Source organism: Caretta caretta, chromosome 1, assembly GCF_965140235.1.
Source record: "Caretta caretta isolate rCarCar2 chromosome 1, rCarCar1.hap1, whole genome shotgun sequence".
NCBI lineage: Eukaryota > Metazoa > Chordata > Testudines > Cheloniidae > Caretta > Caretta caretta.
In genome coordinates this window covers 237,107,833-237,179,921 of record NC_134206.1, presented here as the reverse complement: position 1 = coordinate 237,179,921, position 72,089 = coordinate 237,107,833, and the positions used below count along the sequence as shown (strand labels likewise).

At 41.7% G+C, this 72,089-nt stretch overlaps 1 long non-coding RNA gene across 1 annotated transcript; it reads right to left on the bottom strand.

The window, feature by feature from the left end:
* Nucleotides 1-16,546: 16,546 nt before the first annotated feature.
* On the bottom strand, nt 16,547-59,115 carry LOC125625355 (uncharacterized). Its single transcript, XR_012666600.1, has 3 exons — nt 59,047-59,115; nt 52,454-52,553; nt 16,547-16,687 (listed from the first exon to the last, which is right to left on the bottom strand). It is a non-coding gene; the product is annotated as an uncharacterized LOC125625355 (long non-coding RNA).
* Nucleotides 59,116-72,089: the final 12,974 nt, after the last annotated feature.

Sequence of the window (72,089 nt, the reverse complement as noted above, 5' to 3'; positions counted from 1 at the left end):
TAATGTGCTACTGGAACTATTTTTTCTTAAAAGTTTTGTGCCATTAGTACTTGTGACATGCTATGGTTTTACTCTGTGATTTCTTTTTTATTTTAATTTTTATAAAATTAGGAGCACTAATTGGAGAAGGGATAAATTCATCTCAAGAGCAGTCAGAAGCAGACTTGGGATTATGTGCGTAAGGATTTGGGCCCCATTGCTCTGCCGGCTCTGAGACTGGAGACAGAGCGGCGCAACAATGCTTTCATTCTCATGGTTTTTTTGTAATTTTCGTCTCAATTTTCTCAATATTTGATTATGATTGATGTAAAATCTTCTCTTTTTTTAAATCACAATTTTTTGAAGCCTGACTCATAATTCTGGAACATTTGGGGTTGGCAATATGGATATTCATCAGAAGGTGTGGGAGCTATGGTCCTGTGACCTTCAGCCAGGATTAGTTCATTGGGCAACTGACCTTCAGCCCCAACTAGATCTGCCTCAAGGCAAAGCTAGGAAGATAATTTAGGAGAAGCTGCTTCTATTCATTTTAATGATAAACACACTGGCAGCCTTCTGAGTGATTGATGTGTTTTGATCATCTGAATTTAAAAAGGCTGACTTAAGCACCTGCAATACCCACAGTCATATCTACAGGGCCTCTTAATCAAGGCTGGGTTGCCACCTGCTTTGAAATTCATGGAACAGTCCTGGTTTTCAAACATCTGTGTCTCATCCGATGAACCTAAAACTTGCAGGATCAATTAAAGGGCCTTAAATTAATTTTGCGCCTCACAATACAGTGTTGTGGTGATTTTGCATAGTTTCAGCATTATTTGATATCAACAGATGATGACAGCATTGTTTCACAACAACAATGTTGTGACAACAATGTGATGACAAAACATGGTTGCGGAATCACATGACCTAATGATATGAGATGCATTGCTCATGGAGAGGAATGTAAAGGTTTAGGGGGAATCTCAGGCTAATTTGTCTGGCCAATTCCTAAATCCTAAAGGCAGTGTGAAAAGAGATGTGCATTGACAAATTTGACAGTAAGGAATTTAGGACAAAGGAACTAAAAATTTTTGAAGGGTTTTTGATACCCTTTTAACCACATACTCAAAAACTTCCTGAGCTAGAAACAATATCCAGTATTAGTCCCTAATCCAGAGAGAACAATCTTTACAAGTTATCAAAAAAAAATTGTATCATGGAAGCATTTGGATGATGCAAATTGGTAGAAAACTGTTTCTTATCAGTTTTTTTAATGCTAAAATTATTTTCCTGTTTTCTTGTCGTCCTTTCTTCTGCACAAAATGTGAACTTATGACAGTTTACTGTAGTTTTTTGGCTCATGGAATAACACTGTACATATGCCAGTAAATCAGGATGTACAGTGTCTCTTCTGTATAATTTGCTGGATAACTTTCAATGTCAACCAGACCGAACTGTTTTTCTTGGAGTGAATTTCAATAGCATTTATATTTATATTGCACATTTCCAACATCTCATATGTATAAAACTAGAATTTATTCCATTGGGAAACTGAGGAATAATTAATCACTTGTCCGCCAATAGCATCCATTTCACAATTGAATTTATAAAGAATTTCTTGGGGATCTTGGGGTGGAGGCTGGTGGTGCAATTTCTTCTGACCTATGATTTCCATACTCCAGGGTTTTTTTTTGTTTGTTTGTTTGTTTTTCTACACTCTCCTAAATGTAGTGGGAACATCAGCATTTAAAATGTGAAATATCCCATTGTATTCTCATTGTACGTTACTCTGGAATTTGTCTGCTCCATCATACAGTGCATATTTCTTCGCTAATCAACCTAAATATTTATTGAATTTCAAAACTAAAACTTTTAAGGCCTGATTCTCACTCAGGGTATGTCTTCACTGCAAAAAAGGTGCATTCTTAATTTGGGATAGATAGCCTGTGTTAGGTAACTCGGCTTAAAATAGCAGTGAAGGTATGACGCCTCATCTTTTAACTTGGGTTAGCAGCTCAAGTTCTACCCCAGGCTTCCCAATAGACTTTGCTAGCCTGAGTTAAAAGACTTTCTTTTTCAGTGAAGACATGACCTCAGGTCTCTTTACACCATTCTGTCAGTGTAAAGTGACCTTAAAATGGACATAAATTACATTTACACTTGTTTTACGGACCCTATACAATGCCAGAGCAGTGTAAACATACCTTTGGCATAAAGCTAATGTTGTTAAATTCTTCCCCGCTTATAAACACAACTATGAAGTACTTGGTGGGTACAAAAGTTAAACATGAACAACATTTTAAGATTCATCATTTAGGGCTATCAGTAAATACTAGCCTTCATTAAGGGCCCAATCCTGAAATCTTTGCTCCTGTGACTAACTCTTGCTCAGATAAGTAGTCATTTTGAAGGCAATGGGACTGCTCATGTAATATTTATATGCAATGTAGTTGTAGCCATGTCAGTCCCAGGATATTAGAGAGACAAGGTGGGTGAGGTAATAACGTTTACTGGACCAACTCCTGTTGGTTTGTAAGCTTGTTTCTCTCACCAACAGACGCTGGTCCAGTAAAAGATATTACCTCACACACCTTGTCTCTCATGTAATATTGGGTTATGTGATCAAAGGCTGCAGGATTGGGGTATAACTTTGAACTTAAATCTAAGCTACTTGCTAACTTTAGCTACTCATCATCCTCCCCGGAAAAAAAATTACACAATTTTTGTGAAAAGCTGGCCCATTTCAAACAGTTGACAAGAAGGTGTGAGTAACGGTAGGGGAAAAATAAGCAAGGGGAAATAGTTTTACTTTTTGTAATGATCCATCCACTCCCAGTCTTTATTCAACCCTAATTTAATGGTGTCCATTTTGCAAATTAATTCCGATTCTGCAGTTTCTCGTTGGAGTCTGTTTTTTGAAGTTTTTTTGTTGGAGAATTGTGACTTTTAGGTCTGAAATTGAGTGACCAGGGAGGTAGAAGTGTTCTCCGACTGTTTCCCCATGCTAATTTTTCCCCTACTGTTACTCACACCTTCTTGTCAACAATTTGAAATGGGCCATCCTGATTATCATTACAAAAGTTTTTTTTTCTCCTGCTGATAATAGCCCACCTTAATTGATTAGTCTCATTACAGTGTGTATGGCAACAACCATTTTTTCATGTTCTCTGTGTATATATATCTTCCTACTGTATTTTCCACTGCATGCATCCGATGAAGTGGGGTTTAGCTCACGAAAGCTTATGCTCAAATAAATTTGTTAGTCTCTAAGGTGCCACAAGGACTCCCACTTCTATACTAAAAAAAGAGAAGTTCTGGGGTAGCGCAGAGTTCTTGCTCCCTTTTGCCACTTAATCCTTTTCTGATGCAATTGGTCGCTGTGCAATACACACATAACAGCCACACGTGTTCAGAATATTATCTTGCAAGTGGAATTAGTTGAATAATGGAAAGCAGACTAATCAAATAATAGCTTTTGAAATATTTTAAAGTAATGAATATTATTTGACCAGCTGTACTTCCATCTCTGCTGGGAGCTGGGATTAGAGTGACTTCCCATGAAATATAGCTGACCCGCATACAAGGGTTTCAAGCTACCCGTGTGAGGTCCAAGAGTTCTGTTCTCCACCCTTCACCTGCCTGAAATTCTGTTCTGCTGCTATCAGAAACCTTTGAGGTTCTATTGACAGATTTGCCTGACCTCATCAGTATGTTTCTATACACTTCTTTGTTATAGTTCAAGACAATGGGTTTTTTTTTTTTTAGTTAGCATAGAATTGTGTACAATTAACTGTTCCTTTCAACAAGATAAATTATACTGATTAACCAGTTCTTTCCATGCAAGGATTAATCGCTATTACTAATACCTAATTCTCCTTGCTGTTTAATGTATTAGACTGAATACTCAGTTACAGTACACAAATAGAGAATGCATTCATGTTAATTTTCCTATTCATTTTTATTAACGCCATCTAACAAATTTTAAATTCCAAGGAAACTGTTTTTTAACTCAGTCATATTGAAGGTGAATCAAAGGCCAATTAAAATTGAAGTCCAGATTTTATTTTTTTTAGAACACTATTACATTAGACAGATTGCATGGTATTTCAATACCAAGGAAGTACCAGAGTTTGGCAGATTGATAAATAGCATTCTAGTAACAACTTGTAGATTGCATTCACAAAATATTCCAATTTTGTTAGATTTTCCTGCTGTGGGTCAGTGCTACCTACTGGAAGTGGCATTTTATATCCAAACATTTCTCTAGAAACTATTGCGGCCTGCTGCTTTCCTCTCATTTTTCAGTTGAGAAAATTCCAGTGTGTGTTAATTCTTTCTGAACTGCAATTCCAAGTATCATATATACTTGATCATAAGCCAGTTCGTTTATAAACTGACCCCCCCCAAGATGGATAAGTAAAAATGGAAAATTTTTATGACCCATTCATAAGCCGACCCTATAATTCAGGGGTCAGCAAACTTTGGCTCCTGGGCCCTCAGGATAAGCCGTTGGTGGGCCTAGATGGTTTGTTTACCTTGAGCGTCCACAGGCACGAAGGTAAACCTAAGTCAACAAAGTGTCCCAGGGTGCCAGCCGGACCAGGACAGCAACTGGTGGAGAAATTTTTTGGGGGGAGAAGCTGGGGGTCAGGGGAGTAACCCCTGTGACCACCCCCCACATGAGCCCACCCCTAGCCCAGGACCCCCACACTCTCCCCATCCCATCCCTTCCCACCTTAGCTGGGGAGGGCCAGGGGAGGATGTCTCTGGGCTGTCCAGAGCTGCTCCGGCAGGCTGGGCAGTGCGGCCTCAGCCTGCTCCAGAGGGCCAGACCGGGCGGTGCGGCTACAGCATGTTCCAGCGGGCTGGGCCGGGTGGCACGGCCACAGCCTGCTCTGGAGGGCGGGGCCGAGTGGTGCGGCTGCAGCCTGCCAGCCCTGGAGCTGCAGCTGTTTCGGAGGCTGGGGGGAGAGCAGCGCAGCCAGAAGCGGAGAGACTCTGGCCCCACCTCTTCCCTTTTGGCTCCGCTGGCTGTGCTGCCTCTCCTTGCCCCCTCTGTTGCGGAGAGGGGCTGTGTCCCACCTCTCCCCTCTCTATACCTGTTCATAAGCTGACCCCCTTCTCTGGTGCTTCCCTTTTTTACTAAAAAAAAAAATCGGCTTATGAACGAGTATACAGTAATTGCAGTACCACTTTAAAATGTATCTGATGGCCCAATATTTTGGGTGCTTTGCTACTTTAATATTGTATTACGTAATGCAGGGAAATAATATGCCATGGGAAACTACCTTCCCCAAGCCAAACGTTTCATCTAAGGAAAACCACTATGACTTCATGTCATTTTTTCCATCTCTGACAAAGCAGTGGTTTAGGTTTAGAGCCTGCTTCCTTTGTGAGCTGGAGAACAGTATGTTTGGTTTTGTGTGGTCTTGTGTAAAACAAATCACCATAAAACTAACAAAATCCCTGAATGTTAGTCCCATGTCTTTACTGTGCCTGTTGTTTCCCTTGTTGTGAATTTTTGCAGTAGGCTGAGTGTGAAACAGAGATTACGCCATACACAGATGGTCTTGATATTGCTCAAAACAGAGGTCCTGAAGCAAATTATGCAAAGATATCCACTTTCCTCTGTTTAAATACTTGGCTATCCTAATATTTGCCATAAGGTCTATATTTCCATATGGTGAAGTGTCCACCCCTTCATTGCATTATGCAAGTTCATGTAAAAAAACTCAGTGACAAAATGCACTTAATCTTCTAATTTCTGAAATATGTTGATCAGCTGTTGTTTTTTTCTAAGAGAGCTATGATGTAACAATGTATATGAGAGAGCTTTACAGTACCTTTGATAGCAAATAAGGATTTTTATTCGATCTACCACTGCACTGAGACTACTGAAGAATGAGAGAGAGAGATGAATTCATAAAGGGTGAAATCCACTCCTGTGCAGAGCACTAGCACAAGTCTTTTCACCACTTGTGTCCCACATAAGTCTTCAAAATATAGGTCTTGTCTGTACAGAGATAAATTTCACCCGAATTGATGTACATCTTAAACTGAATTATGTTATTTGCAAAAGGCCTATAAACCTTGATAATCATTACAGGAAAAGTATAGTAAGAGCATCTAGTTGCAACATATGATTACAAAGAACTAAAAAAAAGTTCAGATGTTAAAAGTAATTTTAAAGGCTATATCTGAGCTTCTTTATGGTTCGATTCTGCTGACCTTATTCCTGCCTGCTTAGCATCTTATGCTGGGAGATGACCTGTTGATTTTAATGGCACTACAGATGGGGTAAAGTACTGTACAGTATGAATAAGGATATTACAATCTGGCCCTTATTAATCAGTGACCAACCTGGTGACTTGTTTGTGCATTTCAATAGATGTGCTTGTGTGGCTATTCAGCCTGAAATCAGGAACTCCTGAGTCCTTATCCCTGCTTTGCCATGGTCTTGCTGTGAGACCTTGGGCAAGTTACTTAACTTCTGCGACTCCATTATTCTATCTGTAAGCCTGGGATAGTATTACTTTTTTTGTGTCATAATGGTGTTGCAGGTATTAATTGTTAATATTTGTGCAACACTTCGAAAATCTGTAACTATATATACGTGCTAAGTATTAGTGACGTTTACAAGATCAGGGCCTTACAAAGAGTACAACAGATTTTATATGGAAGCTCATTAAATTAATCCGAAAAACACAGAAAAGTAGAATTTTGTGCAGTGAATTTCATGGTTGCCATGGCTGCTTCTTTGGTATTTGGTATCTGGAATTCAGGCTGAGTTCCTAAATCATGATTGGTCACAAGTTATGTGGGATGGCTTCTGCTCTTGACTATATGAGTCTAATTCTCGTAACAGATTTCTGGTGCAGCTACTAGCTGAAGCCAAATTTAAAATTTGCTTTCCATTAGTATTTGAGTGTGAGCTTAAAATCTGTGTTAATGAAATTCAGCTGCATGAATATTCCTGGAAACCAAACACAAAAGGGTCATGAAGATGGTTGGAAAAAATTCATATTAAAATTCAAACAAACATTCACAGGAAATGGTTTTACACTATTCATGTGGGTCTAGCACAGAATTTAGAAGTAAAGACTATTCTGTGTTTGTTTTACTGCTGTCTCCCATCATCTGTTTTGGGGGCTTCATTCATTTACAATAGTGCTAATCAGGAGTAATTCCACTGAAGTCAATTCAGACACACCAGAATAAAATCACTGTGATGTCAAAATCAGGCCCTTTTGCTTTCAACCACTTCTGATTCTGATTTAAAAGCACAGTCTTGCAAGTTGCTGAGTACCCTCAACTTCTTTAGAAGTTTCTGGGAGTCTGCGTGGTCAGCACCATTTTGCAGGATTAAATCCTAAAAATGTGTACATGGTATTCATCAATAAACTGGAGGAATGAATTCTGCAGATTTAGCATTTATTGTTTGTTATTTTAGGCCACTTTACACTTGATCTGATCTTAGAGGCCAATGTTCTGGGGTTTGGTTTTAGAGTAAACAAGACTGTATCCTTCTTTGACCAGGACAGCACATCTTAAAAGTATGTGTGACAGAGCTCGGGTTTATAATATAGTTGTTTCGACAGTTCATTTGTGATCGTCTGTAGTAACGGGGCACATTGTTGTTCTCTGTCAGGATTTATGGCCATGCCTTCCTCATTTCTGCAATTCTTTATTGCTGCAATGTCCTGGGAAAGTTTTTATCTGAGTATGGTAGGTGATAACAAAGTCTTTCACATCAGCATGACCAATCAGAATGTTAAAGTACAATTAGTGAGGCTTGTTGTGTTTTCCTCAACTGTTTAGGCTCTATTTATCAAGAAACTTCAAAGTGAAGGACATTCTCAAACGCTCTTAAAAATTTCCATGCTTTACCTTGAATATAAAAGAGAGAACAAAGGAAGTGGAACATACAAGAAAGAAAAAAATGGATAGAAAATTACAACAAATTGAAACACAGTTTGGAGACACTTGGCCTTCTGCTGACCAAGATCAACAACGGAGAGTGTACCATGCCACTCAGCAACATGCAGTCAGAAGTTGACACTTGATGTGAATGATTTTACCAATTACAGCTGTATGTATAATCTTCCACTCTTGATCAAGGTCACTGAGAAGCTCTGTCTGCAGCAACACCTGACTTCTGCCAATAGCTTAGATCGCCTCACAGTTGGATTTAAAACCAAAATATGCCACCATGTGGAAAGTGGTTGTGATGGTATAGCATCTCTTCTTTAGCTGTAGCCAACAGATGACTCCTTGTCCGTAGTCCTTGTTCAGTAGGTGCACATCACCTCTCAAGATCTGACACTAACACCTAGTGGCCGGACTGGGAATTGTGCGCTTGGTATACAATGTATGCCAATAAAGGGCCTTTCTGGGGGAAATGCTGTGGTGAGGAAACTCTAGTATCATAATCCTTAATCTGACTGGCTCTATGTCATTAATATCTTTTTTATTATATCAGATATCTATCTAGACGTATAGGCTATGTATCACCATGGAATCTGAGAAACTTAAAATATTAACTACCTGGCTTCCTCAGATAGCTTGGACCATTTCTGGGGAAAATCATAACCAAGACTTGGAACCTGACTTTGTACTCAGTATCTGAGCCACTGTAACAAGCAAAGCACTGGAATGAGGTGCTTTAGGAAGCATGCACTTCTGAGCTGGTAGATCACTGCATCCTGAACCAACTTCTGAGGGGTGTTGGCTTCATTCCTGTGAATGTAAAATTGCTGTAATCAAAACTAGAGATTATAAATGTCCTGTCATATATGGATCACCATGGCCAAGTCTGAGTCTATAGGCTAGAGCATAGTTTTCTGACTAGATGTAGATGGCAAAAGGTCTTTATAGGAATCATTGGGATACCCAGTAGTAGTTGAGTCCAGAAAGACCCTAAACCTATAGATAATCTAATCCAGCAGTTCTCAGACTATGGGTCGGGACTCCAAAGTGGGTCGGGACCCCATTTTAATGGGGTCGCCAGAGCTGGCTTAGACTTCCTTGGGCCCAAAGATGAAGCCCGAGCCACACCACCTGGGGTTGAAGCTGAAGCCTGAGGGCTTCAGGGCTCACGTTACAGGCCCCCTGCCTGGGACTGAAGCCCTTGGGCTTCAACTTTAGCCCCCCATCTCAGGGTGGAGGGGCTCAGGCTTTGCCCCCACCCACTGGGGCGACAGGCCTCAGGTGGGCTCAGGCTTCAGTCCTCCCTCCTGGGGTCATGAAGTAACTTTTGTTGTCAGAAGGGGGTCACAGTGCAATGAAGTTGGAGAACCCCTGATCTAATCTTTAACCCTCTGTTCCTTACCTCTTCCTGCAGCTGGTCAACATTCAGGAAGGTGATTTTATGCAAAAATTCAAAGTTGTCTGTATCTCAGAGGGTTTGAACTTAGGGCTGGCCAGAAAACTATGTTTCCGTTTTGCAAAACATGTTGAAGTTTCAACATTTGCTTTTGTTCCAATGTGAAATGAAGCCAAGACCTTTGGAATTTTTTTGCAAAAAATCTCGAGAGAGAGAAACACAGCTCAGAATAGCCAATAGCCCAGTGGTTATGGCATTTACCTGCACTGTGTGAGAGACAGGTTCAAGACTGATATAGAGCAGGGACTGGAACCAGAGTCACATTGGAGTCAGTCTTTCTTTTCTCACTTTAGCTCTTCTCTTGCTACTGTTCCATTTATATAAATAATTAAATGTTTAGCATATGAAACAGGGACTAATTCTGTAGGCTGGTGGTTGCCTGGGAAGTGGGAGACCAAGGTTCAACACTCTATTTCAGAATAAAGGCTTGAACTTGGGTGTCTCATGTCTCAATTGAGTGCTCTACCCATGTGGCTATGATGAATTGGGTTCATTCTCTAGTTTTGACCTGAAATGGCTTTCTGAACCTGAGAAACCTTACTGACAAAAATGTAATTGATAAGAGTTTTGCAAAATCGTTCGGTTTCAATACATTAGCATTTTCCAGTTGAAAAAAATGTTCCATCGAAAAATTCGTAACCAGCTCTATTTGAATTGGACCTTATCACTGGGTGGGCTGGCCCTTTAAGGGAGTTGGATTTAGCCACACCCTGGTGATGGATTTGAAGCCAGGGATCATGTTGATAATCTTAGACAAAGTCACCTTTGGGGCTAAAAATAGCAGTGTAGATGTTCGGACTTGGGCTGGAGCCTGGATTCTGACGCAGGGGTGATGGAAGCTCCCTAAAAGTGGGGGGGCCACCAACGACCGAACCATAGCCCCAGCCACTGTGCCTCCCCTGAGGCCCCTTCACCCAATGCCCTGCCTTTGCTGCACCTCTTCTTCCTGAGGCCCCACCCTCACACCACCTCTTCCCCCCAAGATCCTTTGCCCTGCTTGCACCTCTCTACCCCCTGCTCCCGTCGCTTGCCCTTAGGGCTGGTAAAAAAAAGTTATGGGTCATAGCCCTCTGGTTTTTCCTGTTCCATAGCCCTTGCTCTGAGACCACCCCCCTCGTGGTGGTCTCAGCACCTGGGTTCCAGCCTGAGCCCACACATCTACACTGCAGTTGTATAGTACCTCAGTCTGAGCTCTACTGCCTAAATCAGCTGACCTGGGCCAGAGTGTAGATGTACCCAGAGAAAGCTGTAGGGAGCAGGTAGGTTCCTGCAGGAGACCTGGGGTCAGGGGGTAGGAGCTGGAAAGGCTTGGAACTACCTGCAATGAGGAGCAGAAGCCTTAAGGGGAAGACACTTGAGAAAATGCCAGGCAGCAAAACCCAGGTTTTGGTAAATAACTGTAGAGCCCAGAAAGTCGGCTGAAGAAAATGTAAATTGGGTTAGATTTGTTTTAAGTGGACATGTGAATTGTGATGTTTTAGTAAACTAGATGCCAAACAGGGGTATTACTTGATTTACAAATATCTGGCTACCATTTTGAAAACCTCGAGAAAGGGAAACTGAGACAGTGTCAGGGCTCAATGCCAGATCAGCTATGACCTGTTACAGACCTTTTTTTAGTATTTCGTGAAACTTTTCCTGGATATTTTTTAACCAGAATTTTTACTTGGGGGGCGGGGAAGGAAGGGGTTGCTTAAAACATGTTTTTCAGTAAGCAAAACATTCCAATTCCAATTTTTTATGATGATGGAAAAGTCGCTATATCACTGACAATCTTTCACAAAAATATTTTGTAAAAAGGCTTGCGGGAAGGGCAGCCCGCACGTCCCTTGGCCCTCACTGCTTCCCGCAGCCCCCATTGGCCTGGAGCGGCAAACCGCGGCCAGAGGGAGCCGCGATCAGCCAAACCTGCGGACGCGGCAGGTAAACAAACCGGTCCAGCGCGCCAGGGGCTTTCCCTGAACAAGCGGCGGACCGGCTTTGAGAACCACTGGTATAGGTGCAACTTACACCAGCAAAAAAGTGCTTTTGTCAATACAGCTTATACCAAGTCACAGAATGAAATGAGCTATAGCAGCAAAAATACTTCTATGATGGTATATCTACAATAGGGCTTTTGCCAGTATAGCAGTGTTGCAAACAATCACACTCCTAACCAGCGTTACCTATTATTAGCATTATAATGTAATATATCAATTTTATATTAAAATTCATATAGTAATATAAAAGTCAAAACAAAGTAAATGTGAAATGATAAAGTCAAAGGTAAAATGTTTTGCTTATCAAAATGAAAGGTTTTGACATTATGGTAACAGAAAGAGAAAGTCAAAACAGTTCATGTTCACTTTTTCCTGTTGAAACTTTGTCAAAATCAACACATTCTCATGAAACATTTTGATTTTGAGTATTTAAATGGAAAACTGTCCTATCAAAAAAAAATTTTGACCAGTTCTATTTTTGGCCTAGCTATTTGGTGATTCTTTTTTTCTGTCTGTTCTATTGTTCTGTTGATTGCCACATCCCCTACGTTTAAGAACAGTTTCACCCCACATCTCCAGTCTGTCTGGATGTAATTTCTTTCTAAAGTAGTTTACCTCTCTTGGTTATTACGCTATAATTTAGGAAAGAGGAACAGAGGTTCGGTACCTAGACACAGTTAAAGACAATCCTTACACTTTACAAAGACAAGACCAAAGGCAGACAAAGGATGGGTGGAAGGAAGTGTTGGGATTTCTGGGTTTCACATGGAGGACTGAGGCACAGAGACCCAGTGTATATCCACACAGTGAGCAAGTCTCAGAGCCTGGGTTCCAAGACTTCACTCATGCTACCATGTTAAAAACAGTTGTGTAGATGGCTTCAGAGCTCAAGCTACAACATCTACAGAGCTATATTTAGCATAGTGGCATGACCCCCACAAGCTCAAGTCTGTCACCCCAGGCTTTGAGACTCACTGCTGCTTGCTGTGTAGACATACCCTAAGGGTGACCTAGGAATAGTCAGATAGAGCCAGGAACTGAACCCTATGGCCCAGATCAGTGTCTTTACCCCCAAAATTATGCCTCCTTTCTATAATTAGCATCTTATGCCGAGAAAGTGGGTCAAACAGTGTGCTATTTATTTCAGGACTAGCAAACCTGATCTTCATGCTGGTTTAAATTTCAAAGGTAGACATCTGTGGCATCCCTGTATTGAAATACATGTACATTGAAATGCACTATGTAAACTAAAATCTACTTTCCTAGTCATAAACTATCCATTTACCATTTGGGATCTTTCATTTAGGTATTTAGGTAGCCACATCACCTCATACTTGCTTTTGCATAAATATATGGGGTACCAATTTGACAAAAGTAATTGGTGAAATATGGGCCTTTAGTTGCAATGTAAATAAGTTTACTCCTCTAATTTAGAAAGCTACCATTGTAGTGAAGCAGTGAGAACTTCCTCCTATTATTCTCAGACTGCAGGAGTCTTAACAATCTATTGCACTATAAACAGTACATGCAAACAGATATTCACATAGACTACAAAAGAATTCATGTTTTGTCTTGAGAAAAATTAAGTCCCAGAGGTAATTCCTGTACTGTGTGGGAAATTATGTCTCCTGGAAGAAATTTATAGCCATGATTGTTTAAAAGAAATGAAAAATATATCATTAAAATGTTTTTAACAAAACCCCTCAATTGTTTCATACTTTCCATCAGACTAACATTGCCAGTTTATATCAGTTATAAATTCTGGGTAAAGATTTGGGTTACTTCTTCTAAATGAGTTTGATCAACTGTGGGTATTATTGTGGTAATGTATAAAATAACTTATTAATGATGCATCTTATTTGAATTAATTGTTAGACCTAAAAATTGAAAGTACTCTGTAGTTTTCTTGTCAGGTTCTAAAATTTTATTTGTAAGTAACTGGTAAGTGTGACTTTATTTATTTGCATCCAAGGTAGCCATGTTTTTCTATCTGTTTAGCTGGTTATGAAGATTAATTTACTAAGGATCATATGTAGGATCCTATTTTCCTCTATGCAGAATTACCTGTATAGGGGAGAGGGAGCTGTGAGTTGAAACTCATGGAAGTTCCTACTCATTCTTCCATTGGAATATATAAGAATGAGGGATTCTGTTCCCTTAACTTGAGATCTGCAAGAAACAAGAAAAATTCATATTGATAGCCCTTGCCCCTCTCACACTTATCCCTACGGGCCTCTTGAAAGGATGGTTTCCCTGACCATGGTGGCCCTTAGAGGACTGGAGAGTTTACACAGCAGGTAGGTCTGGGAGAAGAATCCAGACATGCTGAACTGGCTCTCCTGTTTCTCTTATTCCCACAGCCTCCTACCCAGCTGCACTTGAGTTCTTGTGGAGGGTTCAGGATGATTTTGAACAAGTTACATAATCTCTCCTTGTTTCACATTGCTCTGTCTATAAAACGAATATGAGTAGTCTCCTATTTCATAGCTGCTGTAAAGCCAAACTGATGTTTGCAAAGCACATTGAGATCCTTGGATGTAAAATGCTAGATAAGGGCAGATGATGTATTATTTATGCAGATCAAAGATATGAGCTGTTCAAACGGGGTGAAATTTACCCCCCTCCCATAGGGGGTAAGTGGGATTTAAGTGGTTCATAGGTAGGGCCCTACCAAATTCACTGTCCATTATGGTCAATTTCATGGCCACAGGATTTGAAAATTGGTAAATTTCACATTTTCAGATGTTTAAATCTGAAATTTCACGGGGTGTTAACCGTGGGGGTCCCTACCCAAAAGGGGATTGTGGGGTCGGGAGTCACAAACCTGTTGTAGGGGGGTCATGGGATTGCCTCCCTCACTTCTGTGCTACCTTCAGAGCTGGACTCTGAAGGCAGCAACCACAGATTCCCGGAGGTGGCTGTGGGTCTGATCCCACCCACTCTCCCTCCCCCAGAGCAGTTGTGCAGGGATGGACAAGTCCTGTCCCTCCCCTGCCCAGCCCGAAGTAGGAGCCCCCTTTGCTGGGGTGCTGCTAGAATCACAGGGAAGATCAGACCCACATCCACAAGCCTCCTCCAGCTGCAGGAACCTCTGGGGCTGCTGCCCAGTCCCAGAGAGTCCTGCAGCAAGGGGAGGCACTCGAAGGTGGGTCTCTCCTCCCACCCCTGAGCAGCTGTGCAGGATGAGATGGTCAACTCCTGTCCCTCCCAGCCCAGCCAGAACTAGGAGTCCCCTTTGCTGGGGCATTCCTAGGAACAAGGGGACATCGGATTTCACAGGGAAGGGCTTATTTCACAGTCTGTGATGCCTTTTTCACAGCCATGAAATTGGTAGGGCCCTATTCATAGGCCTTGTGCCTGGGTTCTCTACGTCTGGGTGAATTTCATCCCAGGTGAGATATCTGATTCCATATGGCACTGGAGTAAGATCCCTTAAATAGAAAATAATGCCACATTATTTTCCTACAATTTCTGCCTGCCCCTTTAACCTGATGTCAGGTCAAGGCCAAAGGCTCCTTTGCCTCCAAGTATGACTCCCTCTTCCTTTTATATAAGGCTTTCCCTTCAGGACTGGAACCTCAGAGCTGCTCTAACTTAACTATCAGCTTCCCACAGACCCTTATGGTCCCTGGGAGGCAGGGCAAAGCTGTAATGCCATGGACACCAGCGTCACCTCTGATCTGTGCCATAGTTCAGGAAAGTGGGCATACAGCCTTTATAAAAGCTCTTTACCAACATGGGAGGCCATATGCCCAGGAGATATTCACAAGATACCATTTCCAGAGACCCATTTAAGGCCCCTTTATACTGCCAGAGTGGTGTAATGGGGCCTAGGGTAATGAAGAATCAGGCCCTTTGAGAAGAATAAACTATGAGTGACTGTTGGTGTTGCAATTCAGTAGGGTACCAATGAGTGTTGGGACGTGTATGTAGGGGATGATGATGCAACCAGGTATTTTCCCCATGAAATAACTATCCAGAGACTGTTCCGACCCACTTGTTTAGTCAAACAAATACTTCCAAGATAGTAATCATACATTTTTCAGCAAATCCCTCACTGAAACAATTGCTTGTTTCATATTTTCCAAAAGCTTCCACAAAAGTCAACAGTTTTATGATTTAGTGAAAAACACCCTATCACATTTAACAGCTTGCAAAAGTAAACTTCCTTCCAAATATGATGTGCCCTGATCATCATATAAAGCAATTTAAAGTAACATTACTGCATAAAACCCCTCAAAGTGTTAGGCTATATGTTGCTTTTTTGGCCTGTAAAACATTCATGTTGGTCACTACCGCTGCTCACTGCTGTTGTATACGCATGTCATACATACTCACGTGAATAAGTGCTATTCATTGTCAATAAAATTATTAGAATCTGACCTTTAGTTTGGAAAAAACAACATTTAATCTTTGAATCTTAGTTAGAATCTTTTTAGTTAATCCAGTCTTCTGTATAAATTCATCCAGCTTTTGGGGCTAGATTGCACTTTTGGCTCTTAGTCCTCTACTTCAGAGGGTTACAATTCTTCCCACACTCCCCTCTTGCTTAAAATAACTTACTGCAGTCCTTGAAAAGATGCAGATGACTTTTCTCTTTATGCCCATCCAGCTTTGCAAGTTGGTACTTGGGGGAGAAAGAAACAGAGACAAAGCTTCACCTATTCCCCACCATAATATTCCTCTTTCTCACCCACTTGCTCCCAGTGGATGGGGAGCACAGCTCCACCCCTCTGCACAGGACCAAGGTCCAGGTAGCCCTAATACAGCTGTGAGAAGAATGGGGCAATACTCTCTTAGGTCTATCCATTTTTTTAAGAGCATAAAACTACATAAAATGTCTTTTAGGCACTTAAACTGCTATCTTAACCAACTCACATATCTGTAAATTCTGGCCCAAATGTTTCACAATACTGATAATTACCTCTGTGGAACTAATTCTCTATATCATTCAAAAGATGCCAACAAACCTGGAATTCACTTATACTGATATTCCTAAGAGCAGCAGTGTGAACACCACTGTCATAGCAATGTAGACAAAAATGCATTACACAATAATACAATTCATAGCCAAAAGGTTTCATGTTCTGGCCAAAAATGTAAACACAGAAAAACCAGGAAATTCAATTATAATGTCCCATAGAAAAGATAACTGGGTTCTGTTCCACTTATGTTCTAAGGTATTTTTTATTGTTTGTGTGTTTTGTTAATTCAGACTTTAATATATGCAAACACTGTAGGGCTTCGTCATTGCTGTGGGACCAGTAAGCTTGAATTTCTTGATTTTTGGGCATTGGAATTCTCAGTCATAAACATATGTTGCAATAAGACAAGGCCCAGCAAAGACCTGAAATGAGAGGGACACAAATTATTTATACAAGACACTTAAAATGTGGAAGGGGTTCACTTCTTTAGTGTGAATAATGCTCCAACCTCTGTTCCAGAATACTTTATTTCTGATGTGAATAATTTTCAAAACTACAAGCAAGAGGACACCAAATTTGTGGGACACACAGGTATGATCATAAGGGCTTCTGTAAAAATTTTTTGTATTACATTTCCTCTTTTCCTTAGAGGTTTTTAAAATAGAGAACAAAAAGATCTGAAAAAGTGAGTGATTTGTATATTATGCAATTTTAGATTCAGATAAATACAGCTTGGTATGTCATTAAAAATTGGTGGAAAGTTCATTCTTGAAAATAAGTTTTGGTATAATATGCTCCAGTTAGCCTGAAGATTGTCACCACGAAGCCAAAATTGACTCTCAGCTTCTGTTTCCAGGGCTCTCGGTGTTAGCTCAAAAGCTTGTCTTTCTCACCAATAGAAGCTGGTCCAATCAAAGATACTATCTCATTCACCTTCTCTCTCCAGTTTCCAGGGCTGACAGTCTGGAACTTTTTTAGAAAAACTAAACTCACTTTCATTTAACAAGAATAACAAAAAGTGCCAAATGACTAGTTCTGTATTCTGAGAAGCAAAAAGTCCCCAGAGAACAGAGAGAGAGTGTGAGAACCTAATGGCTTATCCTCATTTTGATGTGTACTGTACACTAGTTTGTCTTCAAACTGAAATGGGAAGACATGCAGATTTATGATGAATTAATCTAAAATAGTTATGCGTACATCTTATCTGATAAGTGTTGTATCATTCACATTCTAGGTGCCAGAACTGCTTTGCTGAGCAGTTCTAGCACCTGAAATGTCAACTAGATAACACTCTTATCAGATAAGATGTACCAACATGCTTTCATAGTTTTGAATAAAAAGAGGAATTCAGGTCTTTAGCATAACTATGTCACCTTCATATTTATAAATTTTACCCCTTCCTGTCTAGCCTTTGAAAACATGGTCATATAATTCTGACAGGATCCAAAATAACATTTTCTTCCTCTTCACATAATTTATGGAAGGCCAATGTTAATGTTTTCAGGTTGCATCACTCTCAATTGACAATTTAAACAAAGCAAGGATGTAAGAATCTACCAAGTCCTAAATTAAGCTAGACATGTCCATGAAATCCTCTCTGCTATGACATACGAGCAATGGAGTTTGTCACATTTTTCCCCCTTCATCACCCACAAAACACCAGGGAAGCTGCATTCTGTATCAGATAGATATGGATTCAACTCAATTTCCTAGATCCATATACAGGGGCAAGGGGATTGTCTCCTCACTGTACCAGACATTAGCCCCAACCCAGGTTCCCTGGTTCCCTTAAGGGATACCTTCCTCCTCAGTCCACTTTCAGCTCTGGTTTATCTGGGAACCAGATCCCGTACGGAACGAGTACTTGCACTGGACACATGCCCCAAGGAGACTCCTGCAGTTAGCTTAGCTGCCTCACACCCAGCCAGGTTTCCAGATACTTAACAATTCCCACCCTAATGTCAGCCAAAAATAATCCACTGCTTGGTCAGACAGGTCTACCCCCTTTGTCCCTGAATGAGGGTGTGAGGCAGCACCCCCTCATGCCTTCTGCTGTAGCATTTCAGACCAGTTTACAGTCACCTGCTGGAAAAGGTCCTGGTTCTGCCCTACATCTCTCTGTGCCCTCATGATTAAATCAACCCTGTTACAAAATCCAACTGTTTTCACCCAGGTGTACAATAATCATTTCAGGTGGCTGGTTCCTGGCTGCCAAAGAGCACAAGAGAGGCATTAGCTGACTTTAGAGCACACACCTCTTTCCATGCCATTCACCGCACCACTGAGGCTTAGTTGTGAACCACCAGAGGAATTATCTGCTTGCCTTTGGGCCCAATACTTACATATCCAAACTCTGGGTCTCATGACCCATTCTCTTGTTCCCCTCCATCCATGTCAAGTCAAAACTGCCTCACTACTGAGTCCCAGCAATGCATTCCCAGGGGAACTGGCTGGATGCCTGTGGGCCTAATGCACAATATTTTGTCCACACATCCAGTCACCCATTTCAGTGATCCTCTTTTGTGATCCTGAAGTTGGGGATATAGACCTCTGAATTATCCTCCCCAATGGAGTCTGTATGTGTTCAGAAGCCATCATTGATAGGCGTAACCCTCTGGGCTCTTATTCCAAGCTGTGGTGTGGATGTAACCAATCTAATCCCAAATAAATAGGATCCCACTTCACAAGGGAATCCTGAACAATATGCACTCACTCAAGTTAAATTTCCTTTTCCAGAATAACTCTGCCTCACGAAGAAAGAGTGGACCAGCACCAACAGCCTCAGCATTAAATAAATCTGCATTGCTTTGACTGGGAAATCCCAGCATCCCCACAGTATTATGACTCACCTTGCCACCCCTAATTGGTTTGTACCCTCTGTGGGAGTCAGGGGATCAGATTTCTCCCTTCCTGACTGCAGATCCCTAAATTCCAGAGCCCTGTCTGAACACCTTATTAAACCTGATAGAGAATGCCCCTCCCATAGCTGTGACACCACTGACTGTTATGTCAAATTTGGAGGTGGCTCATCCCTGCCCACACATGGGAACAAAATTCTTCATCCCCTCAGTAGACACCTGAATGTTCCGGGTGTCAACTGTTTTGCAATAAAACAAAACTGGTTGAGGACAAAGGTTCCAGATACCTAGCTGAATGCCTGAATAGGCTGCTTGCTGGCTCCCAGCACCAACTCTCAAATTCTGCCTCCCTCATACTCTGAGGGATTTGAAGACCTGTCAGTTACCACCCTGGACTACTGCCAGATTTTTCACTTCAGACTTGTCTCTTGTTCTTGACTTCATTCTTGCTAGTAGTCACTTCCACTAACACAAGAAAGAGCTCCTACTGGGTTATATCTCCCAGAGCCAATGAGCACCCCGGCCCTGCTGGACACACAAGATCCAATGCCCCCGATGCCTGCAAACCAACTTTCAATGCCATCTCTGGCATCCAGTCCTCCCTTCAAACAACCCTGATTAAGGGTTTGGTCCAACACTCGATAAAATCTCCATCACTTAATTTGCCTTTAGTAATAGATTGGCTTTGGCCATGACTGAAGATAAAGAAGAGTGCCAAGTGCAAAATACCCCCAGTGGTGCCCTCAGGATAGGTGTGGAATTGAAGACGGCCATGCTTGTAGTTCATACAAGATAATTTTCTTGGATACCCCAACCCTCCTAGCCAACTCCTGCAACCCCGCCAGTGTACTAACAGTGAGTAGACATACCTGCCTGGATCTTTTAGCTCGGTCTCCAGACAAGCCAGCCTAGCAAGTGGGGAGTGCTCTCTGTGGTTCTTTTGCTGGCACTACTCCTAAAGTACCATCTAATGTGCAGTAAAGTCAGTGAACGTATAGCCTCTCTTTAATCCACCCTTGCTGCAAACAAAAGGGTATCCAAGTGTCCCACCACACGCAAAGCTGGCCTTAGCCAAGCTGTAACTCCTGGTTTCAGTCACCCAGTGTCAGGTGGGGAAGGGATTCATGGCATGCCCACTCCAGCAAACCATCTTCCCTCTTTGGGATAACTGTATGTTCCTTCCCAAGAGATCAATTCCTCTCCCTGCCCGGCCTTTATGTGAGCTGCAAGTTAGGGTCGCTTGACTGAAGTTTCCTCCATTATCCATGGCTACCCTCTGAAAAGGAGTCCATTATAGGGAGCCGCCTCATCACTGCTGTACATATACCTAGGACTCACATATTCTGCAATACTCCTTAATTGCTTCTGTTGCCCCACTTTCAGCAAAAAAAAAAAAAAAAAAAGAGCTGTGCCTCAGTTTCCTCAATCTTGGTTCCCCAGTTTCAGCTGGGATCTCACCTGCAGTCACACACAGAATGGTGCCTCCACTTGAAACTACAGGGAGATCTTTGAGCAGCGCAGAACATCAAAGATGGTGTTAGGGTGGCAGTTTTAGCCTGGTGTATTTTTAGGAAAAGTCACCAAGTGCTTGTAGAGAGAGGGTCATGAGGAATCTAAAAATAAATATAACGATGTCTGACACATGACTTTACATATATGCGGTGTCAGAGACACTTCATATATATACTGCATTTGTACAGTGTATATATATAGAGATATACTGTATATTGTACTCCAAGTAAGCTACTCCCACCCCCATTTTAATGCAAAAAAATGTGTGGTGAGCTTGTGTAGCTCTGAACACGGCAGTTGCCTTAGAGCCAAACTTGTCAAACCCAGCCTAGGTCATCGATTGTTTTTTTGTTTTGTTTTTTTAAATGTAGTCTTAGGAGAAACCTCGTCACATTTGGTGACACTAAAACTCTGAGGGCCTGCTCCTGCTCCTATTGAACTCAAAATGGCCATTGACTTCAATGGGTGTATAATCTGACCCTTCTGCACAGCGGCTTATTTTTATATGTTTCACTGTATTTTTTTTCCCCTGAGTTCCTGCTCCCTCAGAGACTCCTGTGCAATGCAAGGTTTAACTTGACAGCCATCAAAGATCTAATTGAAAATGGTTTAGCTATTTAACTTCACGCCCCACCTGCAGGGAAAAATCTCAGTGGGTCAAAAGCCAGGGATATTTAAAACCAAAACAAAATAAAGAGCTAGGAACTATAACATCCATGGCTTAAAAAAAATCCAGCCTTATACATAATTGTAGTGTTGGTGAACATCTAGCTTGTGAGGAGTGGGAAGATGTAGTAAGAGCTGCACGATTCTGAGTTTGCTGGTGCTTCTGTGCCACCAAAGACCCAGTGAGATTTCACTGTGGAGTGATTTCTGACCAGGATGTGGTCAGTTTTCTTCCTGGCATGTCCACTGTTTGAAATCCAGGTCCAGCAATCATTGCTAAGGTGCCTAAATCAGGAGCCCATAACAGATGAGTCTTTGGTGGCATACGTCAAAAGCCGAATGCTGATGTCATTTGGGAAACCCAAACCAAAGGGACCTATCATGGTTTCATATCCAGTTCGGTCATAGCCAGTCATGGTTACTGAAATCTCTGAGCACTAGCAGTGTGTCACAGGGCAGAGCTGACTGCATTCTTAATGCTAACTCATAGTAGAATGCATCCCTTTCCACACATGAGGTCTCTTCTGTTGGGGTGTAAGCCAAAACAACAAATAAGTGTCCATGATGATGTTGGAGCTGAGCATAGGGTAAGCATGTAGAGATGGGGGTTCAATGTGGTTAAAGTCTCTGCTAGAGGTTTTCTGATAACACGTGACACACCTTGAGTTTGGTGTGACCATCAGAGAACATCTTCCACAATCCCTTGTTTGGTGGGTGGCAGGCAGGCCTTTGTAAAGGATGAATTCTTTGATGAGAGGAATCTTGTACTCAGTGCCATCCAGTGTTAACAGATTCCATCTGGCTACATGGAATGTACCTCAGAGGTCTAGTTTGGACCTCCAGGATGCTGTGGTCATTGGGCCTATGCTTTCCTTGAGCGGTGTTTGAGTCGTGCCCATCCTAAGTGTGAAAAACACCTGGAGTTGGTAATAGCAGGGGCTTTAACTCGGGTGCTCTTGTCATGGTTTGTCATGGCTGGTTCCCCTTTGTTTCACTCTTCCCCCTGAGGAGTGGGGAGATGTAGAGAGGTTTTATTTTTGGGGACACCCTCCCCCTTCCCAGGAACTGTTCCACCAGATGCCATTGGTTCCTGATGGTTTGGATGAGTACTGTGAAGATCTAGCTCTTCTTCTTCCCTGTGTGGTTCATGCATCCACTGTCACGGTTTGCTTCAATTGTTCATTATAGTCAAAAGCTGCATTGCACCTTTTGGTCATGTCTCTGGGATGGACAAAAACACCCCTGGCACACCATGCTCAGATGCATGCTCTGGCCCTACCTGACACAACCCATGGGCTGCCCCAGTCATTCATGGATTTGCAGGATTGATCCAGTTCTGGGAACTTCACTACACAATGCTGGTGCAATGCCACCATCCATGGTCACCCTGACTTGTGCAGTAGTCCCCAGTAGACGACCTGTGTTTAATGATGCTTATGTATAATCATTACTACAAACAGTGTACAGGATTAATGTTTGACGAAAAATTCTAACAAAGAGGGAGAGAGCGGGTATACTATGTTGCTCAGAGTTGTATGCTGTGCATTAGGTCAGCATACTTAAAGATGGGTTTGAAAGTTTCACTTAATCAAGAAAAAGGGCTGTAAGAGACACTATGCTGTAATAGAACTGAGGCAAGTTGTGATTAGCAAGTTTGAATTTGGGCAAAGTTTGGGAATTTCAGATTTGGATGTGCTTTTACAAATATGAAAATAAAAAGAGTCAATCAAAACAGCATAACCTCTATTAGGGTTCCTATTAGAGGAATTCATTTAAGACCTACCTAAATTTTGGATGTATCTGAAATTCAGAAACCACAGGCACAACAAAATAATTAAAATTCTAAACTGCTATCCAAAGTGTAGTTCTAGTCCATTCCTCACCTCCCTCTTAAATCCTTAAGTACTCTCATTTTGTGTGTGGCATGACAATTTTGTAATCTTATGTGTCAGGAAACCTTGTTATTGCTGTTCAAATGATATTCAGACCAACAAGAGTGACTTTGGTTTTCAAATTCGGAGACAACAGGATTAAAACACCACGAGGTTCCACAGGATAAAAGGCCGAAACAAAGGAAACACATGAGAGATTCTCAAAAGGCTGGAGCTAATGTAATTGTCAAACCACAGCCTGAGAGCAAAACTAAGTTATGTGTCTTTCGATGCTCTTGTTTCCGTAAGAGTCTTTAACCATCTTCAGTTGCTCCTGGGTTCCAGCCAGTTGAGATGCACATTTCAGTTAGCGGAAAGACATTGTTCCTTTTCTGAGATGTACCTTCATAGCTTTTTTTTAATGGACTCTTTTAGGGACGTGAGGGTAGAAATCTCAAGAAATGTTGAGAAAATTAATACTTGAGAAAGGGCTGCAAATATACCAAACAGAACTTTATGGAGGGGAAAGAAAACATAAAAGGAGCCATAAATGGGAGAAGTGGTTCATACGTCCAGCCACAGAAATGATGACAGTAACACTTAGCAATGAGGGAAAAAAACTGATACATCTGACCACATGTCTGCAGAAAATGGCGTTTTTAAAATGGCGTTTTTAAAACATGGTGCAAGCAGGATTAGTCATTTTTACAGCTACAGCAGAATGTGTTGTTTTAGGAAGAAGGAAGAAAGATTCCTGTTTGATTTGGGAAATTGTTACTGTTAGAGATTGAATGCTTCCTCAAGTTGTAGTTTGGGTGAGAGGGAGAGGGAGCCATCTAGTGAGGATGGTTTTGCTGTAAAGGAACTGGATTGGGACTTATGAGATCTGGGCCAAGTTCCTGGCTCTGCAATAGACTTCCTGGGTGACTTTGGACAATTTGCTTTCTCTATGTCTTCGTTCTCCAATTGTAAATTGAAGATAATACTTCCTTGCTTCATAGAGGTGTTGAAATGATTAATTAATGTTTGTAAGGTGCTCAGATATGATGATTCAATCTGATAATTAGATTGATAGATAGAAGCTGGTCCACAGAGAGAAGCTACTTCTAGTGCCCACAATAAGAGTTCTCCCTTAGCTCAAGTCATTGGTGGAAACCTGTGGTTCTGGATGTCATAATGGGGGTTTTAGTCACGTTGTGTATATGATTTATTTGATAATTGTGTGTGTATGGAGCACATGTGGTATCTCCATAATCGTAGAGCTGAAGGACAAATGGGAGCTACAGCCTTCTGGGTCAATTGTTTTGAGCATTTCCCAAGGGAACTTTTCTTACCTTCCAGATGTCACGGTTGCTACAGAAAGACATTGCCAAGAGGAGCAATGTTGTGCAAGTGTTGGAGGAAAATTGGGAAGGAAGCATAGAATTCATTGAAATGTAGGACAGGAAGGGACCTCAATAGTTCATCTACACCAATTCCCTGCACTGAGGCAGGACTGAGTATTATCTAGAACATCCCTGACAGGTGTTTGTCTAACCTGCTCTTAAAAACCTCCAATGACAGAGATTCAACAACCTCCCTAGGTAATTGTTCCAGTGCTTAACTACCCGGACAGTTAGGAATATTTTCCTAATGGTTATCCTAAATCTCCCTTGCTGCAATTTAAGCCCATTGCGTCTTGTCCTTTCCTCAGTAATTAAGGAGAACAATTTGTCACCCTCCTCTTTATAACAACATTTTATATACTTGGACGACCACCCCCATCCCCCCAGTCTTCTCTTCTCCGTACTAAACAAACTCAATTTTTTTTCAATCTTACCTTGTAGGTCATGTTTTCTCATCTTTAAACAATTATGTTGCTCTTCTCTAGACTTTCTCCAATTTGTACATATCTTTCCCAAAGTGTGGTGCCCAGAACTGGACATGTACTCCAGCTTAAGCTTTAACAGTGCTGAGTAGAGTGGAAGAATTATTTCTCATGTCTTGCTTACAACACTCCAGCTAATACATCCCAGAATGTTGTTCACTTTGTTTGCAACAATATTACATTGTTGACTCTCATTTAGTTTGTGATCCACCATAACCCCTAGATCCTTCTCTGCAGTACATCTGCCTAGGCAGTCATTTCCCATTTTGTATTTGTTCAATTGATTTTTCCTTACTAAGTATTGTACTTTGCATTTGTCCTTATTGAATTTTATCCCAGTTATTTCAGACCATTTCTCCAGTGTATCAAGTTCATTTTGAATTCTAATCCCGTCCTCCAAAGCACTTGCAACTTTTTCCAGCTTGGTATCAGCTGCAAACACTATAAGGGTACTCTCTATGATGATATTGAACAGAACCAGACCCAGGACAGATCCTTGTGGGACCCCATTTGATAAGCCCTTCCAGCTTGACTATGAACCATTGATAACTACCCTCTGAGTACAGTTTGCTAACCAGTTGTTCACCCACTTTATAGTATGTTTGTGTGGGCTATATTTCCATGGTTTGCTTATAAGACAGTCATCTGGGACAGTAACAAACTAACAAAAGTCAAGATACATCCCATCTACTATCCCACATCTATCCTATTTACAAGGGCTTGTTACCCAGTCAAAGAAGACTATTAGGTTAGTTTGACATTATTTGTTCTTGCCAAATCCTTGTTGTCTATTACTTATCACCCTCTTGTCTTGTAGCTGCCTACAAATTGATGTTTGATTATTTGCTCCATTATCTTTCTGGGTACCAAAGTTAAGCTGACTGGTCTATAATTCCCTGGGTTTTTCTTATTCCCTTTTTTTATAGATAGGTTCTATATTTGCCCTTTTCCAGTTCTTTCGTATCTCTCCCATACTCCACAAGTTCTCAAAGATCATTGCTAATGTCTCAAAGATTTCTTCAGCCAGTTCCTTAAGTATTCATGAGTATATTTTGTCAGGCCCTGCCAACTTGAAGACATCTAACTTGTCTGAGTAATTCTTAGCTTCTTCTTTCTCTATTTTGTCCTCATATCCTACCTCACTTTCACTGGTATTCACTGTGTTAGTTGTCCAGTGACTGCTAACCTTTTTCGTGAAAACTGAAATTTAAAAAAAGGCACTTAACACTTCAGCCATTCTGCATTTTCTGTTATTTTCTTCCAACTCCTCATTGAGTAATAGGCCTACCCTGTCCTTGGTGTTCCTCTTGATTCTATTGTATTTGTAAAAAATTTACTTCTTACCCTTTAAAGATCCCTAGCTAGTTTAATCTTGTTTTGTGCCTTGGCCTTTCTAATTTTGTCCCTACAAGTTTGTGCGTTTATTTTAAATAACATGAAACAACTCAGTCAAAAGTGCCAGCTCTAAAATGGACTATTTGTGTTTCTTAAAGTTCTTCTCTTTGTTTTATGTATTTTATTGTTGCTGGAGAAAATGAAGGTAGGAGAGAACAGTGGGTGGGTGTAGAGAACACAAAGACACTGGAATCTCAACTTTTCTTCAGTGATTTTTACTTAGGTTCAGTGCGAAACAAAGTGTGTATGCAGGCAGGTGTTTTCCCCTACTGCATCACTTAGCACTTCCCTAGACACAGAACAAGCTTTCCCCAGGTATTTCTGTCTGCAGCCTCTCCCCCAGACTTGCGTCTTGTACAGTACTAAACTTATTCTCAATGTGGAACAAATTAATTTGCAATAAAGCTCGTCTCAAAAGCCCCAAATTCTTTTTCACAGCTCCTTTCTTCTGTGTTGTTGTTGGGTGTCCTTTCCTCTTATTCCCTTTCTCTGTTTCCCTCTGCCAGTACCTGGGATTCCTTTCCCCACTGCTTTACCTCACACCTCCTTTCTTTTCTTCCCACCACACAGGGTGAATGCTTGTGGGAGGAGCAGGTTCCAAGAGTCTGGTTCTCTTCCCCTGTAACAACAATTCACTTCCAAACCAAGCAAGAAAAAGGCAGCTATATTTTACCAATTGCTACTAAGGGCATTATTTAGATCAGAGGTGCTGTGGAGAAGGTCCTTGCCATGGCAACACTGCTTTCCACTAACACCACTCCTCTGCCCTGCTGTTCTTTGCATTATTCTGTAGCATGTTCTTATGGTTTGAAGACAGGAGTGGGACCAAATCTCCTCCTGTGTTCTAGTCCCAGCTCAAACACTTGCTCTACAGTGACCTTGTACAAATCACCCATCCTCCTACCTCAGTTTCCCCCATGTTTAAAAATAGGGGAGTGTGTTAATTAATAAAAATATTTAAAGATTAAAAATGTAAAGTATTAATTACATATTTTCATTGCAGAGTAATCCTCCTCTCGCCCACAAATGTAAAACATATTAGCTGGGAGAAACTTGTCAGTCAGGTTTGGTTGTATGTAATCCAGTACAGAGCAGACGTCAGCTGGGAATATTGCCTGTTGAATTCACAGCAATGCTTTGACTTTTCTTAGACAGCTGCCTCTTGTTTGTAGATTCAAAGCTCACAGTTAATCTAACAAGATTTTCCTGTTACCTTTATAGGAGTTTTGTCTGCTAATGATATTTTTGTCACAGAGGCAGAGCAAGAATTACCTGTTTACAGATTGAATGACAGTGGCTTAATAAAAAGTAATAATAATTAACATCCGCATGTTACTGATAACTTTATAGAAAGCAAAGGAAGACTCATCACAGCTGGTTACAACAGAATGAGTGAGAGCCAATAACTTAATTTTTAAAAAATCTCCAGTGGGAGGAAGCAGAGCTGCAGAGGTGACAGGGGCTAATCAAGAAAAGGCCTTTGGAACATGTCGGTAAGCAGTGCTAGTGGGGAGTGAGAGGAGGAAAGAAGATGTGGCATAGGCAGGCAGCATAAAAGGAAAACCAACATCATTAGAGTGGAATTTATTCTCCTTAGATCAAAAGGTCAGTAGCATTGCAGTATGCTGTTTGTGTAAAAAGACGCACAAAGAGAAAGGAGGACAGTTCAGTATGCATACATAAGAACATCTGCTTGATGAACCCACTTGAATGATAATCATAAAGCAGTGTGAGAGAAACCCTAGATACAGTTCTCGAAGGGCAGAACCAGGGATATATTGGGACAAGGAGGAATTCAGAAATTTAAGCAAGACCAGGAATTGATCAGGAACTGGCCTTCCACTGAGTAGTTTAACTTCTATCACTACAGCCCTATTCATAGTGGCCAAGATTTTCAGAAATGACTAGTGATTTTGGATGCCTCAGTTACAGGAGTAATCAACTTGAGATAACTTAAATGGAGACCTGATTTTCAGAAAGGGCTGAGAACCCACCTTTTAAAAATCAGGCCCATTCTGTGTGTCTCAAGGTCAGCGCCCAAAACACTAGGTGCTTCTGAAAATCTTGGTCACTAACCCCCTATAAAACTAAAGAGATGAAGGGGAGGTAAAGAAACCCATAGATTTCCCCATTAGATACCGTCACAAAGTTTTATTTACCATCTCACAAAGGTTCCTACTAACTACGCTGACCACTGGATTGGACCCTAACAGTATTTTCCTTGAATTAACCTAACCAAACCAAACCAAACCAAACCAGAATACACACATTAAAAAACAAACAGACAAAAAAACAACAACAAAAAACACCCCCCCACCCCCACAACAGCACACACGTCTGTGCACATTTCCATTACCCTACACCAAACTACAGTAGATATCATACATGCTGTATCTGATCTGTTCAATGAAATATTTCATACCTCTGTGTACCCCTGAAAGCCCTGGATCTGAAAGCTTATGAGTAAAACATAATCATGCCTCTGGCATAAGCACTATATGTAAAAAAAAATGAAGACTAGCAAAATTTAATGAAGAAACTGAAACAACTATTCCTTCCAGAAAGTATATTAACTGAAAGCCTCTGCACAAAATAGGAACTGATATTCAGTTTACTTGATAAATATTAATTGGAAAATAGAAAGTGGCAATACAATAATTATTATTTAATAACGTGAGCAATGCAAGTCCCATAATGAGAGGCTTATATATTTCAAGCAGCTGGTTTCCTCTTCTCTCTTCCATATTTACAGGTTTCATTGTCCTACCATGTTACCTGTAATCTAGAGATTTATGGCAGAATAAACTCATTAATCCTAACAGCTCAGTTTTCATTTGAAGGCTGGAGAGACTGTCAATAAACATCAAAAGAAGGAATTGTTCTTCAGATGACACCTGTTTAAAACAGAAGAGGGGCTATTTGACATTACACAGAGTCTGTGTGTTATAAACTTTTTATTACTGCATGTTTGTGCTGACTGCATTACACCACTTGTGAGCCAGACACAGGTTTTCTCAAACCAAGGTGAGTTAAGGACTTCATACTATGCCACCATATACTTTGTTTATGCTACAAAGGTTTCCTTTCTGTGTGCTTTTAAATATGGTCTTCATACTTTATTCCAGCTGGAAGAATTTTAGGGCCTGGTTTAAGTCACACACACACACACACACACACACACACACACACACACAAAGTTATATAAGCAGACCCACTGAAGTCAGTGAATGTGTCTTACTCATTATGGACCTAACCCAGTGCAGTCTTTCCTTTGAGTTCTGCAGGCATTGCACCAGGCACTATGGGTCAGATTATGACACTGCTACTTACATTGTGTGGTACTTTTACCCCATGAGTAATCCCAGAGAATTAAAATTCAATGGACTATTCATGGTGTAAGGTACTAATTAACATGAGTAAGGATGGCAGAAACTGGTCCTCTAGGAACAACGGTAGCATGCCAGTATAGGCAGTTTAATGCAAAATTATATTTACTTCAGGGTTTTAATTTTATTCCATGGTGGGTGAAATGTGGTGATTACCCTGCCCACATACAAGATGTGGGATACAGTGTTATGCACTGGGAGAAATTAGCACATCCTGGTTTGAGGATTAAAAGGTGTGTGTCATTTAAAATGTAAATAGCTGTGTGCAGGGAAGAATACCAATAATATTGAAAATTTTAAAATGAAGATTTTTAAAAAATAGATACTGCCATAATTAGACATCTAAATGAGTGACCTGAGTTTCAGAAACATTCAGCAACCAGACCTGACCTGATGGGAGCTGCTGGATTCTCAGTCCTTTTGATAATCAGGCCCAGGGCCGGCGGACAACATTTTGGCACCTGAGGCGGGGAGCTCAAATGATGCCCCCAAGCCTCCTCGCTTGGGCCAAAACTTTGAAAGGTCTCAATTTTGCCTTCTTCCTGTTCTTCTCCTCTCATAGTACTGCTCTGCTACCTACCCCAATAAAGGAGAACTAACAACTTAAAATGCCTTGTTCAAAAATTTTGAGTAACAGTTAACTTTCAAACGCCTGAACAGCAAATGTAACTTTTCTTGTCTGCGTAGTAAACATTGGCATTTTTATCTGTTTGAATAATCAAAGTGGTGCTTTCCGTACCTCCTTGGTTGCAAAGATTTGAACTGCTTCCTGAAGGTCCATAGTCTGGGCCAGCTCATGCTCTATTGAGACCAGCCTCTCCTGTGTCATTGTGGAGCGTAGATGTGTTTTTATTAACTTCAGCTTGGAGAAGCTGCGTTCTCCACTGGCACCTGTTACAGGAAGTGTTAGAAGTATGCGCAGAGCAACAAAAGCAGTTAGAAAGAGAGTGATCATCTTATCTGTGCACGTATATTCCAGAACAGCCTTTGGAGTTGATCCTGCTGAAATGTATCTTGAAAGGGCTTTCAGTTCATCACCTAAATCACTCGCATCAATATCGTGCATGTCATCATGTGTCAACACTGTCTCTAGTGCCCCGCTGTAATGATGCTGGTTCTGGTGGGACCCAACTGAGAGTGCCAATTCAGGACAAATAGCTTAAAGCAGGGCAGTTACAGCCCAAGGCTGGGGTTTTTCCACCTCTAAGGCAAACCAAACCAGCCAGACAGAGAGAACTTTGATTTTACCCCACTGGCTAACCACAGGTCACACAAGCAATTCCCTTAGACACTCCAGTTTCTCAGTATCACCACCAGTGCCACTTGTTATGGGGACAAATGGTTATGAAAACCAATACCCAAGTAAAAGAAAAAAGGTTCTCTCGATCCCAAAGGACCAAGCCCCAGACCCAGGTCAATATACAAATCAGATCTTACCCACAAATCACGCTGTTGCCAATTCTTTAGAATCTAAAGGTTTATTCATAAAAGGAAAAAGATATAGATGAGAGCTAGAATTGGTTAAATGGAATCAATTATATACAGTAATGGCAAAGTTCTTGGTTCAGGCTTGTAGTAGTACTGGAATAAACTGCAGGTTCAAATCAAGTCTCTGGAGTACATCTGCAGCTGGGATGGATCTTTCAGTCGTTGGTTCAAAGCTTCAGTGTAGCAAAGTTCCTCCACAGGTATGAAGCAGGATTGAAGACCAAATGGAGGAGCTGCAGCAGCTTTTTATAGTCTCTTGCCTTGTGGTCTCTGCTTTCTTTGTCCCAAGGACAAACTATCCATCACACGGCATGGCAGAACCTCAGAGTTCTGTCCATAGGCATGTCCCTGCATACCTTGCTGAGTCACAAGGTATGTGTGTCTTCTCTCAGTGGGTCAGTTGTATAGCTGATGGTCCTTAATGGGCCATCAAGCAGGCTAGGCAAAGCTGACACCAGCTTGTCTGGGGTGTCACCCAGAAGCATAGCATAAGTTGGAAATACAGACAGTATGGAGCCAATATTCATAACTTCAACTACAAAATGATACACACATATAGACAGCATAATCATAACCAGCAAACCATAACCTCTCCATAGACCCCTTACACAACAACCTTTATACAATATTTGCTGCAAATATATAACAGTGGTTGCAACAGCGATCTATATGGTTACAGATTCTGTCAATAACGTCACACCTGCATTGCTGGTGTAGATCTTCTTTGGATATAGTGAGGAGTTTTGGAATATCATACATCCCAAATATACGGCTGTGTTCCTTGAGCTGCATGAAACGTTCTTCAACTGACTGTATTGCACAATCTAGCACCTGTTTTAAAAAAATCAACTTTGAATTGTTGTTTGGGGTCTCTTATGGGATTATCCCGTGCCTCGTAATCAAAATGTCATCTTCTTCGGTGACTCTTGTATTCTTGAATGGGTGGGAAAATAGCTTCAGTGTGAAGTTCCTCTGCCAACTTCTGTGCACTCTTCAAAACGTTTTGAAATCCCCCATCTGACGAGTAAGACTGTAGGTATGACTTTGCTTTGTCCAGTTGTTCCATTGCTCCAGATATATCAAGGTCAACACCTTTGGAGTCTCTTACTTACAACATTTATTTCAAACAGTATGTCATGACACAACACTAAGCCACACAGAAATTTGAAGTTATGTATGTTTCTGGTGATTCCATTTCCCCCTGCCACTGTTCTCCCACAAAAAGTTCCTGTCATAGCATTAAGAAAAGGAGTACTTGTGGCACCTTAGAGACTAACAAATTTATTTGAGCATAAGCTTTCATGAGCTACAGCTCACTTCATCAGATGCATTCAGTGGAAAATACAGTGGGGAGATTTATATACATAGAGAACATGAAACAATGGGTGTTATCATACACACTGTAACGAGAGTGATCACTTAAGGTGAGCTATTACCAGCAGGAGAGCGGGGAGAAAAAAACTTTTTGTAGTGATAATCAAGGTGGGCCACTTCCAGCAGTTGACAAGAACGTCTGAGGAACAGTGGGGAGTGGAGGGGGGGAATAAACATGGGGAAATAGTTTTTCTTTGTGTAATGACCCATCCACTCCCAGTCTCTATTCAAACCTAAGTTAATTGTATCCAGTTTGCAAATTAATTCCAATTCAGCAGTCTCTCGTTGGAGTCTGTTTCTGAAGTTTTTTTGTTGAAGAATTGCAACTTTTAGGTCTGTAATCGAGTGACCAGAGAGATTGAAGTGTTCTCCAACTGGTTTTTGAATGTTATAATTCTTGACGTCTGATTTGTGTCCATTTATTCTTTTACGTAGAGACAGTCCAGTTTGACCAATGTACGTGGCAGAGGGGCATTGCTGGCACATGATGGCATATATCACATTGGTAGATGTGCAGGTGAACGAGCCTCTGATAGTGTGGCTGATGTGATTAGGCCCTATGATGGTGTCCCCTGAATAGATGTGTGGACACAGTTGGCAATGGGCTTTGTTGCAAGGATAGGTTCCTGGGTTAGTGGTTCTGTTGTGTGGTATGTCGTTGCTGGTGAGTATTTGCTTCAGGTTGGGGGGCTGTCTGTAAGCAAGGACTGGCCTGTCTCCCAGGATCTGTGAGAGTGATGGGTTGTCCTTCAGGATAGGTTGTAGATCCTTGATGATGCATTGGAGAGGTTTTAGTTGGGGGCTGAAGGTGATGGCTAGTGGCGTTCTGTTATTTTCTTTGTTGGGCCTGTCCTGTAGTAGGTGACTTCTGGGTACTCTTCACTACAAAAGGTTTTTTCCCCCCGCTCTCCTGCTGGTAATAGCTCACCTTAAGTGATCACTCTCTTTGTTACAGTGTGTATGGTAGCACCCATTGTTTCATGTTCTCTATGTATATAAATCTCCCCACTGTATTTTCTGCTGAATACATCCGATGAAGTGAGCTGTAACTCATGAAAGCTTATGCGCAAATAAATTTGTTAGTCTCTAAGGTGCCACAAGTACTCCTATTCTTTTTGCAAATACAGACTAACATGGCTGCTACTCTGAAATCTGTCATAGCATTATTCTCCATAATGGCAACTATGGCATCATCTATCTTCCCAATTTGGTGTTTGATAGGCTTTATCGCCTCCACTCGACTTTCCCATCGTGTGGCACTCAGTGGTTTCAGTGCCAGAGAGGATGTTCCCAGATGTTGCTTCAAAATTTGCCATCGATGAGTTGATGCAGAGAAAAACACATAGATACTTTGAATTACATTAAAAAATTCAGCAGCCTCGCTTGAAGCTGATGCTGCATCACTGACCACCAAGCTCAATGATTGAGAACAGCATGGGACAAAAAAAGCTCGAGGGTTTAACTCTCGGATCCGTGTCTGCACTCCTCTGTTCTTTGCTCTTATGTTGGCACCATTATTGTAACCCTGACCTCTCATGTCAGCTATCGCAATTCCCATATCTTCCAGCTTTTTAAGAAGCACATTTGTCATACCATCTCCTGTAGTATCATCAATGTCAATAAATTCTAGAAAATGCTCTCTGACAGTCACTATTGCAGGGACATTTTCATTAGGTTCTGCTGTTGTTACAAAATGCACCATTAAAGTAATTTGTTCCGTATGGCTGATGTTAGGTGTGCAGTCCAGATAATAGAGTAATATCAGACACAAATCAGACGTCAAGAATTATTACATTCAAAAACCAGTCGGAGAACGCTTCAGTCTCTTTGGTCACTCAATTACAGACCTAAAAGTGGCAATTCTTCAACAAAAAAACTTCAGATACAGACTCCAACAAGAGACCGCTGAATTGGAATTAATTTGTAAACTGGATACAATTAACTTAGGCTTGAATAAAGACTGGGAGTGGATGTGTCATTACACAAAGAAAAATTATTTCCCCATGTTTATTTCCCCCTGCCCCTACTGTTCCTCAGACGTTCTTGTCAGCTGTGGAAATGGCCACCTTGATTATCACTACAAAAGGTTTCCCCATTGTTTCATATTCTCTGTGTATATAAATCTCCGCACTGTATTTTCCACTGCATGCATCTGATGAAGTGAGCTGTAGCTCACGAAAGCTTATGCTGAAATAAATTTGTTAGTCTCTAAGGTGCCACAAGTCCTCCTTTTCTTTTTTTAGAGTAATATCTTGCTGACTTCAGATCTGCCACAATCTTCTGTTTGACTTTTGTTGCCAGTAACTGTATGATCTCATTTTGAATTGTTTTTCCAAGGTAGTGGTGTGTGTACATTTCTTGGGTGGTGACTCTTCTTAGATGCTCCTGGAGTCCAGCATCAAACTCAGCCATCAGCTCCACAATTTTAAGGAAGTTTCCATTGTTTGGCACATACAGCTGATCTGAAGTGCCATGCAGTGCTAGGTTTTGGGTAGCAAGCATTTCACAATGGCAATGAGCCTTTTCAGAACATTTTGCCAGTAAAGAGACTCTGATGCAATCTTCTTTTGATGCTGATCATCTGTGGTCGCCTTTAACCTTAGTCTCATCTCAAGCTCTTTCCACCTATGGATTGCGCTTTGGTGATTTGCTGCCTTCTCATGGCATGCCAGATTTCTAGATAGACTTTTCCAGTCCTTTGTTCCTGTAGAACCCAATGTGGCTGGAACATTAGACTGGAAGAGTTTGCAACAAAAACAGTATGCAGCATTCTGGGTTTTTGAGTACATAAGCCATGGCCTCTCCACTTTGTCACCATTGGGGATTTCACTCCAGTAATGTGTTGGATGGAAACTTCTATTTTCATTGTCTTTGGGGAACATGAAGTTTTTCGCTTGTTGTGGCCCATGCAGTACAAGGAAGTCCTTCGGGATACTGCTCAAGTGGGTCCACAGTCCTGGATCATCTAGATTTAAGGAACTAAACTCGGCAGCAGCTATTTCTTGCGCCTCCACCGCACTCTTCTCTGATCTACACTTTCTTCAGGAATGTGCATTGTTACATCCATTTGAGATGGAGATATGGATGCTGCAGTAGCTGCCAGGTCACCTGCACTCTGACTAACTGGAAGGTCAGGCATCTCCTCACCACTCACATTCTCACTGGGACCGGAAGGCTCACCGTGAACATTTGTGTCTGTGTATCTCAGGAGAGCTCCTTCCTGCTTAAATACAAAAGCTTCCTTTGCTTTCTTTCTTTTTCTGAATGCTGCCCCAGAGGGGCGTTTTCTTCTTTCACTCATGACTGCTGTTCTGTGCCAACTATAGTGGCTCTCAACACTCAGTTGAAGAGGACAAATAAGCAGGCTGGTAGCAGGCCCTGAGTGAGGGAAGATATCAGCGTCTTAAGGGCCTAACTGGCTCCTACTACTTCAGTTGACTGCCTGTTCTCCTCAAGTGGGTTCAGAGAAGCGGCAGGAAACAGGAAGCTCCCTAGAAAGCTGGTGTTAATCAGTCCAGGCTCCTGGGGGTGCTAGAGAAGTACATAAGAGGCTCCTCCTCCTCTCTCTCCCTGCAGCTCCTGCTGCTTTCTGCTACTGCCTCTCACCTTTTCTCCCGCCTGCCTGTTATGTCTCTCGTGCTCTCCTTCCTCCAGCTCAGCACTCCACCATCTCTGTGCATCTAGAGCGGAGAGAATCCATATGCACCAGCAGCAGACACAATTTTCTACACTCTGGGTCCTAGTGGCGCCCCCCCACAGTCTGGCACCTGAGGCGGCCGCCTCAGTTTGCCTCATGGTAAGGCCAGCCCTGTTCAGGCCACTTATTTAGGTGCCTAACTTTATGGCCTTTTTTTTTTTTTTTAAACATCTTGGCCTTCATCCATAAAGCCAAAGCATTTTGTCAAGGGAAAAAATGCAACCTGCCTGGTCATGCTTCACTTATGCTGGTGGTGTCTAAGGGCCAGACTGTACTCCCATTGAAACTTAATTTGTCCTCCTCCATTTTGTGCAGGAACCAGCCTGAAGTGTGCCAGGAAGATTGCAGATATTTTGGCAAATGAACACCCGTGTATATCTGAAGCCAATAAAGATATTTTTAAAATCTTTATTGGCTAATCGTGATGTTTATAAATAAATCTCTTAATACAACATCACAAATAAACCTCTTAATACAACATCACAAATGTATTGATTCAAGCCAGAATGCTTCACACACCCTCAATGTTGTCCAAGTGAAGTGTGTCCCCCTTACATTTACATAAACAGCCTGCTGAATAACAGCCCTCTACATGCACAATATTACACAGCTTCTCAAGCTCTGTAATTCATTGCCCACATCATGGGCTCACTCCTGCAGCCCTTACTCACAGGGTGGAATTTGATGATTTTGGATTAAGGAAAGCCTTCAGTACAGGATCTCACCCAATAATAATATTTGATGTTCACCAACAGTTCCATTTCTGGTTATACACAATTTGAAGTGAAAGCAAAACGTACCTACTGTTCTCAGGAAAACTCTTCCCACAAACTACTGTCTCTTTAGTCTTCCTCAGCTTTTTCTCAGGTTTTTTTTTGGGAATGCATTTGGTTTGTGCTTTATGAATTTTCCAGGAATTTTTGCTAATAGCACAATTTACCTGGTACCAAGGCTCATGCAAAATGCCAATTTTCAGAATTTTATGACCAGCTGAGAAAAGTTGTTTGGGGAATGTGGCGTTTTAGCATCTACGTTCCCAGCTTTGCAGTGATTGGCTGTGAGTACCTGGATAGGCCTCTCTACCTTTCTGCATCTCAGTTTCTTAGTCTATAAGGTAGGGATAAGAATGCTTACCTACTGTGGCAAAATACTTTTGGACCTACAGCTGAAAAAGTGACATATAGGTGCTAATTGATATTACTATTATTGGGCCAAATCCTGGTTTTCTTTAGTACATTTTTACTCTGTTCTTATTTAAACTTCCAATGACATGAAGAGGTTTTTGCTGAGTCATAGCTCTACTTCTAAAGATCCCAGGAAGGAGTAGAGGGCGGCATCCCTGTCTCATTATTGAGTGTGGTAGGGTTTTGTTGTTTGGTTTTAGGGTTTTTGGAATCAGGGTTTTAAAGATGTTGAAATGAGTTTTACTGAATGTTTCATTCCGTCTTTACTCAGGCAAACTTTAAGTGTTGTCAGTAGGATTTTGACTGAGTAAACACTGAGTAACATATCCTCAGAATGTGTGCCATTATTATTTTTATTAGAATCATTAGATGCTAGAGCCATCTCCAATTGTAATTCTTTGAATTCAGTGGGAGCTGGATTGGGTTATGCAAGAAGACCATAAGGTCAAGCCAAAGCCCCGCTCTCTAGTACCTCTGAAGGTTAGGGAAATTTGCTTCCAGATGCCAAGTTTGCTGTTCAGGTCCATCTTTTCTTACAAGAAGCTGCTTTTGCTGCTTTCTATTTCATATATATCTGGACACATCTAGTATGATAAGAATTGTTCTCCTACACTAATACAGTATCAAAAAATCACCTTATTCACCATGTCACTGCTGTCTTTCTTCTTTTTATAAATATCTCATAGTTTTCCTTGTTTCCTTATGTACCATTTTTCTGGTACTAGTGGAAGATCATGGAATACATTATGAGTTTAGTTTAAGTGTATAATTTAGCACAATTACGACATAGCTGATGTTTTGAGAATGGAGGGGAATTGGTGTGACACTCACAATGATTTGATAGATCTATTATCCTACCTCTTGTCAACAGCACACTTGCCTTATTAAGGGAATATTATGTAAGAAATTCTTTGAAGCTGTTTTTTTAAAGACAATCAGAGAACAAAATGTTTCATTTAGAGATGGGCCCAGGCAGGAACATCTGGTCCAAAACACCTCACCCTGTGGGGAAGTTCAGAGCCTCCTTGGCATCCAAATGCCATCGATCTTTATCAATTGGCTCCTACATGAAACAGTGGGTCTGGAATCCCTTGAAGACGTTTGGGTCCATATTCAAATTTTGCAGTTCAGGTCCATCCCTGGTGTTATGTAATGTGATGTTGAAGGGTTTGGGGAGGTATTGTGGAACTTGAAGGTAGCTCATGGCATCTCCTAAGGCACTGCAGATGCAGGTGATAGAACATAGTTTAAAATGTGCTTTACTGAATGATAGGCATCTCAGTGCCTGGCATCAAGCCATACAGGTATCTTTCAAGTTCAGAGCAGGTCCTGAGACCGAACAGGTACACTGTGTGCTGTGACTCACTGCGTGCTAGGAGGAGCATTTAACTGTTGGGACGGACTGAATAATCTGAAAGGCTGCAGTCTTAAACTGATACCTTTCCTCCCTGATGTTATTAATAACAAGAAAAATATGAGCACTTCAGGGTGATCATAAAGACTTTCTGGTCTTTATTGAATGCACTCTGAGTATCTTTAAAACAGGTTATTTGATTACTTTCCCTGTCTATAAAAGTTTTTCTCCTGTAAAATGTGCATGTATTTATACTTCTATTTTATTACAATCCTGCTGCAATTCTTACTAGGCCCATCATTGTTACAGATCAGGAATAAGAGTGAACTTTTTTTTTTGTTTTTTACTATCCTGGGCTATACAGTATTAAGGAACAGTACATTTAGGTGGGAAGGAAGCTAACATGGTAGCCCTCCTAGAACATACTACTGTTCCATACATAGAGAGGAAGCAGGAAAAGAATCCTTGGAACATGATACAAACAAAACTAAGGGCATGGATGTAATCTAGAAGTAACCTCTTGCTACTGCAAGTTTTGGAAGCGGGCCACAGGCAATAATATTTTCTTATAAAGCATCTCCCATCCTGATGGATCCCCAAAACACTTTATAAAACATACATGTAGCATAACCAATGCAGCTATGTTTGGGTTATGGGGTAGCAACCAAGCAGATAACCGGGGCCCAGCATCCAGAGAGATGTTATGTTTCTTTACTAGGGAAACAGACAACCCTCCACCACCATTCTTGTTAAAAGAGTCTTCAATATCCATGCACCACAGCCATAACCACCATTGTTAAGTTCTCGGAGTAGGTTCTATAGAACAACCTAAGCTAGACAGACAGCCTGACTTCCCACTGCATTACAGCAGTTTTACTCTGGTGAAATGCCAAACAAACCAATGGAGTAAAACTGGAATAATGCAGAGGTGAATCAAGGTTTCTTTTACTACACTGATTTTTTTTCATTAAGTTTCACCTGTGCAAAACTGGAATAATGCACTGAATTAGGCCTGTAGAGCTAAGGGAATTGGCCCTTAATGGCCACCACTCTACCATCACATGTTAAATAAAATCATGAATAAAAATGGTGAAGACTGACTAATATTTCACTGGAAGCGAAGGCCGGTGCCATATTTTTTTTATATTGTGGAATTCTTGGAACAAGACCATTAGGTGCCTCATGAAAAAGAAGTGATTCCAATTTACAAGAAGAGAATGCCACTCGACTTACTGGCAGTGCTTTGTTTTTGTTTTTTATGCTACAATTGGTAACCATTAGGAATGGTTTAGGGCCAAAACACCCTTCATGTAGATCCACGCTGGTAATTTTCTAGCCGGGCTATTGGATGCATTCACTTAGAATTCCATGTTTTGTGAAACAGCAAAAACAACTTGCCTGTTTCTGTTTTTTCCTCCTTCATAATTCAATTGTATAGTCTTTCTGGAAAATGTGCTCTTGTAATTCAATATTATAATACAGGAAAATGAACAATATTGGCTTTTTAATCTGATGTCACATCTCTTTTTAAGAACCCCCTAAAAATACTGCACGCTGATTCTTTTTGGCCCCCATGATATACATAGGACAGAGCAAAGTTGATCTGCAGCGGGTATCCTGCTACTGAACTCTGCCAATAAAGTGCTCCATAAAAGCAGATGTTTCTCTTTTAGGCTAATGGAGCTCTTGTAGACCATTTTCCTTCCCAAGAGAAAATATCAGCACATCTGGAGGCTGGAAGAACTCCATGCAACAGCAGAAGCAAAGTGCCAGCAGCAGCAGTTTAATAATAAAAATGCCATGGATGGAACAGCAATTGTCCTCTTTTTTTAAAGCTTGTTCTCAAAAACACATTTTTCTTCCCTCAGGAAGCCCTTCTCTTATTTGGAATCACTTTTTTGTTGTAGCAGTTTACTTCCAGGTAAGGGGACAGTATTGGTCAAGAGATAAGAAAGTAGAATGTAGATTAATGTACAGTGTTTATCAATAAAATTCAGCCTTTACTTACAGTTACCACACAGGTGGTAACTGACGTACTGTAGCTATATCCTTCTCTGGTAAAGCTTTATAATCAGATAGGCCTGATTGTGATCTCACATAGTGTAAGTCAGGAGTAATTCCACTGAAGTTAATGGTGTTACACTGGTGTAAAAGGAGTGTATGTGAAAAAAGAATAAGGCCCATTGTCGCAAACAGATTTGGGATTCCATAGAGCTTGAATGACAACCAGAATGTGACTAATTCTTGGAAACATCTTCTATTCTCTTGGGATTTGCACACCTGGTTTTGGTCCATGTGTTGATAGTGAGGATCACACATTAAATACTAATTAGTGCCAGGGTTTTATATTTTGTATAAACTTGACCGTAACCCAGGAAAGCCAAGTTTCACTGAGCTGGGGTGCAGAGAGGGGCGAGTCTGCTCCCCACCACCGCTCTTGCAGGGTTCCTAGAGCAGCAGTAAAGAAATCAATCTGGGGCTGTTACTCAGAGTTCCAGGTGTTAGCATAAGGAAATTTATGAGACTAGATTGTAAGCTCTTCAGGAAAGAAATAGCTTGTACTGAGTTTGAACAGCAGCAAGTATAATGGAGCCTAGACTCTGATGGATCCCTCTGAGCAGTACTGTATAACAAATAAGTTATAATATTACCCTGGGCATTTTGTTCAGTTTCACTTTTATTTATTTTACTCCTAGGAGAATACTGTGGCAAAAAATTAAAAATTCTGTGCACAATATTTTAAAATTCTGCATATTTTATTTGTCTAAATAAAGTAATGTAATCACACTGGTTTCAATAATTTTGGTAATTTATTTAAACTACAATACAATGGATGAAGAATGGGAGCGAGGAGCATTGGAGGAAATCCCCAAGCCCCCTTTGTCTAATAATAATGTAGCTAGGTTTGACCCTTTATTTCTAGTTTTTATTCAACAAATATATGCAGCCATATGCTCAGTGTTACATCATAGGCAACTGAAGAGAAATTGAGGGCTGGAGAATCAAACAAACAATTTAGATTGGCTATTGACCATCTCCAGAAAGGTAACAAACAGTTCATGGAGCAATTTTGATAAGAATTTTTTTCAGTCCAAAAATTTAGACCAGTTCTAGTCATTAAAGCACCATAAGCATTTACAAGTCCTTTGCACCAATCTGGCAATGTAAAGGAGGCTTTTTACACCTGTTTTATACTTCTGGGGGAATTCACAAAGACAACGGGAACAATTCACTAAGGAAGCAGGCTGCTACATTCTGCTCTAAGGGGACAGATCCTGCCCCACACCTACCTCCTCAGAAACCATCCAAGGGCCTGCCTCTCCATGCCAAGTGTGCCATAATAGCAAACAAGAGGGACAGAGTATCTTTCTCTCTCTCATATGCACGACTTCTCAGCCCCTCTCTGTGATGATTTACGTCTCTACTGGCTGCTCCAGGCACCTGAACCAACCTGCCTGAGCTGCTGTGGAGGGGCACATGACTGCTCTTGTGGCTTCCCTTTGCTTCCCCATCAGAAGTCATTTTTCTGTGGGGAAGCAAAAAAAATATGTGGGGGACATGAATTCTGTGCATGCACTGTGATGCAGAATACTCCCTGGAGTATTATTTATATAGCAGCACAGCCTCCAGGAAGCGCGAATTCTGCTTTCTTCCCTACATCTCCCACCCCGTACTTGAACTGTCCTAAACAGTAACAGGCATGCTGGTTATTGCCATTATTCGCTGGCTACCTTCACTTTTTAAAATAATTCTTAGTGGTATTTCTGCTGTTCATGTTGTGAGGAAGGGGACAGGAAATAAAAAGTAGTTTCCATTCTAATCCAGTTGAAAGGACATGGCAAAACAAAAGTAGCTCTCACGTTTCCTTGCTGGGGCAGAAACATTTGGCTTTTAAATAACATCTTCTTGAGATTATTTACATAGTCTATTTGGCATTATTCATATCAGTTCATGCCCTTCGTGTGTTTTAGATAACATTGTTGTGTTTCCTTTCACTTAGCATTTAGTTCTCTGTGAACTTGCCAATAGTCGGAGCAGCTCAGGGCCTTCTCCATGTGATTCCTTACAAAAGCTGTTTATTAAGTAGTTATTCATGATTTCATATTGTAAATTCATCTTTCACAATGAAAGCCTGAGAAGCCACTTCGGTAGATTCTCTCTGCTTCTGCCTCCAGCACAGTAAGTTCATCTCTACTGTTTATAAACTAGTGGTTCTGAAACTTTTGTACTGGTGACCCCTTTCACACGGCAAGCCTCTGAGTGCAACCCCCCTCTTATAAATTAAAAACACTTTTTTTTATATTTAGCATTATTATAAATGCTGGAGGCAAAGTGGGATTTGGGGGTGGAGGCTGACAGCTTGCAAACCCCACGTAATGACCTCGCAACCCCCTGAGGGGTCATGACCAGTTTGAGAACTTATGGTTTACACCTGTTGGCACTTATACAGCAAGAGAGTTTACACAAATCATAAGAGGAAATGGACACAAAGGTCAGTGATATTTCTGGCTGATGTGGAGACAGATTTTCTTGGAGTCTGTGCCTGAAAAGCTGAGAACTGGCAAAGTCCACCTCCAGATCTGAACTTCTCTGACACTTCCCTGGATGTTGCAGTTTGGGGTTTTGTTTTGACCCATTATCTAAATCCAGCCTCCCCCACATAAATTCAAGATCCAAACATCTCTGCCTCATATGTTTGGATCCAGCCAATTTCCATTCAAAACCCATGAATGCCCTATTCACAGCAGCACTTTGTGTAAGTAATACCGGGAAAAAGTGATGATGGCACATGGAGGACAAACTGAATCAAGGAAATACATATCCAAAAGAGCTCAAGACATAGAATCATAGAATATCAGGGTTGGAAGAGACCTCAGGAGGTCATCTAGTCCAACCCCCTGCTCAAAGCAGGACCAATCCCCAACTAAATCATCCCAGCCAGGGCTTTGTCAAGCCTGACCTTAAAAACCCCTAAGGAAGGAGATTCCACCACCTCCCTAGGTAACACATGCCAGTGTTTCACCACTCTCCTAGTGAAAAAGTTTTTCCTAATATCCCACCTAAACCTCCCCCACTGCAACTTGAGACCGTTACTCCTTGTTCTGTCATCAGCTCCCACTGAGAACAGTCTAGATCCATCCTCTTTGGAACCCCCTTTCAGGTAGCTGAAAGCAGCTATCAAATCCCCCCTCATTCTTCTCTTCCGCAGACTAAACAAACCCAGTTCCCTCAGTCTCTACTCAAAAGTCATGTGTTCCAGTCCACTAATCATTTTTGTTACCCTCCACTGGACGTTTTCCAATTTTTCCACATCCTTCTTGTAGTGTGGGGCCCAAAACTGGACACAGTACTGCAGATGAGGCCTCACCAATGTCGAATAGAGGGTAACGATCATGTCCCTCGATCTTCTGGCAATGCCCCTACTTATACATCCCAAAATGCCATTGACCTTCTTGGCAACAAGGGCACACTGTTGACTCATATGCAGCTTCTCGTCCACTGTAACCCTTAGGTCCTTTTCTGCAGAACTACTGCCTAGCTGTTCGGTCCCTAGTCTGTAGCAGTGCATGGGATTCTTCCATCCTAAGTGCAGGACTCTGCACTTGTCCTTGTTGAACCTCATCAGATTTCTTTTGGCCCAATTCTCTAATTTGTCTAGGTCCCTCTGTATCCTATCCCTACCCTCCAGTGTATCTACCTCTCCTCCCAGTTTAGTGTCATCTGCAAACTTGCTGAGGGTGTAATCCATGCCATCCTCCAGATCATTAATGAAGATATTAAACAAAACCAGCCCCAGGACCAACCCTTGGGGCACTCCGCTTGATACCGGCTGTCAACTAGACATGGAGTCATTGATTACTACCCATTGAGCCTGACGATCTAGCCAGCTTTCTATCCACCTTATAGTCCATTCATCCAGCCCATACTTCTTAAACTTGCTGGCAAGAATACAGTGGGAGACTGTGTCAAAAACTTTGCTAAAGTCAAGGCATAACACATCCACTGCTTTCCCCTCATCCACAGAGCCAGTTATCTCATCATAGAAGGCAATTAGATTAGTCAGGCATGACTTGCCCTTGATGAATCCACACTGACTGTTCCTGATCACTTTCCTCTCCTCTAAGTGCTTCAGAATTGATTCCTTGAGGACCTGCTCCATGATTTTTCCAGGGACTAGGGTGAGGCTGACTAGCCTGTAGCTCTCCGGATCCTCCTTCTTCCCTTTTTTAAAGATGGGCACTACTTAGCCTTTTTCCAGTTGTCCGGGACCTCCCCCGATCACCATGAGTTTTCAAAGATAATGGCCAGTGGCTCTGCAATCACATCCGCCAACTCCTTTAGCACTCTCGAATGCAGCGCATCCGGCCCCATGGACTTGTGTTTGACCAGCTTTTCTAAATAGTCCCAAACCACTTCTTTCTCCACAGAGGGCTGGTCACCTCCTCCCCATGCTGTGCTGCCCAGTGCAGTAGTCTGGGAGCTGACCTTGTTTGTGAAGACAGAGGCAAAAAAAGCATTGAGTACATTAGCTTTTTCCACATCCTCTGTCACTAGGTTGCCTCCCTCATTCAGTAAGAGGCCCACACTTTCCTTTCTTGTTGCTAACATACCTGAAGAAACCCTTCTTGTTACTCTTAACATCTCTTGTTAGCTGCAACTCCAAGTGTGATTTGGCCTTCCTGATTTCACTCCTGTATGCCCGAGCAATATTTTTTTGCTCTTCCCTGGTCATTTGTCCCATCTTCCACTCCTTGTAAGCTTCTTTTTTGTGTTTAAGATCAGCAAGGATTTCATGGTTAAGCCACTGCCATATTTACTATTCTTTCTACACATTGGGATGGTTTGTCCCTATAACCTCAATAAGGATTCTTTAAAATACAGCCAGCTCTCCTGGACTCCTTTCCCCCTCATGTTATTCTCCCAGGGGATCCTGCCTGTCAGTTCTCTGAGGAAGTCAAAGTCTGCTTTTCTGAAGTCCAGGGTCTGTATTCTGCTGCTCTCCTTTCTTCCTTGTGTCAGGATCCTTAACTCGACCATCTCATGGTCACTGCCTCCCAGGTTCCCATCCACTTTTGCTTCCCCCTACTAGTTCTTTCCAGTTTGTGAGCAGCAGGTCAAGAAGAGCTCTGCCCCTAATTGGTTCCTCCAGCACTTGCACCAGGAAATTGTCCCCTACACTTTCCAAAAACTTCCTGGATTGTCTGTGCACCGCTGTATTGCTCTCCCAGCAGATATCAGGGTGATTGAAGTCTCCCATGAGAACCAGGGCCTGCGATCTAGTAACTTCCGTTAGTTACAGGAAGAAAGCCTCATCCATCTCATCCCCCTGGTCCAATGGTCGATAGCAGACTCCTCCCACGACATCACCCTTGTTGCTCACACTTCTAAACATAATCCAGAGACTCTCAGGTTTTTCTGCAGTTTCATACCAGAGCTCTGAGCAGTCATATTGCTCCCTTACCTACAATGCAACTCCCCCACCTTTTCTGCCCTGCCTGTCCTTCCTGAACAGTTTATATCCATCCAAGACAGTACTCCAGTCATGTGAGTTATCCCACCAAGTCTCTGTTATTCCAATCATATCATAATTCCTTGACTGTGCCAGGACTTTCAGTTCTCCCTGCTTGTTTCCCAGGCTTCTTGCATTTGTGTATAGGCACTTAAGATAACTCACTGATCGACCCTCTTTCTCAGTGTGAGGCAGGAGCCCTCCCCTGTCGCGCTCTCCCGCTTGTGCTTCCTCCTGGTATCCCACTTACCTCAGGGCTTTGGTCTCCTTCCCCCGGTGAACCTAGTTTAAAGCCCTCCTCACTAGGTTAGCCAGCCTGCTTGCGAAGATGCTCTTCCCTCTCTTCGTTAGGTGGAGCCCGTCTCTGCCTAGCACTCCCCCTTCTTGAAACACCATCCCATGGTCAAAGAATCCAAAGCCTTCTCTCCAACACCACCTGTGTAGCCATTCATTGACTTCCACAATGCGATGGTCTCTACTCGGGCTTTTCCTTCCACAGGGAGGATGGACGAGAAGACCACTTGCGCCTCAAACTCCTTTATCCTCCTTCCCAGAGCCACGTAGTCTGCAGTGATCCGCTCAAGGTCATTCTTGGCAGTATCATTGGTGCCCACGGGGAGAAGCAGGAAGGGGTAGTGATCCGAGGGCTTGATGAGTCTCAGTGGTCTCTCCATCACATCATGAATCCTAGCTCCTGCCAAGCAGCAGAGTTCTCGGTTTTCCCGGTTGGGGCGGCAGACATATGGCTCAGTCCCCCTGAGGAGAGAGTCCCCGAGCACCACCACCCACCGCCTTCTCTTGGGAGCAGTGGTTGTGAAACCCCCATCCCTAGGACAGTGCAACTCATGCCTTCCAATCGGCAGAGTCTCCTTCTGTTCCCTTCCCTCAGGTGTATCATCTAGTCCACTCTCTCCATTAGTACCTGTGGAGAGAACATGAAAACGGTTACTTACCTGTATCTGCGTTGCTGGTACATGGACTCTCCCCTTTCTTCTTCTGGAGGTCACATGCTGCAAAATTTCTTCACTGTCCTTCTGTCCCCACTGCGCAGCCTGCTCTGAAACTTCCGAATGTTGTGTCTGTAGAAGCATATCCTGACATCTGTCCAGGAAATCTTCAGTTTCTCTTATGCCACGCAGGGTCAATACTTGTTTCTCCAGACCTTGAACCTTCTCTTCCAATATGGAGACCAGCTTGTGCTTTGTACTTTGTTCACCAGCTGCAAGCACCAGCCACAAACGAATCTGAACACTGACCCACTTGTTAGTAACATAAAATTCAAAAGAACTTCATGCCAAGAAAGCAGAGGAAAGACATTTTCAGGCTCTGCACCCCAAAACTTGTGACTGAAGAAAGAGAATTCTGATTGCTTGGGACTAGGTAAGCCATAAGAGTATTCTAATTATATCCAGTTTAGAGGTAGCTAAGAACATTATGAGGCTGTGCCAGGAAACAACTGTTCCCAGATTGCAAGCATGCATGAGCCATCATAAATGTCTTTTCCTTCATCTCCTCTGTTCTGTAGTCACCAGATAGCACAATCCTTCAGGAGCAGAGAAGATTAGGAAATCTGTATTTATACCTTTTCCTTCTATCAAGTGAACCTCACTTGGTCAGGTAGACCAGTAGTTCTCAATCAGGGGTACTCATACCCCTGGCGTTAAGCAGCGATCTTCCAGGGGGTATGTCTGCTCATCTAGATATTTGCCTAGTTTTACAACAGGCTACATAAAAAGCACTAGTGAAGTCAGTACAAACTAAAATTTCATATAGACAATGACTTGTTTATACTGCTGTATGTACTATTTTATATGGTAATGTAACATGCATATACGCACTGTATTAGAGATGCATTTTATGTCATTTACTGATGCCTGCAAGCACGTTAATGAGGTTGAAGTTGTCATGGGGTTTATGCAGTTGTGATGTAAAAATGGATAGATTTGTAAAATGTGGAGCTGGAAGCGGCGGCAGTGAAAATTGTAAGAAATTGAAAATGACTGAAAAAAACCCCATTGTCAGTTCTGCAAGGAATGTATTGCTTTTGGATTCACATCTACAAATAGCAATCCATCTCAAGCTTCATTTCCTTTACAGAGAAACTCTATCAAATAACAGTTTGAAGCTGGCACATCTGCAACAACATTTGAAGACAAAACACCCTGTGCATGCGGGTAAGCCAATAAAATTTTTTCAAATAAAGCTTTCTGTGTTCCGGGCTTGCCAGCGTAACATGAAAAAAGCTTTTGTAAGCACTATACCATCTGCAAGTAGCACAAATAGTTTTTAAGTAGATGAAACTTGGGGGACAAATCAAAAACCTGAAAGGGGTACAGTAGTCTGGAAAGGTTGAGAACTACTGAGGTAAACCAATCCAGATCATAAGGAATCGAGGTTGTTACTGATGCCTGATAGCCTAACGTGATATTTATTTTATTTATTTCAGTTTAATTAAAATTTTTAAAATATCTATCCAAGGCTCTATCCACCCTATTAATATTACATGACAAACCCATCAGGATTAAAACAATCATTCAGATAGGAACATGGCTAGCCAGAGAACTACAAAGTGTTTCTTCCCCCACCATCATTCCAGAATGCATATCCTCAGCCCTCTCGAAAAACTCTACTGAACATAACCCTTTGGCAGTGTGCTCAGAGAGTTACTAGAGTCAGGTTATGTTGCACCAGGCAGAGGGCCGGGGGGGAAGAACAAGTTCCAGTGTCTCAGAGCCTTCACAGACAATGGCCTGCCAGCTACCCCCTCTCTTCTATAATGAAGGGAAATCAGCTAGGGTTCCTGTACTGCCCACAGCTGTGGCAGTATGGCATGGGGAGCAAGGCCATCTTTCAGATGGCTTGGTTCCAGGCTATATAAGTCATAACACCTTAAACTCCATGTAGAGTATAACTTCACTGTAGGGGTAGTTTAGGCTCTTACTCAGATATTGCCCATAACCCCACTCCTGTCCACACTCACAAACATCTCCCTTGAGTTAAGTGGCACTTTCAACCCAGGCTAGCTGGCACAGGTGGGGGTGGCGCTTTGAGCCTGGGTTCCACTTTCACATGGGCTGCTAACCTCTCCACTGCACAGTGAGGATGCAGGATAAATCACTTGAGGGCCGATAGTTCTCCAAAGCCTTCCCACATTTCCCCACATGTGCCCAGAAATCCAAACAAGTTCTTCCACAATTCACTGCAAAAGAATCCTAGAATGGCTTGGCTTACCATAGCGCAGAATAGGATGTGCCCCCAGAAATCCTAGTGACGCTCATGGAGGAGCACAACGCTAATAAGGACACAATAATCTGGGCAGAGCATTGCAGTGTGGCTGCTCACACCCAGGCTAAGCTAACCCACGTGCGCAGACCAAGGTACTGATCACCCGGACTAACTGGGCAATTAAGATGTCCCACCCCCAACCCCCAAAAGGCCAAGAAACAGCCGCTGTAGAGCCTGGAGCACCAGTGGCATGTGCTGACAGCAAGATGCCCCACTCAATAAGCAAGCCACTGAGGTGTCGCACCATGTCGAGCACGTTTCTGTTATCTAACGGAGCACAATGCAGCACGGGAGCAGGCACCCAGCAGTCATGTAAGCAGGGGATCTGTTCTTCACAGACTAACTTACTTTTTCTGATAATATTGATTTGCCTTGTACTATTGGACAATTTTCAGAAAAGAACCCTTCTCTTTCTGGGAAACAGCACAAAACTGGTTTCTGCTTGACCCTCCAATGATTCCTTTTGAAATGTGCAAGATCAAACAGTCTATTAAACAATGACTAGGCCATCTCTCTCCTTGACTTTTATAGCCTCCTTTACTTCCCTGGTATCTTACCTTACACAAACATCTCTCTGGGCTATAGGACATGATATAGTTTAATTTATCTTCCTCCCCAACCATTGTCCACAGCTCCTCATTCAAAGCCTTGCCTCTAGTTCCCTCTGTGTTTTTCCACTGAATTTTGTTCTACGTCCTCACGGTCAAGGCTCTTCACAGTTCCTCCTTGGCCTAAATCTCTGCTGTCATTTTAACCCGCTCCCTTGTGGATTAATAATCAGGTGTTTGCAGTCTAACTTTAGAAACACTAATTTAATTTAGAAACATCTGTCTTCTTTAAAATTTATTTCCTAGAATGGAGACTGCCCTTTAAATGGGTTGGTAGTAACCTGAATATGCTAGCATGTACTACTCTTTTCTTCTTGCATCTATCTGCAGCATTTTAATATTGCTGACTGTTAGCTTTTCTTAAATTGGTTAAACTTCCACATTGCTGTATCTGGCATGGATGTCTTATGGCTTAAAGCTTGCCTTTGTTAATAAATGTAGACCCTTGTGCAAGGACCCCAGCAGTGATGCCAAATTGATTTGGGGGGGCCCTGAGCTGTTTAGTTTGGCCCATGATATGTTTTGCCTTTAGATACTTTCTGTGGCTGATTTTTCTTCTTGCCTCCACTGTGAAATATAGGGTGATAGGATCCAGATATTTTGTCAGTTGCCTGCAGATCTTGTGATACTTCTTGCTAGGTTGACATAAGCGTGTGTTAAAAATCACAACTCTGGCATGCATCCCTGTAATACTTACGTGATCCCTTTTCCTATAAATATTCATGTTTCATTGATGGTGAGATGTTCTCTCCTGTTTACATTTGTGCCAGTAGGCAACAGAGTTCTGCCCCAGTGTTGCCCCAGGTTTTTTTAAAATCTGCTTTATTGAATTTAAAAATATATTCTAACCACTGCATCTAATTACAAAGCAGACTAAATCACGTAACTAAGCATTAGTTTGTACTCTTTCATGTACCATGATATTAATGTAGTAAATAAAACTACTACAGGGTTTTGTTCACCGTTGTCTGAAACATCTGGTTCTGGCCACTATCAGAAGACCAAATATCAGACAAGATGAAACACATGTCCAATCTAATATTACATATCTTATGTTTCTATGCAAATATAATCAGTTTTGAACCTAAAGCCTAATTCTCTGCACTGATAGAGTGCCATCAATTTCAGTAGGGATGCTCCTGATTTACACCAGTGTAAGTGAAAAATTAATCAGGCCCAATAAGTTCAGAATGGGCCAGATCTTGGCCCAGGTCAGATCTCCTTTGTAGCACTCTGGTGGTACAAATCAAAGCAGCCATAAAGCCGACCAAATTGGGCAGCTGAGGAATCCCTGGGGAATCCCTCAGCTGATACGCCTGGGAATAGTGGGAGTGGCTGAAGTGCTGTGGCACGGTCTCCAGTCAGGATAACTCACTAGCCATCTATGATGCTAGGGGACAGACTGGGTCCCAGCATCCCCAGGGACCCAGAAAACAGAGACAGTAGCTCTCCTACCCCTCTAGTGCTGGTCTAAGCACAACCTGGCAAGACCCAAGAATATGAGCTATCAAGCCTACTTCTTTCACATTTCTTGTTAAGGGATCTGTCAAGGCTGATTCCCCACTCTGGCACTTCAAGTGCAGAACGTGGGGGCCCGCAAGGATTCTAAAATTTAATACTGGACGCTCCAGGCTTGTATTAAACTCCCAAGGTTACAGCTTCTCTCTGACCTTGGATGGGTAGATGCTGTCACCACCCAAATGCAAAAATCCCCGTTTGGAACCCAGGAAGGCGCACTTGGGAATTCCTTTCTGTGGAGTTCCAAAGCCCTTTCACCCCGCTCCAGGGAGGAGCTGAGAAAGAAAACAAACAAAATTAACTGTTGCCCCCAGCTAATTAAACAGCATGTGCACAAACCTCTTAGGACACCAAAAATCCAATCCTGTTCTTTAAAAGGTAAATTTTATTAAAAACAAAAAGAAAGAAAATACATCTGGAACTTCAGCTTTTGCTAGATTTAAAAAAAATACTTACAAAAATTAAACATCAAGAATAACCTTCTTGAGATCCAGCTTAAAGGTTACAAGCAAAACAAAAAGCATTTGGGGTTAGCTCAGAGGAGTTCACAAGCCAATAAGAAATAAACAGAAATAAACCTAATCGTGTCTTTCTAAACTTTCCTGATCTACTTACATATCCGGGTTGTTAAATAAGTAGTTCTAGATATGATGTGATGATTTTCATATCTAGCCTTCAGCTTCTCGCAGCATAACTGCTTCTGTGCCCCTCTTTCCTGGAGAACAACAACAGCACACAAAGGGAAAGCTTTTTTTCCAATTTTAAAACGTTCTAGCCTTCCCATTGGCTCATTTGGTCAGGTGCCCACTCCCTTCCTTTTACCTGGACTTTTAAAACCCTTTACAGGTAAAGTAAGTAGAGAACAATTACCAAGAGGGACTTTATAGCTAACTGGCTGGCTGGGTGTCCCTAAAAGGGTGGTACCCTCCCCCTTCATTTATCACAGGATGTCTAAATGGATTTGGCTTGACTGAAAAGAAGTAGTTTTTACTCCATAGTTGCATAAGAAATTTCCCTCCACCAGCTGTCCTATCAACATAATTTATCTTACCTTGAAGTAAATTTAGAAAGAAACAATAAAAGGCAAGGTATCTGACTGCATTTTTTTTATATCTGACCTGTTAAACCTCACCACTGGGACCCCCCCTTTTTCACCTGTGTGTGCGCCCTTTCTTTTCTGATGAGACTTTTTCTGGACAGCAAAAATGCTCATCAAGGAAGAAATTCATTGCTCATTGAAACAGATCCAAGTTGAATGAGCTGCAAGAACATGATCTGTTTTTGCAGCAAGTGATTTTCCCAGAGATTCAGAGTCCAGTTTTTTATTTTCCTTGGGGGAAGAGGAAAGGGGTTTTTGCAGACTTTTCAGGGAAAGTCTGGGAGATGTCAATATCCTAGACAAACCTTACTGAATTAAGTTTAAGTAGTTTAGTAATTCATTGAATTAAAACTTCAAATGTTTAGGTATTATTATGAGATTGTATGTAACGTCCCGGTGTGTGTGTGTGTGGGGAGTGATGACATGTAAATCCTGAGAAGTGTTCTGAACGTCAAAGAAGTATTTGAAACAATGGGCCAGACAAAAATGAATTTTTGAAGTTAAGTGGGTTTCCCAGGAAATCCCTAAGGGAAGGGGTATGCAGACACAGCCTGTTGAATCTTTGCCCTGAGGAGGGGACCTTTGTCTGCTGATCACCTGCCACATGGGAACAAGATCAGAGGCCCACACTGCATAAAGGAGTGACTTTCAGGTTCATGGGTGTCCTTGTTCTGAGCCTAGGCGATTATGAATCGGTTACCACAGAAGAACCCCTGCATGGGATTTGAAAGACTGACTCCTACCAGAGTGCTTGTTGGAGTTAGAGTGGTCTCTGGTAAGCTTAACAGCATGCATGTAGATTCTTTTTAACGTGTTTTCTCTGCAATGCTTTAACTTTACAAATAATTGTTTTTGCTTAGGAAAAGTTGTGTGGTACCTTATAACAGTGGGCAATTACGCTGTTTACAACCTCTAAGGACAACAGCAAAGCAAACCTGCTTAGGCAGGCTGACTTGCTGGGGAATTTGCAGTGTACTGTGCAGCCCGGAAAAAAAGCCAGTCAGGAGTGAGAGAGATGCAAGTGTCCACTTCCAAGAGTTGGTACCTAGAGGCTATGTGGCTTAGTGGATAGGGCACTGGACAGGGGGTCAGGGTTCTGTTCCTAGCTCTGTCCTGCAGTGTAACCTTTGGCAAGTCACTTCACCTCTCTGTGCCTCTATTTTTTCTTGTCTGTGTTTTCTATTTAGACAGTAAATTCTTTGGGGGCAGGGACTGTCTCTTATGATGTATTTATACAGTGCCTAGCATTGTGGAACCCTCATTTTCAATGGGCTTATCTAAGTGCTACAGTAGTACAAATAACACTACTTGTTTTTTGCAGCTTAGTTCTCACAGTCCTGTTCCTCTTTAAAACAATGGACAATGAAAGAATACATACAAATATATGTGTGCACATAGGTATCCAGTAACTAGGCTGAAAACTGTAGCTGAACTAACTGTATGTATAATTACTGATTTACACTATTTTTTAAAGTTTTTTTAATTAACACTGTAATATATAACTCCAATTTTATACTTGCTACACCAACGCTTCTGATATTTGATGGTAAAAAAAGAAAATTCTCAATAGTGGCATCACAATAGTAGGATCAGCATGTTCTTAGGTGCTACCAGAATGCAAATAAATAATAATTATAACTAGGGAGGGAAGGAGAAGGCTTAGACATGAGCAGCTGCTAGAAGGAGATATGAGTCTGTTCAGCTTTTGCCTTGTCTAATAGCTGCAAAGCTGATCAATCCTCTGCTCCAAAAATTGCTAAAAAAAAAAGTCTTGGTGTACAAAGTATAATGAAATTATAACTTCTTCCATGTTAGCCTAATATTGGATGGAGTACAGTCTGAATGTCTCATAGGCAACAGGTTAATTCCTTAATTACAAGGATACTTTGCCACTTCCTTTGGGGGGAGGTGTATCAGAACACTCTCACTGAATGGAGTTTGAAATTTCAAGGGTCTACTGATTTAACAGTTAAGAATGTAATGGGATAATTAATGGATAATTTTTTGACTCGCCATTGATCAACAGGTGTGCTGAACCATATGAAAGGAAAGCCTGGGAAAGTAACCAAACTTTTAAAACCTTGGGATATTGTGCGGGGGATTATCCTAGCCCTGTTGAAGTGAATGACAAACTCAATTTGACTTCATTGCATCAAGACTTTACCCTGTGTATTTTTGCTTTCCCCAGGAACTGTGGGAATGGGCAGGAGTTAACAAAAGCAAAAGTGGTTGTGACTTGTTCATTAAGAAAAGAAAACTTTTTTGGGGAAGGAAATGAGTGGTCATTCTTAAATGGATAGACCAATTGAAGCAGCTAGCACCTGTTGAAGCTTCTCTTGTCTTTACCTGGTATTGGCTAAACTGAGTTGATAAAAGCGTGTTCTTTAACTAGATCAGAAGTGATCCACACACAGTAGTTGTGCCTATATAACTGGGGTGTTTTCTACTTATTTGCTTTCTAGAGAGATTTTTTTTAAAGGGGATTTTATATGGAATTTTCGATCGATACTCCAGTCCTGCTACTATTTATAACCCTAAAGAACAGGTTATGGATTGACCTACCGTCAATCATCTTGTGTTTTCTTCTTTGTTCTGACAGCTCCCTCTGTGTGTTGCAGTGTCTGTGTGATTCTCCATGATTATTATTGCAGAGCAACTATGTGGCTGCAGGAACATATACATGTCTCTGGGCTGTGTGGAGAGATTGGTTCCATAGGGTGTTTATTTCTGAATGTGGATCCACCTCAATATCTGTACATAGTGCAGGAACAGGTTCTGGGGCTGGAACATATGTAAAGTGTCTCCAGGCAAAGCAGCTTTCATCTGCTCTGCTAAGAGATAGGTATTTTTATTATCCATCTTCTGGGGCTCTTATTCCTGGTTCTGATGTGGACTCACTTTGCGAGCTTGGGGAAGCAGCGTGTACTTCTAGTGCCCCAGCTGTGAAATGGGGTTTATGAGGAGATATAGGGATGGATTCTGATCTCACACCATTTTATATCAGTGCAATTCTTTTGATTTCAACAGAGATTATTATTATTTACACTGAAGTAGCAACTTGAGGCTGAGACCCCTGGTGCTAGGCACTGTGCAAACATATAACAAAAAGACAATCCTTGCCCGGAAGAGTTTAGAACAAGAGGCAATAGGTGGATATGACAAATGCAGGGGTGAGGAGGGAAGCACAAGGGAATAGTGACAGCATGAACACTGGAGTAAGCACAGGTCATAGCACGCCAGCTCTCCTAACCAGTGTCTTGTATACATCATGGCACAGGTGGGTTTAAAGGAGGATAACATACTTGGTATATGGAGTGAGATGGGAGAATGCCCAACAGTGCTTGTTGGAAAATTTGACAAATTGGCAATCACGGGCATTTTTAGTAGTGGGACAGAGTCAGGAGTCGACAGCTTGATAATATTTAAGAAATGATGGATAGGGTGGGGAGAGGCCATGAAGTACTTTAAAAGTGAAGACTAGTAGGTTGTGACTAGTGCAGTGCAGAAGGGGAGGGGAGCGGGAGGGCGGGGGAGAGGGAAGAGTGAGCATTGGGTTACAAAAAGCCAGGTGAAATAGTCAAAGCAAGGAGCCAAGAAAATGGTGACAGGTTTCAGAGTAGCAGCCGTGTAAGTCTGTATTCACAAAAAGAAAAGGAGTACTTGTGGCACCTTAGGGCCACCTTAAATTGGTTAGTCTCTAAGGAGCCACAAGTACTCCTTTTCTTTTTAAGAAAATATTGGCAGCAGCATTTTGCTGGATTTAAGTGGAGAAAGACAGGATTTGTTAAGAGAGGAGGACATTGCAGCAGTCAAGCTATGAGATATTGAGTAGAGCTGGTCAGGAATATTCTGACTAAACGTTTTACATTGGAAAATGTAGATTCATTGAAACTGGAACTGTTTGCAGGAAAGGGTCTGTGTTGACAAATCTCCTGATTTGAAACATTTATGACGACAAGTTTCAAAATTATCAAAATGGCTCCTTTCAGCATTTTCTAAAGGGAAAAAAATATTTTTCTGCTTCAAAACAACTTTTTGTTTCAAAATTATAGTTAATTTATGCTAAAAGGGGTTAAAAATTAAAAGGTCAGCACAAAAAGTTTTGAAATAATCAAAGCAAAATATTTTGATTGAGCTAATCTGAACTTTTTCAGAGTGTGGGTCTGAGTAATGTTTAAGATTGGCTTTTCATTCCAATTTGGAACAAGAAAAAATGTCAAATACCTTGCAAACTCTCACGGGATAGGAAAACCCTTTCCCACACACTGATAATAATGAAGGCCTGAACAAGAGTGATTCCTGAGTTATATTGGGTGTGAGAACTGAATCAGGCCCACTGGAGGTGAATATCAAGATTTATTGTCTTGATTTTGCTGTAGTCAATATTTACTTTGAGTAATAATAAATCCTGGTACTCACTGAAACAAGATGTCAGTGTATGTGATTGAAGGTGAGCGAGGTAATATCTTTTATTTCTCTACATTCACCGTAAACATCATTCAGCATGAATTCAATCCAAGTGTATAAACTGAAAGCAACACTTTTCCTTCTAAACCAGCTTTATAAAAAGGTTAATGATGCAAAAGAAAAAGCTATTACTTATGCCCTAAAAGGCAATTTTATTGAGGTTTTTCTACCTTATAGTAGAAGAACACTCTGTGGTATTTGGTTTGGACAATTTTCTCACTTAGCTAAACCTGGTGAGACTACAAGATTGGAATGAAAATCTTTTTCCTTGTGAGATTTCTAGAACTTCTGCTAGAAGCACTAGTAAAATGCTGGTAACTCCCATCAAGGGAGAAATACTAGTGAAACTTAAGATATATTAGCATTTCCCATTGCAATTCTGCTCCTGACCAGAACCCAGCAATAGAAAGGCTTGTAAAAATTGGCTATAAACAATTGAATAGAATATTTTAGAACAATAGCAAAAGTTCAGTTCAAGTTTGATTGTAGATATGGTTGAAGATTTGGGAAGCTGGGGAGGGTTCTTATTTTTTTCCACACTGGTTCACACATTCCTAGACCTTGTCTTTTCTTGTGCAGAATTCTGACTCCACTGAAAATGCAATCTTTCTAATTAATGATGGGCCAAAAGTGTATGTCTATACTGGAATAAAAGACCTGTGGCACAGCTATGGCTGGCCTGGGTCAGCTGAATTGGGCGTGGGCTACAGGGCTAAAAATTGCTGTGTAGACATTCGGGCTCCAGCTGGAGGCTCTGGGACACTTCCCCCGATGGAGTTCCAGAGCTCAGGCTGCAGCCTGAGCCCAAACTTGTACACTACAATTTTACAGATCCACAGCCCAAGCCTCAGGAGCCCGAGTTAGATGACTCAGGCCAGCCACAGGTGTTTAGTTGCGGTGTAGACGTACCCAAAGTGACCACCTGAATCCAAGACACTCAAACTTTGCGAGTGTTCAAAATTCGAACCTGGGTCCAAATTCTGAGCCCATAACTGCTGTTAAATAAACATAACATGGAACTCTGACAGGTTCTAGAAGTTTGGCTTGTTTTTCAAGAAGTGAATTCCCTGCTTAGAGCTCAGAAAGATGTGGAAAGTTGAATAATGAGGCTGGGCGGGGGCTGACAGACCAATCAAGTTCCCATGTGGAATACAGCAGAGTTGATAATAATAACAGAAATCAAATTTGGTAATTGAATTAAGGGGGATCCTTTTGGAAGTTAGAGCCCCACTCAGACGGGTCCCAGGACTTGGGAGGCTTATTTCATTGTGATGTGAAACAATTTATTTCTGAGTTTTATATATATATATATATAAAGACCCAGAAGAATGAAACCTTGGAGAAATTACTTGACAGAAATTTTGTTTTTTCACTGCTGAATCAGTAAATTCACTCTACCTGTTTACATGGACACTTGGTGTTCGTTTACTTTCTCATGGCTCCTCTATCAGGAGAAAACTTCAGTGCACCCACAGTTGAAATGGCAACTCCCAACCCCCAACAGTCACGTGTCTGAACTGTAACCAGTTTCTCCCATTGATAACTTATCTAAGGGATTGTCTTCACTATGGAAGTAAGTCAACCTAGGTTATACATTACATGAATAATGTAGCTGGAGTTGGTGTAGCTTGAGTTGACTTACCCTGCTGTCTTCACTGTGCTGCATTGACGGGATACACTCTCCAGTCGACTTCCCTTACTCTTCTCAGAGAGCTGGAGTTCCGGGGTCAATCGTAGAGTGCTCTGCCATCGATTTAGCAGGTCTTTTCTAGACCTGCTAAATTGATCCCTGCTGCATTGATTTCAGCAGTGTCGATCTCCCCATAGTGAAGACCAGCCCTAAGAGAGGAAAGCTTACAGCTGTGGAATTCTTATCAAAGAGTGGCTTTTTGTCGGTTTTGAATAACTATTTACATTTCAATCCCATGGAACTGTACTTGAAGTCAGTATCTGGTATAGTATAGTTCTGATTTTCAGTGTATATGATGATCTTTCCATAGCTTAAACAAACCAAGCTTACCAAAATATTGAATTATTAGGAGGACTACCTAGTAAATATATCAACTGTCCTAAACCATGCTATATCCACATAAGTATGAGTTATATTGCATTTTTATTTTATATCATTTGAATAAACATTGTCAATACTGACCTAAATGCAGAGTTTTCAAAAAGATTTTTCTTCTTGGGGATAACATATGTAAGTACAAGTACATAAGCAATGGTGAAAGATGTATTAAGCTGTGTAGTATGTGTAACTCGTGCACTGGGGGGACACTTTTCCCTCATTGCAGGAAACACAAACTAACATGGAAGTCTACTAATGGAATTACTGAGAAATAATGGGATCACAATTGAAAGATGGAAGAGTATTAACCAAAGAAGCAGAACTAAAAGGAACAATGGTGAGAACATTTTAATTAAGTACTCAACCAACCAGAAACAACAATTCCAATTGATGGATGTGAAGAAGATGAAGAAATAAATACTTCACTGCTAGAATTTTCAAAGTAGAAGCAGAGGAAACAATTAAGCAGCTAACAAAATGGCAAAACACCTGGTCAAGATAAAAATCACTGCTGAAATGCTTAAAACAATGTTTAAAAGGGAGGAGGTGATAGTAAATGAAATACATGAACTTTGTAATATAGTTTGGGAGAGAGAATTCTGCCCAGAGGAGTGGAAGAAAGGTTGATCTTTACCTTACAAAGACAGACTATAGAGAGACTGATTCAAGAAAGAAGGCTGAAGTGGTTTGGACATGTTGTACAGATGTCAAAAAATTGTATTCCTAGACAAGGCTTTGATTGGATACCACCTGGTAGAGGGCAACAGATAAATAGGAAAACTGTTGAGAAAGATATGGCTCTCATGGAAACAGGTCAAGAAACATGTCATTAGACAGACAGAGGTGCAAAGACTGGGTTGCTTCATGTGTCACAAGGTATGAGAGCATCTTATAATAATATATGAGGTCTTTGAAACTTTTACATTCATTTACAAAAGCATGGGGTATGTATTTTATAAACACACATTAAGTAAATACTAATAGTAATATTCACTTATTGCCAATACACCCAACATACAGAGATGCGGAGGTTAATCTAGTGCTTAAAGTCAGGGACAGGAAGTTAGAGCTTCCTGGGTTCTGCTATTGGCTTGCTGCTTGACCTTAAGAAAACACCTATCCATTCTGTGACTCCTTTCACTCATCTGTAAATTGGGTCTAACAATACTTACATAACTTGTCAAAGTCTTCTAAGAATAGTGTACATGTTTGTGAAACACGTTGTGGTTCTCAGATGAAAGGGGCGATATAAGTGCAGTTATTAATATATCCCATAAACCAAAAATATATAGTATAGTTGATGGAAAAGTTGTTCACCTGTCCAATTTTCTGGACTTTTCTGGCAGGAGTTTGGTTCAGTTCCAGTGCTTACTTTGTCCACACTCTTTCATTTATCCCTAGTTAAAAATACAGAGCCTGGTCCTATGGGGCTCAGCTCCCTCATCTTCCATTAAAAGTCAAGAATGCCTATTGTTTTGCAGGGTCAAGATCCTTAATGGTTCAAATTCATTTCTGATGTAAATAGAGTTCAGTGGAGTTACATCAGAAATGAATTTGAACTGTTTAGGACCAGTCTCTGTATTTATAACTATGGATAAGTGAAAGAGTTTGGACAAAATAAGAACTGGAACTGAACCATACTTCTCCCTCCGCCCAATTATTTTCAAAGTAAGAAACAATTAATGAAATTGAAAACAATATTTGTGTTTGAGAAAGTCAGATATAATGGATTTTTCTCACCTCTTGTATATTGTCTTATGAAATATAGTAAAACAGACTAGTGATGCACATTGTAAAATGATTTGCTTGAAAGCCTGCTTGTATGAGAGAGAAACATACTATCTATAGGCCATGCTTGAAGACAATCAAGAGTACTTCTGGCAGAAATACAAATCAAACTGATGGATCTATAAGCCTCTAGGATATTCTTGTTATATTGCTTAAAAACAGAGATGTGATTGTATTTTTCTTTCAAAGGTCAGTATAATTACCTGTTTCTAAGGGATGAGCATTGGCTTCAAAGACTGAATACAGAATTGGACTCTTCCCAAACTCTGGTGATATTTGGCTTCAGGTTCTGGTTTGGTCCCATTAGAAAGAATGAGAGCCACAGAATTTGGACACTGATTTAGATCCAAATCTTCCCAAAGTTCAAATGGGTTTGGATCTGGGATTCTGTTTTAGGCCTGTCCAAGTCTATTGTAATATGTGTGAAAGGTTTAGTCAGGGCAGGAGACCACTAATCCATTTTTCAGTATGCACTGCTGCTGGATTCATAGCCACTTTATTTAATCTCAATTTTATTAAATCTCTTACTAACTCAGTAAAAACAAGGCAAGATGCTGTAGTATCTTTCTTGACTTTGTGGAGTTCTAACTTCCTCCTGTACTACTTTATTAGTATGCACATTAAGATAGCAATCTGGTTTGTTATAAGGGGCCATTTTATGATAATCCTATTCATGCAGAATAATATGTGACTCTCTGAATAGTTTCATTCAAGTCAATCAAAATATTTGTGAAGGAAGGTTCTACCAATCCTGAGTGAGGAGATTAGAATCTGGCCTAAAGTAAATGGCAACAATATTCCCAGTGAAATCCAGTAGCACTACTACAAGTAGTTATGAATGCCTCTGGAGGAGATTGTAGCCGTCCCCCAACCCGTAGCCTTGGAGAGAAGCCACCCTCCCTCGCTACCACACCTCTATCAAGACTGGGATATTAGTCTCTGAGGCCCTGTCCTTCTAGGCAGGGCCAAGCGGCAAGTAGTCTGGGGCTCTGACAGCAACAACACAGTCTAGAGGCTCAAGCTCTCAGGCAGGGCAGAGTGACAGTCTAGGGCCAGTGGCCTGGCTCTGGCAGACGTCAAACAAATGCAGGCCTCTCGGCCTAAGATGAGGAGACTGCCACGCCAGGGGTGTGGTTGGCATCAGAGGTTAGGGACACCCCAGGCCCACCCTACCCCTCTGGGTCCCAGCCCAGCACCCTAACAGTGGCGGATGGTTCTGCCACCGGGTCAGCAGGGATCCGGCCAAAACACGCTGACCAGAATTCTGGCCACACAATCAGACTACTGTCTGGTGTCCCTGGGCAACTTCCTATGACCCCTTCACTACATACCTTTATCTTGTGGAGCTCCTCCATCTCCCTCAGGTAACGGCCAGCAGCAGTTCCAGCAGCTCTTTGGCATCTTTGTTGTGACAGACCTAGCAGTCCCTCTGAGTCCTCAGTGTCACAGAGGTCCTCTTTGGACTCCTGCTCCAGGAGCAGGTGGGAGGCATCTGTCTCCTTCACTGGCTCCAGCTAACTGAGTTGCAGGGCCTGGCTTGTGGATGTGGCTTCCCTGGCTCTGCCCAGCAGGGGTGCATGGAGGTTCCTCCCCATCATTCTTTGATGGAGGCCATACCCCCTCACGAGAGCCACCCATTACCAATCTTCAAAATGTTCTTCCATCTTTCTCTTTGATAGTAAAATATAATTTCTTACACATAGCTTGAATATTGGGTTCTTTTTAAACATGGGCGCGGAGCTGGACCACGTGCAGCGGCTGGTACATTCACACACAAGCTGCACCCATGCGGACGCAGTCCGCCTGACATTTGGGCAGCGTTGCGCCTGCGCTGCCTGGTACCCAGCGAGCTGCTGGCCGCGCTGCTGGGCTCACTCTTCCGGCATGCCAGGGCTTCCACATGCCCGTCTGGCTGCCTTCACCACCGACAGTACCACTCTGCATGGGCCAAGGAGCCCTACAGCCCACTCGGGCAATTGCCCTCTGTCATAAATACAAAGGGAAGAGTAAACACCTTTAAAATCCCTCCTGGTCAGAGGAAAAGCCCTTTCACCTGTAAAGGGTTAAGAAGCTAGGATAACCTCGCTGGCACCTGACCACAATGACCAATGAGGAGACAAGATACTTTCAAAGCTGGAGGAGGGGGGGGGGGAACAAAGGGTCTGTCTCTATGATGCTTTTGCCGGGGACAGAACAGGAATGGAGTCTTAGAACTTAGTAAGTAATCTAGCTAGATATGCGTTAGATTCTGATTTCTTTAAATGGCTGAGGAAATAAGCTGTGCTGAATGGTGTGAATATTCCTGTCTTTGTGTCTTTTTGTAACTTAAGGTTTTGCCTAGAGGGATTCTCTATGTTTTGAATCTAATTACTCTGTAAGGTATTTACCATCCTGATTTTACAGAGGTGATTGTTTTTTACTTTTTCTTCTATTAAAATTCTTCTTTTCAGAAACTGAATGCTTTTTCATTGTTCTTAAGATCCAAGGGTTTGGGTCTGTGGTCACCTATGCAAATCGGTGAGGATTTTTACCAAACCTTCCCCAGGAAGTGGGATGCAAGGGTTGGCAGGATTTTGGGGGGAAAGATGTTTCCAAACAACTCTTTCCCAGAAACCCAGTTAGATGTTTGGTGGTGGCACCGAAAGTCCAAGGGCAAAGGGTAAAATAGTTTGTACCTTGGGGAAGTTTTAACCTAAGCTGGTAAAAGTAAGCTTAGGAGGTTTTCATGCAGGTCCCCACATTTGTACCCTGGAGTTCAGAGTGGGGAAGGAACCTTGACAGTGGGTGCAAAAGACCTATCTGGCTTCAACATTAAACTCGATAAGTTTATGGAGGAGATGGTATGATGGGATAACATGATTTTGGCAATTAATTGATCTTTAACTATTCATGGTAAATAGCCCAATGGCCTGTGATGGGATGTTAGATGGGGTGGGATCTGAGTTACTATAGAGAATTCTTTCCTGGGTATCTGGCTGGTGAATCCTGCCCGCATGCTCAAGGTTCAGCTGATCTCCATATTTGGGGTCAGGAAGGAATTTTCCTCCAGGGCAGATTGGAAGAGGCCCTGGAGTTTTTTCGCCTTCCTCTGTAGCATGGGGCACAGGTCACTTGCTGGAGGATTCTCTGCACTTGAAGTCTGTAAACCATGATTTGAGGACTTCAGTAGCTCAGACATAGGTGAGAGGTTGATTGCAGGAGTGGTTGGGTGAGATTCTGTGGCCTGCATTGTGCAGGAGGTCAGAGTAGATGATCATAATGGTCCCTTCTGACCTTAATATCTATGAGTCTATGAGTTACTAATACAATCACTCTCTACTTTAGCTAACACAAGAAACATACAGATGTAGACAAAACTATAAAATGCCCGTATGCATTTCCCTGCTCACTTTCCTCACCACTCTTGAGTGTTCTGTAGGCTTTGGTCAGAGTACTGTAAGAAGCCCAGGATCCTTCCTCTGCCACTTCCCTCCTGCACATGGAGTCTCCTCTCACTTCTGCAACCAGCTTTCTGCTTCTCCCTCTCTACAATGGCTAGTAAGAGACCCTTTCTTTTATAACCTCCAGTCCCCTTTGTCAGATGACCCCATCAGGTGATCCATTGCTTCCATTAGTTACTTCCCTCCTGGCATTCACACTTGAAAACTGGTTTGTCCTGGATGGTAGCCATCCTTTTATCCAAGGCTGCTCCATTCGAATGGATGATCATGGTTTAATGACACTCCATTATTAGCCATGTGCCAAGTGCAAGAATTTCTGCTGTCACCGCCTGTGGGTTTTAGGTTAATATGGAGGCAAAAGATAACACAGAAGGCAAACACGCCCCATAATAAAAATGGAATTTGCAGTGTAAACATAGATGCACAGAGATTCCTCAATATTAAACAGAATTTATAACCTGTACATAGACAAATTTCTCCCCAGTCATCAGTCAAGTATGTGGTATTCAGCTTTCAACAAAAGATAATATAGCTTTTGCTTGAGAGGAAGATGAAAATATGTTGGTATCAGGCATCCTTTAAAAGCTGTTCTAACGTGTTAGATTTCAGTAATGTGCATAGGAAATTTAGTGTATAATGTATTACACTGATTTACAGCAAATGGTGCAAATTATATCTTGGAAAATAATTTTGGATTTCAGGATGTACATTTGCATGTACAGTATGTAATGAAGGTTAGACCTCAACTTTTAGCTCTAAATCATGTAGAAAAAGTTGCACCATATTTGTCACGGGAAAGGTCACTTTCACTGGACTTGCAGTGAGGATTCAGACTTGATTTGAACCAATTCCTAATACGTCCACAAAAACTGTTTGTTTTGGCCAAGGTATTTGCCAAAAAAGTTGATGTAATTCCAGCACAACTCTTTTCTCACTCTTAAAATGAGTGAGAAGCCTCATCTCACTCGCAGCCTAATCTCTCTGGTTAACTTGCAAGTGAATGTGGATAGTTTTGATCCAACCTAGATCAGTTTAGAGTTTGATGGGAAACCAGCAAAAAAAAATCATAATATTTAATGCAGGAATTACATGTTGGCTTAAACTAACGGTCTAGATGCTGTAGTCCAATGTATCCTGACAATGGCAAGTATCAGTTGCTTCAGAGAAAGTTGCAAGAAACCATGAGTGTTTATATCTCCCTAAAAAATCATATTCCTTCTAATGTAACTGTGGATGCTCTCAATATTCATATAAACGTCTAATCCTTTTGTGCATCTTATTTAAATATTGACCTCAATAACATCTTATAGCAACGAGTTTCAATTTCAGTTTTTCAGTTCATATTATCTGGAATCTCAAAGCAATGCTCAGGATGGGACTTGTGTATTAGTGAGGGGTGTGGCTGCAGAGACAAAAGATCATCTTCCATTTTGGGAGCTGGGTCTCTGGACTGCAGGGACAGATCAAGGAACTGTAGACTCCAGCTTGTGACAGGCTGTGGTTACTGTGTACTATTGTGTTTAAATAAAAATGTCATTGTTAAATACAAGCTCTCTGTGCCTTACAGAGAAGAGCATACATGAACTTTGGTGAATATAAAACAAAGAAAATATTTGCATGAACCCTGGTACTGTACAAGCACCAAGTTCCACTCAGCTGCACTTAGAACCCCTCCGGCCCCTGTGTCCTGCCTAAGAACATGCATTACTCAAGGAATTTATATTCATGCTATATCTGTGTGAGTTACGTCAGTTTGCTAATTGCAAGTAACCTCCTCAGCAGGTAATATTTTGTAAGATTTCTCAGAGGTAGCCTTTTTTGTTTAAAAGGTGTCCTTTTAAAAACTTCAATACAATGGTATTTGCACATTGCTCCACATGCTGTTATGTTTCAAGAGGTTAACCTGACATAACTCAGTGCAAAGCAATATAAATCTTAGGGCGCCACAAAGTTTGAAGTAATATTCTGTAAATACATACCAGCTGCCACAGGTATCAATAAAACAAATACAAATGTATACAGCCTGAACTACTGTAGTTATGGGTCAGTGGTATTAAATATCTTTTGCAGTACACAGTTATCAGAGCAAGGCTGGGCCAGCTTTGGATTCTACTTTGCAATTCTAGCTTCACTGCCAGCTCTGGGACAGTGTATTTAGTCACTTAAAGCTTGGCTGTCCACAAATGGAGCCGTGCAGTTGCTGTTACTTCAAATTAAAGCCTAAATTCACTGGTAGTAATTCATAAAATATCAAGCTAGATTGGCACCATTAACAAGTCATCCAATCTGCCCTCCTATCGTAGAATGTTACCACTAGCTCCTGCAGTGGAATTGAGCCCAATAACTTGTGGTTGCAATTAACAAATCTACCTTGCCTACCCTCAGAGAAGAAGTACTGTCATCTTCATTTTACAGATGGGGAACTGAGGCAGAAAAATTGAGCGCCCAAGGTCACAAAGAAGGAAGTCTGTGGCAGAGTCAAGAACTGAACTGAGGTCTCTTGAGCCTCACCATATCATGCTTCCTCTCAGGATCATTTCTGTAAACTCATATATAGATATACGATTGAATATAGATTTTGTTTCAAACGTGAGGGCCTGATGCTACAGTCCTGCCATCTACATTGTTAATCCTGGATTGTAAGGCTTCACATTTCTCCTGGAGCTGAAAATCACTGAAGCAGTAATTCTACCACTCCTGGCAAGAAACTACTTAACATTTCTTTTCATGAACTGTGCCCCTCCAGAGGATTCTCAGCACATCCATGGCGGTCAAAGCTGGCACTGGGCAGAGTATGAAACTGGATGCCACAATCTGGAAATTGACTAGATTTCAAGTTAAGCTCCCATTCAAAATTGCAAGAAACAAATCATAATGTACCTCACATAATGGTGCCTATCTATTGCAGTCAGATTACTTTCTGAGAGCATGCATATGATAGTAGTTTCCACTGTGTATAAAATTCCCAGACAACAACTTCATGAGATTTAAGGCTGAAAGTGTGTTTTAATGCAGGCTGCCAAAAAAAAAGTGAAAAATATCTGTAAATGAAAAGTGAATGAATCCAGCCAGTTCCTTACTGCCATATAATCCTTAATCATTTGCTATCACCCCACCAGATTCACACTGCCCACTCAGCCTTCATCTCTCTCTCAGTTTCATGCCTTATTTAAGGCTGCCCATAGTAGCCTTCAAACCTGAACCATTCTCTCGCAGCTCACCTTTTAAGTTACTTCCACCCAGTTTTGCCCAGACTAGCAGCAAACTTGAAATTAAATCTCACTACCAAAACATCCCTTTCTCCTTAGGTGTTCCTGAGGTAAGCTTTTCCCAACACTCCTCCACAGTTTTAGAGGCAGGCCAAACAATTCAGGCTCATTCTGCCTGGCTTGAGAGGCTAGCAGGGGGTCCTCCTCCAACCAGGGTCCTCTGCACATTTTGTTATCAGGGAAAAAGCAGATTATGTACGGCCCTCCTTTCCAGAACTTGTCCTGGTTGATGAAGGGAATGAAGGCAACTCTGCCTCATCCCACGTTACAAGGCTCACCTGGCCAAAGTCCTAAAAGAGAACAATAGCCTGGTTTGGTTTGATACGAGCTGTCATCCTGGGAACCTTCCTTTCTCTTAACAGCTGTCTCTGTTGTTCTCTGGGTTTCTCTGTTGGTGAGCGAGATAAGCTTTGAGTTTACACAGACGTCTTCTTCAGGTCTGGCAAACTTACTTATGCCTTGTTTACACTGCCACTTTACAGCGCTGCAACTTTCTCTCTCAGGGGTGTGAAAAAAACACACCCCTGTGTGCTGCAAGTTGCATCGCTGTAAAGTGGCAGTGTAGACAGTGCACCTGCACTGGGAGCTACTCCCCTGGTGGGGGTAGTTTTTTACAGCGCTGGGAGAACTCTCTCCCAGCACTGTTGCCGCAACTACACAGCCATGTTAAAGTGCTACCACGGCATACCCTCAGAGTGTCACAACTAAATACAAAGTGGAACAGATTGTTTAGCACAAGTAGTTAACACATATTTCAAGGGGCCATTCAAAGTGAAGTGGCTCATTAACTCTCCTTCAGTCATAGGGAGAAAAGGAAAGGAGCGTTGGGGAAAAGGCAGCTGGTGGGGGAGGGGGAAGGGAAAGGAGGGGGACTCCTGCAGTGGGGTAGACTGCCCTTCCCTCTGCACACTAAGGCTTCCCCCTCTAGCCTTAAAGGGCTAGTATACCCCCATTTCACTCCCCTCAGTGGCCCCCATTCTGTTCGGCGCAGGCAGACCCTCAAGACCACACATTGGAATTTAACTTCAATGGGGCTCTGCGTGGACGCAGGGATCATTCTGCGCAGAGCAGCTTGCAGGTCTGAGAGCTTTGTTTGGCACATATCCCTCACTACTTGTTTAACTAGCATCCTCTCTCTCTCTCTCTCTCAAAATCCACTTCTCCCATGAATTCTTCCATTGATCTAGCCTCACTCACACATTCTATTGCCCAGGGCATTTCTTATATATGACCACACTGTAATCATACTGAATCAGCGTGTAAGTACCTTCCTAATGTGCACAGGATGTCTGTGGCAGAGCCAAGAGTTGAACCCAGATCTCTTGTGTTCCAGGATAGCGTCTTAAGCACAAGACAACACTTCTTTTCTAGCTGCCTTTATGCTCCACTGTTTTCTGGGGAACCATCTTTCCAAAACTGTATGTGCCTGTTAATTTTCACATGATGCCATTAACCATCTTATGTACTGCACAAAGACGCATAAAGTCCAGTATTTTTCATTCCCCCTGTCATAAATATAAAAGGAAGGGTAAACACCTTTAAAATCCCTCCTGGCCAGAGGAAAAACCCTTTCACCTATAAAGGGTAAAGAAGCTAGGATAACCTCGCTGGCACCTGACCAAAATGACCAATGAGGAGACAAGATACTTTCAAAAGCTGGGGGGAGAGAAAAACAAAGCCTCTCTCTCTGTCTGTGTTATGCTTTTGCCGGGGACAGAACAGGAATGGAGTCTTAGAACTTAATAAGTAATCTAGCTAGATATGCGTTAGATTCTGATTTCTTTAAATGGCTAGAATATAAGCTGTGCTGAATGGAATGGATATTCCTGTTTTTGTGTCTTTTTGTAACTTAAGGTTTTGCCTAGAGGGATTCTCTATGTTTTGAATCTAATTACCCTGTAAGGTATTTACCATCCTGATTTTACAGAGGTGATTCTTTTTACTTTTTCTTCTATTAAAATTCTTCTTTTCAGAAACTGAATGCTTTTTAATTGTTCTTAAGATCCAAGGGTTTGGGTTCATGTTCACCTATGCAAATTGGTGAGGATTTTTAATCAGACCTTCCCCAGGAAAGGGGGTAGGATTTTTGGGGGAAAGACATTTCCAAACTGACTCGTTCCCAATAACTGGTGTTAGGCGTTTGGTGGTGGCAGCGAAAGTCCAAGGACAAAAGGTAAAATAGTTTGTACCTTGGGGAAGTTTTAACCTAAGCTGGTAAAAGTAAGCTTAAAAGGTTTTCATGCAGGTTCCCACATCTGTACCCTGGAGTTCAGAGTGGGGAATGAACCTTGACACCCCCCTCTCCAACTCATTATACATCAAGAATCAAACTATTCTGTTTCATTTGCACTGGAATCCAAAGAGTAGCATGGCATCTGAACATGTTGAGCTGTTACATGATTTCAGTTACCTGGGTCCTTTCGTTTTGTAAACACTTTCATTTGTATTTTGTTTTGAAATAACCAACTACCTTTTAAAACATTGTGAAGTTTTTATGTTTCTGCCCAGCACGAGTTGGCTCCCACTATTTTAAATCAGACCTTTAGACCATTCATGATTTATTTTACTCTCAATAAGCCAACAGATGAGGTTCTTTCTTGATCCTGCAGCTGATCGTGAAACTGTCAGAAGAGATTTATGTACTTAAGTAAGGCATAAATCACATAGTTAATCATAATTAAGGTTGCGGAAGTTAGACAGAAATCAGTTAAAGGCAGAAAACCCATCCAGCAGCCATTGCAGCTGCCCTTTGCACAAATCCATCATTTTGAACAAGATAAGCATTCAGTGAAAAACAAATACCTTTTGCCTGAACATACACAATTGCCATACTGAAGAGCTACACTGAGATCCTTAAATAATTTAACTTACTTATCCAGAAAATGAATTAGAGATAAAGATTGGATTTTTTTTAAAATGTATTTGTGAAAATCCCTCTCTTGCCTCAACACCCACTATAAAAGTGGCAAAGAGTCCTGTGGCACCTTATAGACTAACAGACGTATTGGAGCATAAGCTTTTGTGGGTGACTACCCACTTCGTCGGATGCATGTCCGACGCCCACTGGTGTCCTCCACAAGGCTCTGGGGGAAGCATATGTTGCTTGTTTATAAAACTGTCCCGGCTGGGTGTGCTTCTACTCAGCTGCCTGAGCTATTCAGCTCACATCTCCTGTGTGCAGGCAGAATGAAGTGGGGAACCTCCACTTAGCCACTACACACACTTAAGTATCTTAGAAATACTGGAGAGAGAAAAATACTGCTCTGCTCTCCATCCACTCACACAATCCTCACAGGGGAATGTTATACTCTAGCTTTAATTCATTCTTGCTCCCACAGAACTCTGTCCATAGGTGAAACTGCTGGCTGCCTAAAGATACATTGCAAATGAAACAATATGCATGGCCTTGGTGCATAGATGCTACCAAAATGTGCATGAGTAACCCATTTCTCTGGTATCCCAATAAGTATAATTTGGGTGTTTCGTTCTCACACAGAGATACCATAAAGGGTGCTGTCTTGGGTTTGTTCTAAGTATGCTCGTATTAGATGTTTGTGTCCCTGCATTAAAGGCAGAGTTGAACAAGCAGGAAATAAAACAACTGAAAAGTGTGTGTTATATAAATGGATCAATGAAATCATCAAGGAAATAGAATCACATTTACAGCAATTGGTAAGGTCTGCCAAATAATTTGATGCACACAGGACTTTTGCTTTCAGGCACCTTATGAAAGCGAAAAAAAATCCCAAAGCCTACGCTGCCAAAAATGGCTAAATGAGGCTTTTTGTGCCCCTGCCCCCATAACTGACTCCTTAGGGTTCTGTGAACCCAGGTGAGTGGGGGGAGGGGGTGGAAGGGGCAACACAGAGATGGTCAAGGGCCTGATCGCACATCTGACACCTTTAAAAGGGCTCAGAGATACCAGTTGTAATATCTTAATGATGAGCACACCAGTGTCATGATAAACTCTTTATGACCAGAACTATGTGGAGAAATGAGGTACAGTAATAAAACATCCTACTCAGTGTAGCTGCAGCCTACAACTGCCCTGTCCTGGGCTTCTCTGTTTTTGCCCCAGCAGGATGGAAGTGTTCCCAGAAACCAAAGACTACATCTAGAG